The 72089-nt window shown below is 38.9% G+C and overlaps 1 protein-coding gene across 3 annotated transcripts; it reads left to right on the forward strand.

The window, feature by feature from the left end:
* Positions 1-14269: 14269 nt before the first annotated feature.
* On the forward strand, positions 14270-45880 carry RAE1 (ribonucleic acid export 1). 3 transcript variants are annotated; one of them, XM_053703941.1, is made up of 13 exons: positions 14270-14360; positions 19064-19160; positions 19246-19350; positions 20875-20967; positions 22471-22557; positions 25495-25581; positions 25881-25952; positions 26323-26430; positions 40965-41071; positions 41155-41230; positions 43032-43226; positions 43348-43433; positions 45520-45880. In XM_053703941.1, coding segments are annotated over exons 2-13 (1107 nt in total). In that variant the 5' UTR covers positions 14270-14360; positions 19064-19070; the 3' UTR covers positions 45521-45880. The 3 variants fall into 3 exon arrangements, with proteins under 3 accessions (XP_053559916.1, XP_053560086.1, XP_053560003.1); XM_053704028.1 differs by lacking the exon at positions 14270-14360 and adding an exon at positions 14367-14520; XM_053704111.1 differs by lacking the exon at positions 45520-45880 and having other exon boundaries at positions 43348-43434.
* The last annotated feature ends 26209 nt before the right edge of the window (positions 45881-72089 follow it).

Here is a 72089-nt window from a genome sequence, read left to right on the forward strand (position 1 = left end):
ATATCAAATGTTTTTAGAACAAGTCAAAACACAGATGGAAATGGAAATTAATATTAACTCCTTTTTTTTGCAAAATGGGGGAAATATATTAAGTCATTAGACACTAATACTCAGAAATCAGTCAGTCATTCCTCCTTTTAAAAATTAATTTTTTATATTAGAATCTAATTTAAGGGGAGAATGGTTGTACCCCAGAGCTGACGAGTAGGAGGGATGCCTTCCTTCTCCCCCCCCTTTTTTTTTTTTCCCTTTCTCCCCTTTCTTTTTGTGTGTTGTTTGTTTAAATAATATAAAAAAGGAATAATAAAAAAATAAATAACCATTGGGACATTGATTTCACTATGAATATATACAGGACATGAAATAGTTTTTAGCCTGGCTCAATGGTGTTTTGGGCACAGAAATTGATGCCAACCCTGGCATAGGTGCTCTAATTCTCATTTTTGAATAAGTCACTTATATTTTCAAAGGGTTAATGACCATTGGGCCACTGATTCTACTGTTAATATATTTAGGGTAGATCCCCCTCCATGAAAAGCAATGGTTTTTAGCCTGGCCCAATGGTGTTTTGGGAACAGAAATGGATGCCAACCCTGGCATAGGTGCTCTTATTCTCATTTTTGAATAAGTAACATATTTTCCAAGGGTTAATAACCATTGGGTCACTGATTTCACTATGAATATATACAGGCTATATCCCCTTCATGACATGCAATTATTTTTAGCCTGGCCCGATGGTGTTTTGAGCACAGAAATTGATGCCAACCCTGGAATAGGTGCTCTAATTCTCATTTCTGAATAAGTCACTGATATTGTCAAATGGTTAATAACAATTGAGGCACTGATTTCACTATGAATATATACAGGATAGATCCCCCTCCATGACATGCAATTGTTTTTAGCCTGGCCCAATGGTGTTTTGGGCACAGAAATTGATGCCAACCCTGGCATAGGTGCTCTAATTCTCATTTCGGCATAAGTAACTAATATTTTCAAAGGGGATTTCACTATGAATATATACAGGGTGGCTCCCCCTCCACAACATGCAATTGTTTCTAGCCTGGCCCAATGGTGTTTTGGGCACAGAACTTGATGCCAACCCTGGCATAGGTGCTCTAATTCTCATTTCGGCATAAGTAACTAATATTTTCAAAGGGTTAATAACCATTGGTCCACTGATTTCACTATGAATATATACAGGGTAGATCCCCCTACATGATATGCAATTGTATTTAGCCTGGCCCAATGGTGTTTTGGGCACAGAAATTGATGCCAACCCTGGCATAGGTGCTCTAATTCTCATTTTTTAATAAGTAACTGATATTTTCAAAGGGTTAATAACTATTGGGCCACTGATTTCACTATGAATATATACAGGCTAGATCCCCCTCCATGGCATGCAATTGTTTTTAGCCTGGCCCAATGGTGTTTTGGGCACAGAAATTGATGCCAACCCTGGCATATGTGATGTAATTCTCATTTTTCAATAAGTAACATATTTTCAAAGGGGATTTCACTATGAATATATACAGGGTGGCTCCCCCTCCACGACATGCAATTGTTTCTAGCCTGACCCAATGGTGTTTTGGGCACAGAAATTGATGCCAACCCTGGCATAGGTGCTCTAATTCTCATTTCGGAATAAGTAACTGATATTTTCAAAGGGTTAATAATCATTAGGCCACCAAAGATATGGTGAGTCCACAGGTTCATCTTAATTACTGTTGTGATATCACTCCTCGCCAGCAGGAGGAGGCAAAGAGCACCACAGTAAAACTGTTAAGTATCACTTCATTACCCATAAACCCCAGTCATTCTCTTTGCCTTTCGTGCATGGAGGAGGTGAAGTTTAGTGTGTAATGAAAATAATCTATTTTGCAGAAGATGGATTACTTCAAGCAAGTTTGGGGTTTAGCTGTACTCCACGTCAGTCTTGTGGTCAAGCTGTGGTGGCTTTAAAGCAGTGGGGAACTTGCAAAGGGTTGCTTGCTTCGTTTTCCTCACGTTTGCTGCCCTATTGTTCAGATATCAATGTTGGTTACTTTGTTATCTGGATTTAACCAGGTCGCTGTGAGGAAGGGGTGTCCTCTCATACCTTGGGACTGTCTTCATGCCGGACAGCGGAACAGGTAAGTGCGAGTTCTTCCAGTGGGAGAAAGGGCACTTAGAATATGTTATTTGTACCTATGTTATGGGACAGTTTAGCTTACCCTGGTGTAAAGAATTGCTAAGGCATGTCTGCAGGAACAGTGTTTGAGAGACTTGATCCTTGTGTCTCTGTGGGGCTCTCTTCGCTAAGTTACACCTTAAGGAGAAACAGAACAGGTTTGGTGGCGGTAAGAGGGCATCTCAGTAATCTGAGGTTCGGAGGGATGTGTTAGTCGGAGCGGTAATGCTCGCCTAGGCATACGTTTTTGTTTCTAATTAATTTAACATTTAATCCTGTGCTGTATTTTGTCTAATCCAGCTGTAGTAGAATAGCTGTGTAAAAGTTTACAAATTTCTAATTTTCATGGACCTATTTTAAATATCAATAAGGCCGTGAGGATAGTGACAGGCATGTCTAACATGGATCAGGATACTGCTCAAGTTAACCATTGTTTATTGTGTTTAGAGACACAAATTGCAGCACCCATGCAGTTCTGTTCTTCATGTATTAAAATTACATTGCAAAGTAAAGAAAGGTTTTTCAATGTGGAACCTAATGTCTCTCAGGAGGATGCTGTCCAGGTGTTACTAGGGCCATCTGTTATATCATCTCAAGCACCTATGGCATCTAACACTATGTCCTCCAGTTCCTTGTTAACTCCCAGTGGAGTGTTTTTAAAGGCAGAGATTGCTGCGCAGGTAGCCATGGTGGTATCTGAAGCATTAGTCGAGATTCCCAGATTTTCGGGGAAGCGCAAGAGGAAATGTAAGATCTCAGATAATAAGGTTTCTATCCCAGTCGAGGAGCCTCAAGTTCCTTGTGGAGCTGAGGAAGGCTCTTATTTTGAGGGCGAGATCTCAGATTCGGACAGTATAATTCCTTCATCTGAGGGTGAAGGAGTTTCCTTCAAATTTAAGCTTGAATGACTTCGGTTACTATTAAAGGAGGTTTTAGCTACTCTGGATGATTCTGAGATGCAGTCGGTAGTAGCGCCTAAGAAGTCCAGTAAACGGAATAGTTTTTTCGATGTCCCTTCCTCTGCAGAGGTGTTTCCTGTGCCAGATAGGGCTAAGAAAATCATAACCCAGGAATGGGAGAAGCCGGGGGGTGTCTTTTACCCTGTCTCCGGTATTTAGAAAGATGTTTCCGGTAGAGACTTCTATCAAGGAGTCATGGTCTATGGTCCCTAAAGTGTAAGGGGCCATCTCGACCCTGGCTAAGAGGACTACTATTCCTATTGAGGATAGTTGCTCTTTTAAAGACCCTATGGATAAGAAGATGGAGGCATATTTAAAGAAGATTTATGTCCATCTAGGGCTACAATGGCAACCAGTGGTGTGTATTGCCATGATGACTAGCACAGCTTCTTATTGGTTTGATGCGTTGTCTGATTCTCTTCAAGAAGAAACGCCATTAGATGAGATTCAGGATAGGATTAAGGCTCTTAAGTTTGCCAATTCTTATATTGCTGATGCTGTTCTTCAGGTTCTCAGACTGGGAGCTAAGGCTTCCAGTTTTTCTGTATTGGCCAGAAGAGCTTTATGGTTGAAATCCTGGTCAGCTGATGTATTGTCTAAATCCAAGCTTATGGCACTCCCTTACAAGGGTAAGACCTTGTTTGGTCCTGGTCTGGCTGAGATCAATTCTAACATCACAGGAGGAAATGGTTCTTTCTTACCTCAGGACAAAAAGAACAGACCTAAGGGACGTTTAATTTTTGCTCCTTTCAGAGCTTTAGAGGGAAATCATCCTCTTCCTCGTCCAAACAGAACAGCCCCAAGCCCTCCTGGAAACCATGTCAATCTTGGAACAAAGGAAAGTAGTCCAAGAAACCACCTGCTGACTCTAAATCAGCATGAAGGGTTCACCTCTGATCCAGGCTTGGATCAAGTAGGGGGCAGACTGTCAGTTCTCTCATGTTTGGCGGGGAGATGTTCCAGACCCTAGGGCGGTGGAAATTGTCTCTCAGGGTTACAAGTTGGGAGTTCAGGAATTACCCTCCCAGGGGCAGGTTTCTCCTTTCCATATTCTTTGCAGACTGGATAAAAAGAGAGGCGTTCTTGAATTGTGTTCAAGATCTCTCGTTACTGGGAGTGATCATTCCTGTTCCAGAGCAGGAACAGGGTCTAGGATTTTATTCAAACCTGTTTGTAGTTCTGAGGAAAGAGAGAACATTCCGACCCATTCTGGACTTAAAGTTTTTTGAACAAATTCCTCAAGGTTCCGTACTTCAAGATGGAAACCATTCATACAATTCTTCCTCTAATTCAGGAAGGTCAACCGATCAACATTCTGGAGTTGAGAGAAATCTACAATACTCTGGTGGCCTGGCCACAGTTAGCTGTGTCCAAGTTTGTCAGATTCCAATCGGACAACATAACCTCTGTGGCCTACATCAATCATCAGGGAGGAACTCTGAGTTCTCAGCCATGAAGAAGGTGGCTCAGATAATTCAGTGGGCGGAGGCCCATGGTTGTTGTCTTTCTGCCATCCACATTCCGGGAGTGAACAACTGGGAAGAGGATTTCCTAAGCAGACAGACTTTCCATCCCGGGGAATGGGAACTTCATCTGGAAGTGTTTTCAAAAGTGGTCTCCAAATGGAGGACTCCTGAGTTGGATTTGATGGCTTCTCGCCAAAATGCAAATCTTTTGAGGTATGGCTCCAGGTCAAGGGACCCTCAGACCTACCTGATAGATGCGTTAACAGTTCAGTGGAATTTCAGCATGGCTTACCTGTTCCCGCCATTTGCCCTTCTTCCGCGGGTGATCGCCCGGATAAAGCAGGAAAGGTCATCAGTGATTCTAATTGCCCCAGCGTGGCCTCGAAGAATCTGGTATGCAGATCTGGTGGAGATGTCGTCTCTACCACCTTGGAGGTTACCTCTGAGGAAGGACCTTCTTCTTCTTCTTCTTCAGGGACCCTTCCTTCATCCAAATCTCGTTTCTCTGAAGCTGACTGCTTGGAGATTGAACGCTTGATTCTGTATAAACGTGGGTTTTCCGAGTCTGTTATTGAGACTAATATTCAGGCTCGTAAGCCGGTTACTAGGAAGATATACCATAAGATATGGAGGAAATATCTTTATTGGTGTGAATCCAAGGATTACTCTTGGAGTAGGGTTAGGATTCCAACAATTTTGGCTTTTCTCCAGGAAGGTCTGGAAAAAGGGTTATCTGTTAGCACCCTGAAGGGTCAAATTTCAGCATTATCCGTTTTATTACATAAACGTTTGGCAGATGTGCCAGATGTTCAGTCTTTTGGTCAGAATCAGGCCTGTATTTAAACCTGTTGCTCCGCCATGGAGTTTTAATCTTGTTCTCAGAGTTTTGCAAAGACCTCTGTTTGAGCCTATGCATGCTGTTGACATTAAATTGTTTTCCTGGAAAGTTCTTTTCCTTTTGGCTATTTATTCTGCACGGAGGGTTTCTGAGCTCTCTGCATTGCAGTTTGATTAGCCTTATCTTATTTTTCATGTGGATAAGGCGGTTCTTCGTACTAAGTTGGGATTTCTTCCCAAGGTTGTTTCCACTAGGAATATTAATCAGGAGATTGTTGTTCCATCGTTGTGTCCGAAGCCTTCTTTGGATAAGGAACGTCTGTTGCACAATTTAAACGTAGTTCATGCTCTCAAGTTTTATTTAGAGGCAAAAGTTTTCGTAAGTCCTCTGCTCTTTTTGTTTGTTTTTCTGGGAAGCATAGAGGTAAGAAAGCTACTGCTTCTACTCTGGCATTTTGTTTGCGAAGTGTAATCTGGCTGGGAAGCAGCCTCCGGGGAATATAATGGCTCATTCCACTAGGGCTGTGGCCTCTACTTGGGCATTCAAAAATGAAGCTTCTATGGAGCAAATTTGCAAGGCTGACACTTGGTCTTCTTTACATACCTTTGCCAAATTTTACAGATTTGATACTTTTGCCTCGGCTGAGGCAGCTTTTGGGAGAAAGGTTCTTCAGGCAGTGGTGCCTTCCATTTAGGCATGCTTGTTATTATCCCTCCCTTTTCATCCGTGTCCTCTAGCTTGGGAATTGGTTCCCAAGAGTAATTAAGATGAACCCATGGAAAACAAAATTTATACTTACCTGATAAATTTATTTATTCAAGATGTAGTGAGTCCACGGACCCACCCTTTTTTGATAATTTTTCAAGAAATTTTGACTGAACCTCAGGCATATCCCTTCCTTGTGTTACTTTTGTTTCTCCATTTACTTTTGGTTGAATTGCTGGGGTTTATGGGTAAGGAAGTAATACTTAACAGTTTTACTGTGCTGCTCTTTGCCACCTCCTGCTGGCGAGGAGTGATATCCCAACAGTAATTAAGATGAACCCGTGGACTCACATCTTGAAGAAATACATTTATCAGGTAAGCATAAATGTTGTTTTCTAAGGGTTAATGACCATTGGGCCACTGATTTCACTATGAATATATACAGGGTAGATCCCCCTCCATGACATGCAATTGTTTTTAGCCTGGCCCAATTGGGCAGAGAAATTGATGCCAACACTGGCATTGGTGCTGTAATTACTATGTATTACACTAAACTGCTGTTTTTATTAAGTAGTTTATTTTTTACCTTCATGTCCCTTCAATAATTTATTATTTCAAAAGAACACTAAAAAGCACACTGAATTTACTTAAAGCACCAGTAAACACATTAGATTTGCATAATCAACAAATGCATGATAAAAAAGACAATGCAAAAGCACTTAGTCTAAACTTCAAATGAGTGGTAGATTTTTTTTCTGACAATTTTAAAAGTTGTGTCTATTTCCACTCCCCCTGTACAATGGTTATTAACCCTTTGGAAATATCAGTTACTTATAAAATTGAGAATTAGAGCACTTATGTCAGGGTTGGCATCAATTTCTGTGCCCAAAACACCATTGGGCCAGGCTAAAAACAATTGCATGCAATGGAGGGGGATCTAGCCTGTATATATTCATAGTGACATCAGTGGCTCAGTGGTTATTAACCCTTGGAAAATATCAGTTACTTATTCAAAAATGAGAATAAGAGCACCTATGCCAGGGTTGGCATCAATTTCTGTGTCCAAAACACAATTGGGGCAGGTTAAAATCAATTGCATGTCATGGAGGGGGATCTACCCTGTATAAAATCATAGTAAAATCAGTGGCCCAATGATTAATCACCCTTTGAAAATATATGTCACTTACTCAAAAAACGTAGAATTAGAGCACCTATGCCAGGGTTGGCATCAATTTCTGTGCCCAAAACACCATTGAGCCAGCCTAAAAACAATTGTATGTCATAGAGGGGGGATCTAAACTGTATATATTCATAGTAAAATCTGTGGCCCAATGGGTATTAACCCTTTGAAAATATCAGTTACTTATTCAAAAATCAGAACATTATCACCTATGCCAGGGTTGGCATCAATTTCTGTGCCCAAAACACCATTGGGCAAGGCTAAAAACCTTTTCATGTCATGGAGGGGGGGGGATCTACTTTACAGATATTAACAGTAAAATCACTGGCCCAATGGTCATCAACCCTTTTGAACATATCAGTTACTTATTCAAAAATGGTAATTACAGCACCAATGCAGTGCAAAACACAATTGGGCCAGGCTAAAAAAAATGGCATGTCATGAAGGGGGATCTACCCTGTATATATTCATAGTGAAATCAGTGGCCCAATGGTCATTAACCCTTTTGAACATAGTTACTTATTAAAAAAATAGTAATTGCAGCACCAATGCCAGTGTTGGCGTCAATTTCTGTGCCCAAAACACAATTGGGCCAGGCTAAAAACAATTGCATGTCATGAAGGAGGATCTACCCTGTATATATTCATAGTGAAATCAGTGGCCCAATGGTTATTAACCCTTTGAAAATATCAGTTACTTATTCAAAAATGAGAATAAGAGCACCTATGCCAGGGTTGGCATCAATTTCTGTGCCCAAAACACCATTGTGCCAGGCTAAAAACAATTGCATGTCATGGAGGGGGATATACTCTGTATATATTCATAGTGACATCAGTGGCCCAATGGTTTATAAACCTTTGAAAATATGTTACTTATTAAAAAATGAGAATAAGAGCACCTATGCCTGGGTTGGCATCAATGTCTATGCCCAAAACACCACTGGGCCAGGCTAATAACAATTGCATGTCATGGAGGGGGATATATCCTGTATATATTCATAGTGAAATCAGTGGCCAATGGTTATTAACCCTTTGAAAATATCTGTTACTTATTCAAAAATGAGAATTACAGCACCTATGCCAGGGTTGGCATCAATTTCTGTGCCCAAAACACCATTCGGGCAGGGTAAAAACAATTGCATGTCATGGAGGGGGATCTAGCCTGTATATATTCATAGTAAATTCAGTGGCCTAATGGTTATTAACCCTTTAAAAATATGTTACTTATTCAAAATTAAGAATTACAGAAGCTATGCCAGGGTTGGCATCAATTTATGTGCCCAAAACACCATTGGGCCAGGCTAAAAAACCTTTGCATGTCATGAAGGGGGATCTACCCTACAGATATTAACAGTAAAATTAGTGGCTCAATGGTTATTAACACTTTGAAAATATTGGCTACTTATTCAAAAATGGTAATTACAGCACCAATGCCAGTGTTGGCATCAATTTTTGCGCCCAAAACACAATTGGGCCAGGCTAAAAACAATTGCATGTCATGGAGGAAGGATCTACCCTGTATATATTCATAGTGAAATCAGTTGCCCAATAGGTATTAACCCTTTGCAAATATATATTACTTATTCAAAAATGGTAATTACAGCACCAATGCAGTGCAACCCACAATTGGGCCAGGCTAAAAAAAAATTGCATGTCATGAAGGGGGATCTACCCTGTATATATTCATAGTGAAATCAGTGGCCCAATGGTTATTAACCCTTTGAAAATATGTGTTATATTTAAATATTTAAAAATGAGATTTAAAGCACCTATGCCAGGGTTGGCATGAATTTCTGTGCCCAAAACACCATTGGGCCATGCTAAGAACCTGTGCATGTCATGGAGGGGGATCTACTCTTCAGATATTAACAGTAAAATCAGTGGCCCAATGGTCATTAACCCTTTTGAACATATCAGTTACTTATTCAAAAATGGTAATTACAGCACCAATTCCAGTGTTGGCATCAATATCTGTGCCCAAAACACAATTGGGCCAGACTAAAAACAATTGCATGTCATGAAGGGGGACCTACCTTGAATATATTCATAGTGAAATCCGTGGCCCAATGGTTATTAACCCTTTGAGAATATCAGTTACTTACGTCTGGATTCCCGCATCACACTTAGGGAGACTTCCCTAAGTGTCATAATTTGCATAAATAAAAAAGAGAGAAGCGCTCAACCTGGGAACGAACAATAGCATAATAGCTTGTTCTATGGCTAGTTACCACCCTAGAAGCAGCCTCTTTTTGCTCAATATGTGCCTTTCACAGAAAATAACTTTCCTGTAGCATATCAGTCTGATCCTGACTTCACAGTACAGTCCAGCCCCGAAATACCAGGCAATCCCTTTCTGAACAAGAGAAACAGCAAAACCCCAGACGTACGTTTCGGCCTATTGTGGGCCTCGTCAGTGAGGTGCAGCCATATCCCTCTAGGCACACTGAGCAACGGGTCCACGTCTGGATTCCCGCATCACACTTAGGGAGACTTCCCTAAGTGTCATAATTTGCATTAATAAAAAGAGAGAAGCGCTCAACCTGGGAACGAACAATAGCATAATAGCTTGTTCTATGGCTAGTTACCACCCTAGAAGCAGCCTCTTTTTGCTCAATATGTGCCTTTCACAGAAAAGAACTTTCCTGTAGCATATCAGTCTGATCCTGACTTCACAGTACAGTCCAGCCCCGAAATACCAGGCTGCTTCCGGGTGGTAAATCGCCATAGAACAAGCCACTGAGCTGTTGTTCGTTCCTGGTAGAGCGCTTCTCTATTTGTATGCAAATTATTATGACCCTGGGGAAGTCTCCCTATGGGTGATGGGGGAAACCAGACGTGGACTCCTTGCTCAGTGTGCTTAGAGGAATGTGGCTGCACCTCACTGACGAGGCCCATAGGAGGCCGAAACGATCGTCTGGGGTTGTCATGTTCCTTGTTCAGAGGAGAATTGCCTGGTATTTCGGGGCTGGACTGACCTTACTTGGCGGGATCAGACTGATATACTTCAGGAAAGTTTTCTTCTGTGAAAAGAACACTGGTCTAAAAGAGGCTGCTTCCGGGTGGTAAATCGCCATAGAACAAGCCACTGAGCTGTTGTTCGTTCCTGGTAGAGCGCTTCTCTATTTGTATGCAAATTATTATGACCCTGGGGAAGTCTCCCTATGGGTGATGGGGGAAACCAGACGTGGACTCCTTGCTCAGTGTGCTTAGAGGAATGTGGCTGCACCTCACTGACGAGGCCCATAGGAGGCCGAAACGATCGTCTGGGGTTGTCATGTTCCTTGTTCAGAGGAGAATTGCCTGGTATTTCGGGGCTGGACTGACCTTACTTGGCGGGATCAGACTGATATACTTCAGGAAAGTTTTCTTCTGTGAAAAGCACACTGGTCTAAAAGAGGCTGCTTCCGGGTGGTAAATCGCCATAGAACAAGCCACTGAGCTGTTGTTCGTTCCTGGTAGAGCGCTTCTCTATTTGTATGCAAATTATTATGACCCTGGGGAAGTCTCCCTATGGGTGATGGGGGAAACCAGACGTGGACTCCTTGCTCAGTGTGCTTAGAGGAATGTGGCTGCACCTCACTGACGAGGCCCATAGGAGGCCGAAACGATCGTCTGGGGTTGTCATGTTCCTTGTTCAGAGGAGAATTGCCTGGTATTTCGGGGCTGGACTGACCTTACTTGGTGGGATCAGACTGATATACTCCAGGAAAGTTTTCTTCTGTGAAAAGCACACTGGTCTAAAAGAGGTTGCTTCCGGGTGGTAAATCGCCATAGAACAAGCCACTGAGCTGTTGTTCGTTCCTGGTAGAGCGCTTCTCTATTTGTATGCAACTTATTCAAAAATAGTAATTACAGCACCAATGCCAGTGTTGGCGTCAATTTCTGTGCTCAAAACACAATGAGTGGTAGTTCAAATGAGTGGTAGATTTTTTTCTGACAATTTTAAAAGTTGTGTCTATTTCCACTCCCCCTGTACAATGGTTATTAACCCTTTGGAAATATCAGTTACTTATTCAAAAATGAGAATTGGAGAATTAGAGCACATATGCCAGGGTTGGCAACAATTTCTGTGCCCAAAACACCATTGGGCCAGGCTAAAATTAATTGCATGTCATGGGGGGGGGGGGGTCTACCCTGTATATATTCATAGTGAAATCAGTGGCCCAATAGTTATTAACCCTTTAAAAATATCAGTTACTTATTAAAAAATGAGAATTAGAGCACTTATGCCAGGGTTGGCATCAGTTTATTTGCCCAAAACCCCATTGGGTCAGGCTAAAAACAATTGAATGTCATGGAGGGGGGATATATCCTGTATATATTCATAGTGAAATCAATGGCCCAGTGGTTATTAACCCTTTGAAAATATCAGTTACTTATTAAAAAATGAGAATAAGAGCACCTATGCCAGGGTTGGCATCAATTTCTGTTCCCAAATCACAATTGGGCCAGATTAAAAACAATTGCATGTCATGGAGGGGGAGCTAGCCTGTATATATTCATGGTAAATTCAGTGGCCTAATGGTTATTAACCCTTTAAAAATATGTTACTTATTCAAAAATGGTAATTACAGCACCAATGCCAGTGTTGGCATCAATTTCTGTGCCCAAAACACCAGTGGGCCAATCTAAAAACAATTGCATGTCATGTAAGGGGATCTAGCCTGTATATATTTATAGTGATATCAGTGGCTCAGTGGTTATTAACCCTTTGAAAATATCAGTTACTTATTCAAAAATTAGAATAAGAGCACCTATGACAGGGTTGGTATCAATTTCTATGCCCAAAACACCATTGTGCCAGGCTAAAAACAATTGCATGTCATAAAGGGGGGATCTACCCTGTATATATTCATAGTGAAATCAGTGGCCCAATGGGTATTAACCCTTTGAAAATATCTGTTACTTATTCAAAAATGAGAATTGCAGCACCTATACCAGGGTTGGCATCAATCTCTGTGCCCAAAACACAATTGGGCCAATCTAAAAACAATTGCATGTCATGTAGGGGGATCTAGCCTGTATATATTCATAGTGAAATCAGTGGCCCAATGGCTATTAACCCTTTGACAATATATGTTACTTATTAAAAAATGAGAATTAGAGCACCTATGCCAGGGTTGGCATCAATGTCTGTGCTAAAAACACCATTGGGCCAGGCTAAAAATAATTGCATGTCATGGAGGGGTATTTACCCTACAGATATTAACAGTAAAATCAGTGGCCCAATGGTCATTAACCCTTTTGAACATATCAGTTACTTATTCAAAAATGGTCATTACAGCACTAATACCAGTGTTGGCATCAATTTATGTGCCCAAAACACTATTGGGCCAGGACAAAAACAATAGCATGTCATGGAAGGGGGTCTAGCCTGTATATATTCATATTGAAATCAGTGGCCCAATGGTTATTAACCCTTTGAAAATATATGTTACTTATTCAAAAATGAGAATTGCAGCACCTATGCCAGGGTTGGCATCAATCTCTGTGCCCAAAACACAAATGGGCCAATCTAAAAACAATTGCATGTCATGGAGGGGGATGTAGCCTGTATATATTCATATTGAAATCAGTGGCCCAATGGTTATTAACCCTTTGAAAATATATGTTACTTATTCATAATTGAGAATGACAGCACATATGCCAGGGTTGGCATCAATTTCTGTGCCCAAAACACCATTGGGCCAGGTTAAAAATCTTAGCATGTCATGAAGGGGGATCTACCATACAGATATTAACAATAAAATCAGTGGCCCAATGGTCATTAACCCTTTGAAAATATAAATTACTTTTTCAAAATAGTAATATTTGTATTGGTGCCAACGTTTGTATATTTAATTGTTTTATAAAATTCTACCTCTGTGTAACTACTACATTATATGAATCATTATTTTAATAAAACCTTTATTTTTATTCTAAAGTCAATTTAAAGCAGTCTGACAAAAAAAATTGAATAAGAAACCAACTTCCATGAATAAGAAACAGAATTTCACGAATAAGAAACAGCTTGAATAAGAAACCAACTTTCTTGTCGTATGATAAATTAACATTTTATTACTTATCTCTATTACCTCCACTGGGAGTGTAATTTCTTCTGTTGGTTATGTTTAACAAAATACAAAAGCACTAAAAAGCTAAGGATTAAACTCTGAATAAGGTTAGATACTATGTATCAAACATATAAATAAATAAAGCCTGACTCTGTTACCAATACTGTATAGCATATATAACATTTAATAAAACAGCAAATTGGTTATTCAATGTGGCGGATATAAAACAATATTAAAACAAAAATAGTGCTTGGTTTGAGGGCGTCTCCTCTGATAATGCTAATCCGAATATAGCAAAATATCTCAAATATCCTATGGAGCATAAACATACTATTTTCAATACCACCTGCTATACAAATGTGATAAATAGTCCATGGATAAAAAATAAAATGAAAAACAAACTGGGGTATGAGGTCTTAAATATATATTCAATTCAATGCCGTGGGTATCCAATGGCCTGTTTAGTTAATGTGGTTATGTAATTAGCTTCAATGTATATATCGCTTGCAACAATGTGACAGACGGCAACTATGTTACATCCAAGTACCCGTTGGTGGATACTTAATTAGCTGTTTTATATTCAAATTTTCAGTATAAGTGAAAGCAGTTATATCAATTGCAAAAATAACACACTATTCACATTCATGTTACACCGCGTGTATAGTAATTATTTTCTTACTTAGTGCTCAGCAATTAAGTGGAGAATTATATATGAAATTATCTATTATATATATATAGTTAAAAACCATTTATAACGCAAAGCACCAAACGATCTGTTTTTCAAACGGTAAAACAGATCTAGCGCATGCTGCATAGGGATTCGGGAATATGGAAGTCATCCAGTACCACAGAGACTTACTGACAGATCGGTCAGACGCTCTGGCACGCAAAGTCGCCTAGGCACTACGTCACACATGTAGGAAGTGGAAGAACGCGCGGTAGGAAAAACGTTTCAACTGCTGGACAGATTGAAGCTCTTACTCCGCCCATTGTGTAAGTGTAAGGAATACCGGTCAGTTTAATAGATCGGGGAGCTGCAGGATGATTGTCTGAAACGGATATACATGGGCATTCATTGAACATTGTGTGGTCTTTGAGTCCTGATCATTGACTAAGCGAGAGGGAGCATGTTTTAGGCCACACATGGCATTAGGTGAATGAGGTGACTGTGCTCCTTGGGCAGTGGTACATTTTAATATTGCCAACCAAGGATATAATAATTTGCAAGTAATATAGGGGTCGAGGGTGTTATGATCTGTGACAGACCTCCAAATTGTGTAGGGTAATATAGCTAGAATGTATATTATATTAGGCACTTGATTATGTTATAATTAAATAATAGAGGGATTCAATAATTGCTGTATAATTTGTTTTTTTATCTGATAGCTTTGGTTATTGAGAGTTAGTGGACAATTTAAAGACAATAAGTTGAAGAGACCCTGTCCTGTAAAATTATTTTGTATCTTGATGTGTTCCTAATTATTTGTTATACCTGTTGCAGAGTATTAAATATATGTGAAATTGCTGCTTCAGGCTTATGTTTATATTTTAAATAAAAAAATTTTTTGTCTCTCTGAAACCATTGCCAATTATATTCAAGGGTATTCCCATTCAAATGGTCTGAGTTTGCAGGAAGAGCCTCCTTATCTTGCTCTCTATTATATACATAACAATGAATACTTGGGTATTGAAATGTTAATTATGTCAGGGGTTCAATAAGCAAAAGCAGCTATTTCAGATACAAAAACAAACCCAAAATACCAATTCCCAAAGGAAATACACTGTAAATACTGCTATAACAAGTAATTGGGAACATATTGAGGGAAAAACAATTGCCAGTATAGTGTGCTTTTAAAGGGACAGTTCACCCAAAAACTTTCTCCCCTTTAATTTATTCCCAATGATCCTTTTTACCTGCTAGAGTGTTTTAAATTGGTTGCAAGTAGCTCCTTTACTCATATTTCAGCATTTGAAATAGCTGATTTAGCTTGTGGTTTCCCAACCTATACTGAAAGTTTTGATACTGGCGTATATGCTATTGACAAGCCTAAGTAAACACAGCCAGCAGAAGAGATTAGTGGGGGCATGATAGTTAAGTAATAAAATAATAATTTTCCATTGTTCTCTATGTATTGAGCTTTGGTGTTCCAGACAAATATAAGATAAGGAAGCAAGTCTGTGTACATGAAAGTGATAACATAATGAGATCTGATATTACCTGAAGCTCAACCCATTGTAATAGGCTGTGGTTTCAAAGCACAAAACCAGCTACTTCAGATACACAAATAAACCCGAAAATGCAATTTCTCAAATATTTTATACTCTGCAGTTGGTATAACAAGTCATTTAAAATACATTTATGGAAAAACAATTTTACAGTGTACTGTCCCTTTAACCCCTTAATGACCACAGCAGTTTTCTATTTTCTGTCCGTTTGGGACCAAGGCTATTTTTACATTTTTGTGGTGTTTGTGTTTAGCTGTAATTTTCCTCTTACTCATTTACTGTACCCACACATATTATATACAGTTTTTCTCGCCATTAAATGGACTTTCAAAAGATACCATTATTTTCATCATATCTTATAATTTACTATAAAAAAAATAGATAAAATATGAGGGAAAAAAACACTTTCTAACTTTGACCCCCAAAATCTGTTACACATCTACAACCAACAAAAAACACCCATGCTAAATAGTTTATAAATGTTGTCCTTAGTTTAGAAATACCCAATGTTTTCATGTTCTTTGCTTTTTTTGCAAGTTATAGGGCAATAAATACAAGTAGCACTTTGCTATTTCCAAACCACTTATTTGTTTTTCAAAATTAGCGCTAGTTACATTGGGACACTGATATCTTTCAGGAATCCCTGAATATCCCTTGACATGTGTATATATATTTTTTTAGAAGACATCCCAAAGTATTGATCTAGGCCCATTTGGGTATATTTCATGCCACCATTTCACCACCAAATGCGATAAAATGAAAAAAATATATTTTTCACAATTTTAGGTTTCTCACTGAAATTATTTACAAACAGCTTGTGCAATTATGGTACAAATGGTTGTAAATGCTTCTCTGGGATCCCCTTTGTTCAGAAATAGCAGACATATATGGCTTTGGCGTTGCTTTTTGGTAATTAGGCCGCTAAATACTGCTGAGCATCACACGTGTATTATGCCCAGCAGTGAAGAGGTTAATTAGGGAGCTTGTAGGGTTAATTTTAGCTTTAGTGTAGTAGACAACCCAAAGTATTGATCTAGGCCCATTTTGGTATATTTCATGCCACCATTTCACCGCCAAATGCGATCAAATACAAAAAATTGTTCACTTTTTCACAAATTTTAGGTTTCTCACTGAAATGATTTACAAACAGCTTGTGCAATTATGGCACAAATGGTTGTAAATGCTTCTCTGGGATCCCCTTTGATCAGAAATAGACATATATGGCTTTGGCGTTGCTTTTTGGTAATTAGAAGGCTGCTAAATGCCGTTGCGCATCACACGTGTATTATGGCTAGCAGTGAAGGGGTTAATTGGGTAGCTTGTAGGGAGCTTGCAGGGTTAATTTTAGCTTTAGTGTAGAGACCAGCCTCCCACCTGACACATCTCACCCCCTGATTCATCACAAACAGCTCCCTTCCCTCCCCCACCCCACAATTGTCCCCGCCATCTTAAGTACTGGCAGAAAGTCTGCCAGTACTAAAATAAAAGGTATGTGTTATTTCTAATTCATATGCTGGTGTGTAGGATCCCCCAACAGCAGTTTACAAAAAAGATTTATTTTTATTTTTTTTCTGTAGTGTAGCTTCCCCTCCCATATCACTTAAATACATTTTATTTCAAACCCCCCTCTCTCCCACTTTTGGGGATACAATTTTCCGTAGTATAGCGCCCCAAGGCAGAACATACAGTGATGTGAGATGTCATTGCAGAAAATGCAGCATGTCTGCAGAAAGAACAGGACACATGCAGGCACTGTTAGCGCTTGAACTTTGTAGTGCTGCTCCACATTAGACAGTTCTCTTCAAACAGAGCTGTGCTCTGGCTGCACTGTGTAAGTTTTTCTTAGCACAGTGCATACAGAGCAAAGTGCTGTTTGAAGTGAGCAGTCAAATATGCAGTAGTGCTGCAAAGCAGCAGCAGCACATTGCTTGTTGACTTGCTCTCAAGAGAAAAAAATCTCAAAACCGGAACCCTAGCCTTTCCCAATCGGCAAAGCTGTTTATTCTGAATGTAAGACGTTAGTATGAGCTTTGCATCTTTTTATTACTACATTTCTATGTTAGACCAAAAGAAAAGGAAACATATTTATTCAAGAGACATTTTAAAATTTTCTTTTTTTGAATGCAGCTTATTTGCAATGCAATTTTCAACTACTGCACTATATTATACAACGTTAAAAATTGCTTTATTCTTCAGTTAATCAACACATTGCAATTGAACTGGTGCCTTAGTGTAACTGTCTAATTTAAAATTGAATTTTATTTAAAAATGACCTGCAGAAAATTTTTCACTAAAAAAATCTCATCGCAGAAAGTGAATAAAAGTTCTGCATCTGGGGTATAGCGGTTCCTACCCGCTCCCTCCCCGTGCCCGCCACCCCCGTGCGCGCCCCCGTTCCCGCCCCCTCTTATTGCAACAAACCATCGATGGCCGCCCACCCGCCTCCCACATCAGCTCCCACCCACCAACGATTGCGGCCATCAATGGCCGGTGCAGAGAGGGCCACAGAGTGGCTCTCTCTGCATCGGATGGGGAAAAAGTGTTATTGCAGGATGACTCGATATTGAGGCATCACTGCAATAACTGGAAAGCGGCTGGACGCAATCAGGATCGCTTCCACCGCTTTTCAATACAGACGCCGTACGTCCTCAGGCATTAACTGTATTTTTTTAAGGGCGTCGGTCATTAAAGGGGTTAAAGAAGGACCCATTAATATGTACAGAAAGTACACATTTTGTGTTTTACCCGCACCTGTGGGTTAATTGGAGCATGGCTTTTTTTCTATGAAATCTTTAGTTATCTATAATGAAACAACTTTGCATTATTTTGCTCCCTTTTCATGTAATTTAAAGGGCCCTACACTACTGTGTGTTTAATCTCCGCAAAGGTTTCTGCTTTGACACTTCTACTGTGTGTTTAACACATTTGCGGGTGTTAAACTCACAGTAGTGTAGGTCAATAGTTTTAACGAATTACAACATGTAATTTTTTGACTCTGAAAATTGAGTAGTTTCTAATTCTTAGAACTTTAAATGCACTCTGCTGACTTATGAAGGCTAACTCTGCTACATTTATGTCCCTAATTGGATTTATTGGATAACAACGGCAAAACAATTAAATTTACACTAACTTTATTACTATGGCAAGCCTTGTCTGCAGACTGAAGCTCAGATTGGTTCCTCCAAATAAGGAAAATGGTCGGAGGAGTTTGGATATGCAAAAATAATGGCAGTAAGAAGGATCTTTGTTTTAAAAATATTAAGACTTGGCTGATATGTTATTCTGTAGCAGCACAGCAGATGTGTCTTGTAATTACAAGGTTTTTACTCTATTTAAATCCTTGGTGTCATCTCTGGAACAGAATGTGTTTCAGCATCCTTTGGCTTCCATTAAGCATAATGAGTGCAATTATGAACTGACATTTACTGAGCTCTTCCTGTATCAAGATTCTGGGTTAATTTTCTTTTCAGCACCAAAATGAGTTTGTTTGGTTCAGGAGGAGGCTTTGGGACTGGAGTGTCTAGCATGTTTGGCAGTACAGCAACAGACAACCATAATCCCATGAAGGTAGATATCACTGTGCAAATATGATTTCTGCATCACATCTTTGACATCATAGGTCTCCAAAACAATATGACTATTTCTTGCATAGGATATTGAAGTTACATCTCCACCAGACGACAGTATTGGATGCCTATCATTCAGTCCACCAACCCTACCTGGAAACTTCCTGATTGCAGGGTCATGGGCCAATGATGTAAGTTAAGTTTTATTTACCTAATTGTGTTAATAGTATGCTGATGTTTAGCATGTTACTGTGAAACATTTCTGTAGTATGGGCCAATCTTAAAGGGACAGTCTAGTCAAAATTATCCTTTCATGATTCAGATAGGGCATGTATTTTTATCATCAAAGTTCTCTTGTTATTGTTTGCTGTAATCTAAACCTAGGTAGGCTCATATGCTATTTTCTAAGTCCTTAAAGTGATGGTAAATTTGCCTCCAGAACTTCACATATTCTGAAAGCTCTTCTCCTAACTAGCATATCGATATCCTTATTTGGTTCCAAAGTCAAATGTACTTTTAATACTCAGCGTTTTTGTCAGGCTATGTTACCTCGTTTAATGCAGCCTCTCTCAACAATTTTGCTTAGGCTTCTTTGACTGACTCTTCCAGCCAATCAGAGCCTCAGAGAGGCTGCATTAAACAAGGTATTGTAGCCTGACAAAAACGCTGAGTATTAAAAGTACATTTGACTTTTGAACCAAATAAGGATATTGATATCCCTCCTGTATGTGTTTGTAAATTTTGTCCTGTCTCTTACAAGTCTTGTATTGTTTTATTTAAATGAATTGTATCCATAGACAGCGCTGAAGAATTTGTTGGCGCTTCATAAATAAAGTATAATAATAGTTAGGAGAAGAGCTTTCAGAATATGTGAAGTTCTGGAGGCAAATTTACCATCACTTTAAAGACCGCCTCTAGTCTTATCTCAGTACATTTTGACAATTTTTCACAGCTAGACAGTGCAAGTTCATGTGTGCCATGTAGATAAACATTGTGCTCACTCCCCTGGAGTTATTTATGAGTCAACACTGGCTAAACCGCAAGCCTGTTAAAATAACTGAAATAAGGGGGCAGTCTGTAGAGGCTTAGATACAAGGTAATCACAGAGATAAACAGTATACATATAACAGTGTTGGTTATGCAAAACTGGGAATGGGTAATAAAGGGGTTATCTGTCTTTTTAAACAATAAACATTAAGTAGACTGTCCCTTTTAATTTAAAGAGGACATGCACTATTATGTGTATAGATCAGTTAAAACTTATCACAGTCATCAGTGTAAGCAATAAAAACACTTAATATGTGAAAAGTATTATGTGAAGATTTGTTTTCCCACCCCATGTTTTCTCAGAGGTTCCTTTCTTATTCATTGTTCCCCACAGAAAATGTTGCAAGCCAGGTAGTGGCAATGTAATACCTTGCACTATCGTAATATTTTCTTTAATTTATAAATGTTAATTATCAAATGAATTGTGTAATTTAACATAAACTGACGTGATAAGCTAATGTCCGCTTAATATTGGCTTACATTTTAGCCAGGTTGTTAGCAAAATCAGCTTGGTGGTGTGCCCAATAAATAGGTCTTGGTGAGAACCCTGCTTATTTAAATGGACACTTTGTGCACTTCAATTACTCAGTAAATTAAAAAAAAAGTGTATTTGTAAGAACAAAATAATGTTGTGCATTTTATCTTTTTTTTTTTTTTTTTTTACACAGGTACGTTGTTGGGAAGTTCAGGATAATGGGCAGACGATTCCAAAAGCTCAGCAGATGCACACGGGGCCTGTGTTAGATGTCTGCTGGAGTGATGTATGTATTTTAGGCAATTATGAGCCCCTTTCAAAGCATGCAACAAAATATTAGCGGATCTAACAGTTGAGGAGTTAAATATTGCAAAGCTGTAAAGTTTGGCTGTATAATTCACTATGGGAATTGAAAATCATAATAAATTGAAACAACTTTAATAAATTGTATAGTTTTCATTTATGTTCTAGGGAAGTGGTTTTCAGACTCTGCTTTATCCCCACCTGTATTTTCAGAATTATGTTTTTATGATTATTTTTTTGTTAAAGGGACACTCAAGTCAAAATTAAACTTTCATTATTCAGATAGAGCATGCAATCTTTATCTACTTTCCAATTTACTTCCATTAACAAAATGTGCACAGTCTTTTAATATTTAAACTTATTGAGTCACCAGCTCCTACTGAGCATGTGCAAGAATTCACACATGGGACATATATACATTTGTAATTGGCTGATGGCTGTCACATTGTACAGGGGGAGTGGAAATAGACACAACTTTTAAAATTATCAGAAAAAAATCTACCACTTATTTGAAGTTCAGATTTGAAGTGCTATTGCATTGTCTTTTTATCATGCATTTCTTGATTATGCAAATCTAATGTGTTTACTGGTCCTTTAAGTAAATTCAGTGTGCTTTTGAAATAATACATTTATTGAAGGGACATGAAGGTAAAAATAAACTTAATTAAAACAGCAGTTTCTTCTTTTTTTTTTTTTTTAAATTATTTTTGCTTTAATATTAACGAGTGCCTATCATGTAAATACAGTATGTTAAACAAACATTAAATCCAAAATTTATTTCATGATTCAGATAGAGAATACAATTTTAAACAACTTTCCAATTTACTTATATTATTTAATTTGCTTCCTTCTCTTGTTATCCTTTGCTGAAAGGTTTATCTAGGCAAGCTCATGAGCAGCAGAGAAACTTAGGTTCTAGCTGTTGATTGGTGGCTGCATATATATATTGATTGTGATGGGCTCACCATGAGTTAGAAACCATTAGTGCATTGCTGCGCCTTCAACAAATGATACCAAGAGAATGAAACAAATTAGATAATAGAAGTAAATTAGAAAGTTGTTTAAAATTGTATTCTCTATCTGAATCATGAAATAAAAAATTGGGGTTTCTTGTCCCTTTAAGTAAAGAAAATAATGCAATCTGGTTAGATCAGACACTGATTGCAACATTTCTTGTGGCATGTTAGAGGTTGCTCTGCAGGAAACCTTTTAGACGGCTGTTCATTGGCTGATCCTGAGGTATATCAGTAGGAGGGGTAGCACGGGATATTTTTATTTTCTGTACATTATTAATAGATGCTGATTGCCTTCTGCATTGTACAGTTGTTAGTCAGAAAAACTGTTCTATCATTCCACAGCAGCATAATAAGTAAATATGACCTTTTACCGTAAGACTTTATAGTCTAGGGGTTATTAAACAAACAAAGATATGTCTGCTAGAATTCACAGTGCATACTTTAAATATACTGATTTTATTTATTTACAGGATGGAAGCAAAGTGTTTACAGCATCATGTGATAAGACGGCCAAAATGTGGGATCTAAATAGTAATCAGTCCATACAAATTGCACAGGTAAAATATACTATGAGTAAATCACCCACTATACAATATTTTTTTTCTTAATTCACTATTTTAAATGATTAGATTCTCTATTGTAGGCAGTGTATTTGTGTCCAGTTATACCAGAACCATAGCTGAGAAAATTGGGAAGCAGTTTTCTGTCCCCCCCCCCCCCCCCAATGTTTTGAATATAGAAATTTAACATTTGAGCACTAATCCCTTTTCTGAGAAGTCTCTCTTGCTCAAAAAGTGTGTGTGTACGCACACTCACGCACACTGAACTCCTTTTCCTCACACCCACAGAAGCCATGCAAGGTTAACATTAATCACATTTCACAAATGAGTCAGTGCAATTTCACAAAGGAGTCAGTACAGACCTAAGAAAATGTCTTGTGTAATTAATATGCATTGTGTTTAATGGACAGTCTAGACATTTTCTGCAGTAAAATCAATGTGAAGTGCAGGTTTACACAAACACTTGTTGAAGTGTCATCCATTTTGAAGGGTTTTTAAGAAAGTCTTTAATCTAATAAAGAATTCCACTGCCCTCCCAAAAATAGCAGTATTTACTCCAATAAAAAGCTACAAATGCATTACACACACATGCATACATCTGCATTCCGGTCCTTCCCATTGAACTTTGCACATGTAAGCTAGTGCCTGTTCAGCCAATCAGAAGTTGTTGGCCTCTCCATGTGACTTTTCGGCTGTGGCTATGGGAAAGCTCTGAGTGGAAAGGGAGCAGGGAATCATTGTTTGCAGTGGTACTGCCAGACAGTAAATAAACGGTAAGCTGCCTTTGCATTGAGTTTGAGAAGAGACTGCTGGCCAATGCAAGGTGTGAGATGTGAGGTACTGGCCAGCTGTGGCTTTTGGGTCCAGTGCCGAGCATAGATTTGAGACTGGGATATAGACCATCCAGTAGACATAGTAGCAGAGGTGGTAGCATATTGTTGGATTGGCAGTCAGTTTCTTTCCATGTCAAAGTGCTGCTATAACATGGAGAAAATGGACCCCCCCCTTAAGACTGATCAGACAGCCACATCCGATTTGGTTTTGTAGTTCACATTTTTATGTTGTTTAGCTTCATCATAACAGACTACTTTGACTGTATTAATAAAAAAAAAAATTGAATATCTTCAAATGGATAATGTCTCTTTTTTATTTTATAGAGTTTAGTGACAGTACTGTTTAATTGCATACATTCCTATGGAAGTAATCATTGTGGCCCATGTTTTAATGAAATTGATATGAACATCTTTATAGTTTGCAAATCCTACATTATACCTTTAAGTGACATGAACGTTTGTCTTAAAACAAACATGCAATTTTAAGAGACACTTCATTTCACTTCTATTCTCGAAATTTACTTTGTTCTCTTTTCATTTAATTTTTTGTTGCTAAAAAGCAGGACTTCTAGGTGCAATCTGGTGATTGGCTGCACATATATGTTATTAGCTAATAGGATGTGTTCAACTAGTTCCCAATAATACATAGCTGCTCCAGAGCTGACTTTGTGTGTTTAACTCTTTGCAATGGTTAAAGTGATGGTCATTCCTAGCGTTTGTGAAATGCTAGGATTGGCCATTGGAACAAATTCAGGGGACTTTCAATCATGAAGTATAAAATACGTCACCTCTTGGCAAAATAGCGTTCTGCCGTGGGCTGCTTGAGGAGCTCAGTGCGGCGAACGCTTCAAACAAATAAAGGAACTTTCAGCATGAAGTATTTTATACTTCACGACTGAAAATCCCCTTTATTTGTTCCAATGGACAATATTGGCGGTTTGAGAATCACCTTAAATATAGAGCATTTTATTATTACGCAGTTGGTTGCATATAAAAAAACATTTTAGTGCTCCTATTTATTTATTTATATATACATTATATATAATATATAGCGCTGCAGAATCTGTTGGCGCTCTACAAATAACCGATAATTTTATATAGATCTGTTCTGTAACGGTTCTACACTTATTACCAAAATTATTATTGAATTGTAATAATGTATCCAGCATTTTAAAGGAACATGAAACCAAAAATTTTTATGATTTAGATGGAGTACAATTTAAAAAAACAAAAAAACATTCCAAATTAATTCTATTCTCTAATTTGCTTCATTCTTTAGATATCATTTGTTGAAGAAATAGCAATGCACATGGGTGGGCCATTCACACGAGGCATCTTTGTGCAGCTACTGAGCCTATTTAGATATGCTTTTCAAAATAGGATATCAAGAGAATGAAGTAAATTAGATAATAGACGGAATTGGAAAGTTGTTTTAAAATTGCATGCTCTTTCTAAATCATGAAAGAAAAAAATTGGGTTTCATCTCCCTTTTAAGATCCTTTGTGTATGATGTAACCTTTTACTTATCAAAGTATAGTCCAGATCATACATTTTGTACATCTTCCTACAAGTCTTAGACTGGAGAACTCTGCTAATGTATTTCTCTGTTAAAAATGTTTTTCTTTCTTTCTTAAAGGGACATTAAACCCACATTTTTCCTTTCATGATTCAGATAGAGAATACAATTTTAAACAGTTCAATTTACTTCTATTATCTAATTTGCTTCATCCTTTAGATATCCTTTGGTAAATAAATAGCAATGCACATGGGTGAGCCAATCACACGAGGCATATATGTGCAGCCGCCAATCGGCAGCTACTGAGCCTATCTAGATATGCTTTTCAGCAAAGGGTATCAAGAGAATTAAGCTAATTGGGTAATAAAAGTAAATTAGAAAGTTGTTTAAAATTGTATTCTCTATCTGAATCATGAAAGAAAAAAATTGGGTTTCATGTACCTTTAAGTGTATAGCACTACAGAATGTTTCTCCCAAAATAGTCCCAATAAACTGTTTGAATCAGTTTACATTATAGTAGTGTGTGTGTGTGTGTATAAATAATTTAATTGTTTTTGGTACTATTAACTTCCTGTATTTTCCCAGCATGATGCTCCAATAAAGACTGTCCATTGGATTAAGGCACCAAACTACAGTTGTATCATGACTGGAAGCTGGGACAAAAGTTTAAAGGTATTGCTCACTATTATGCAAACTGTATCTTTTTTTTTTGTTTTAACTAAAGATCCATAATATCTCTAATTCTAGTACATATTTCAGTTAAGAGCCGCTTTTGTGGATTTGGGGAACTGCTTTATGTTGCTTGCATATTTTTGACGGATGTCTGTTTTATGATGAAAATAACTTGTGTTGTGAGTACTGATACTTACAGCAATGCTGCATATAAAAAGATGATCTACCTTGTTAGTTTGCATTATCTCAAGTGTACCTATTGCTGATTCATATGATGCTGTTTTGGACATTTGTTTTAGTTTTGGGACACTCGCTCTCCAAACCCGTTAATGACTCTTCAGTTACCGGAGCGCTGTTACTGTGCAGATGTGGTAAGTAAGGAGGAAGCAGCGGAACGCGAATACATAAGACAACTTTTAAAGGGTTACAGATGAGGGGGGGGTAGGAAAAGATTAAAAGTAAAAACATTTTAGAGTTCATATGATGACATAATAGTTAATAGCAGAATTTTACTGTGCAGAACATTCTCTTTGTCAGCAAATGTGTAAGTAAATGGGTTGATTTACAATAGTATAATAACCTCTTCATTACCACACTTGTGGCCTCGGGATAGCTACCCCATGATCGTAAAAGGAGATAAAATGGTCAGCTAAGGTTTTCAAATTAGGTGGAAATTTTAAATCTAGTTCACCCAGTATCTGGGAATTCAGGCATTTTGAGCATTTGTTTTGTCTTAACTAGGTATTTCCCATGGCTGTTGTTGCCACTGCAGAACGAGGCTTAATTGTTTACCAGTTGGAAAATCAGCCTTCTGAGTTCAGGCGGATAGAATCTCCACTAAAACATCAGGTAATGGTGCTACTGGCCTTCATAGCATATTGCTGTGTGTTTGTTTTTAAACTTGTGTTTATAATATATTTCTCTTTACAACTTTGTTTTTGGAATTTGTTCTAGAAGACCTTTTTTAATTTTAACAAAAGCCAATACAGTTTTATTATCTTACTATTCAGTTTCATGCTAAGAATATGTAATTGCTAAACAAACAAAACAACTTACCATTTAATAAAGCTATAAAACAAGATTAGATTATTTTCTGGTCTATCAAACAGAGAACCCAGAAATAAGAGAGCTGTCCCCAACCATAGTTGGACGGAATACTGATGCACCCACTCTTAAAGGAATTGTCTAGTCAAAATTAAACTATCGTGATTCGGATAGAGCATGCAATTTTAACCCCTTGACTGCTGACGGCTCTGAGCCGTCACAAATTGTCAGGTGCTAATGATGGCTCAGAGCCGTCACTAGCCCTCTCCCACTTTGAGGGAGATCTGGGGGCTCCTACCCCGGCGATCTGGCCTGCATAGTGACAGGCATCGCCGGGGCTTCACGTTATGCGCGGTGACGTCACACGCAATGACGTGATGACGTCACTGCGCAACTTTATTTAACATGAATAATGTTAAATATAGGAGCAGGAGGCATGCTGCTTAGAAGCCTGTATCTCGGGCATCTAAGCAGCTACAGACCCCCAAGACACACCGTTGGAAAGGTGATCGCCTAACCTTTCCAACAGTGTAAGTCTTGGGGATCTGGGGGGGGGGGTGGAAAATAGGAGTAAATTAGAAAGTTGCTTAAAATTGCATGCTCTATCTGAATCATGAAAGTTTAATTTAGGCTAGACTATTCCTTTAAGGGTAACCCTGGTCATGTTTTCAGTATTTTTGCTTCTGCCCTTTGGACAGTGATTATTGGCAAAGGTGACAGAGCATTTAGATGCTTTTGCAAAGTAGAAAACCTGAATGACAAAAACATGTTAACACATGGTTCATTATTGTTGTTTAGCTTATCAACAAGAGCAGATCTGGTTAGTTGATAGGCTGGAGCAGTGTGTATGTGCCACAAATTTTCTAATTTGTTGCAAATTGACTAGTGATGTCACATGGTATGCACTACATATAAAAAAAGGGGGAGAAAAAGTGGAAACTATCATAAAACACTTAGCTGTATCTTTATTATATACCATAGAGCTACATCTTAGAAACATAACAAAAAGAGAGGATCTGAAAGGCTGTCAGGGAAGCTATTATCAATCGCTACCCAGCCTAATAGCAATAGCCCACCATCCTGAAAAGATGGGGGGGGGGGGGCAACGACCATCGGGCCAAGGGAGAAAAATACACAAGTGTAATAAGAGTAATGACAGAGTCTTATCTCAGTCACAGCTCACTCAGCATAAAGGGTATGGGAAAGGGATATTCCTTTAACTTGCAAATAAGCAGGCATAAATGCATCCCCCTACATGCTAGAGTTATGGGCTAACCTGATCTGCCGATTGTTGAGTAGAATACCCTGTTCTAAAATCCACAACCACCCCGTAACTCATTCCATAACATTTAAATAGATACAAATATCATTCTATTAGTTGATGCCTTCTAATAGTAACCTTCATTGGTAAAAAATTAATCATTCATAGTGTTAAATGACTTGGCAAGAATTGTATCCTCTAACCCGCCCACCAACTCATTTGTCAATAGTAATTTGTCAGCACGGGGGCTGGTCTTAACTATCACCTTACTTATTAAAGGGACCGTCTAGGCCAAAAAAAACTTTCATGATTTCAGATAGAGCATGTAATTTTTAAATAATTTTCCAATTTACTTTTATCACCAATTTTGCTTTGTTCTCTTGGTATTCTTAGTTGAAAGCTTATCCTAGGAGCTTCATATGCTAATTTCTTAGACCTTGAAGGCCACCTATTTTCAGAATGCATTTTAAGTTTTTCACCACTAGAGGGTGTTCATATATTTCATATAGGTAACACTGTGCTTGTGCACGTGAAGTTATTTGGGAGCAGGCACTGATTGGCTAAACTACAAGTCAAAAGAACTGAAATAAAGGGGCAGTTTGCAGAGGCTTAGATACAAAATAATCAGAGGTTAAAAGTATATTCATATAACTGTGTTGGTTATGCAAAACTGGGGAATAGGTAATAAAGGGATTATCTATCTTAAAACAATAAAAATTCTGGTGTAGACTGTCCCTTTAAGAAATCCTTTTATTATGGTAACTTATAAACAAATATAATATGATAGGCTGAAGCGCTAACCCCCTAGTGTTACATCATACTGGCATAGATCTAGAGTTTTGGATTGTGGCAAAAGTAAATAAACACCAACAGTGCATCAGTCTCTACATAAGATTATTAATCACATGGGGGGAGTTTCCCACCAAGCCTAGAATCATATTAGGAAGACAGAATATAAACAACTTTATTTACAACTTATTTCATAAACCAGTATCCATTTCAGGTATTTTCGGTCTCAACAATGAAACTTCCTAAACCATGGCACAATTAATAAACGCATAATATCACTATTAGCACTTAAAAAGAAAATTATTGACTATATCCATAGCGTAAACACTTCATCTCTGTACTTATTATTGTATTACTACACCGTACAGTGATGTAAATAAAGTATAATAACCTTACAGAAAACAACCAATGGAGAATCTCATTTAAACCTAAAGGAGATTCACTTTGTAAGTCATAAATCCGTTTGCATTCCTTCTGTAGCAACATCTTATTCAAATCGCCTTTTCTTTCATGTAATTGGCAAGAGTCCATGAGCTAGTGACGTATGGGATATACATTCCTACCAGGAGGGGCAAAGTTTCCCAAACCTCAAAATGCCTATAAATACACCCCCCCCACCACACCCACAATTCAGTTTTACAAACTTTGCCTCCTATGGAGGTGGTGAAGTAAGTTTGTGCTAGATTTCTACGTTGATATGCGCTTCGCAGCATGCTGAAGCCCGGTTTTCCTCTCAGAGTGCATTGAATGACAGAGGGATGTGAAGGGAGTATTGCCTATTGAATGCTATGGTCATCCTATCAGGGATCTATTTCATAGGTTTTCTGTTATAGGTCGTAGAGATCTCTTCTCCTACCTCCCTTTTCAAATCGACGATATACTCTTATATACCATTACCTCTACTGATTCTCGTTTCAGTACTGGTTTGGCTATCTACTATATGTAGATGAGTGTCTTTTGGTAAGTATGTCTTATTTTATTTTTGACACTCTCAGCTATGGTTTGGCACTTTATATGTAAAGTTCTAAATATATGTTTTATACTTATATTTGCCATGATTCAGGTTAATCAGTATATTTCCTTCATTCAGACAGTCGGTTTCATTTTTTGGGAAATGCATATGAAGAAATTTTTTTCTTACCTGTAAATTTTTCGAATTGACTTTTCTTTCTAAATTGCGGGCTGTTAGGCTTGCAGGTGCAAAAAATGCTAAAATTTATTGCGTCATTTTTTGCGTGAGACTTTTTTTGTTGTGAAAATTACGTTTGACGTTTATGACGTAATTTCCGGCGTCTTAGTTGACGCCGAGAGTTTTCACGTAGTTGCGTCATCTATGAAGCTCATGTTTGTTGCAGACGTTTTTGGCGCCAAAAAAATTGTCAATTATGGGCCTCATACTTGGCGCCAGTTTTTTTGACATTATTTAAGTTTCTTTTTGCTTCTGGTTCCTAGAGGCTTGTTCTGTTTGCATTTTTTCCCATTCCTGAAACTGTCATTTAAGCCTGGAATTTGATAATTTTGCTTTATATGTTTTTTCTATTACATATTGCAAGATGTCGCAATCTGACCCTGTATCAGAATCTACTTCTGGAAAGCTGCTGCTTGATGTTGGTTCTACCAAAGCTAAGTGCATTTGTTGTAAACTTGTAGTAACTGTTCCTCCGGCTGTAGTTTGTGTTAGTTGTCATGATAAACTTTCAAAAGCAGATAATATTTCCATTAGTAGTAGTCCATTACCTGTTGTTCCTTCAACATCTAATGTTCAGGATATTCCTGTTAATGTAAGAGAATTTGTTTCTAATTCTATTCAGAAGGCCCTGTCTGTTATACCACCTTCTAATAAACGTAAAAAGTCTTTTAAAACTTCTCATAAATCAGATGAATTTTTAAATGACCGCCAACATTCTGATTTATCTATCTCTGATGAGGATCGATCTGGTTCAGAAGATTCTGCCTCAGATATTGACACTTACAAATCTTCATATTTATTTTAGATGGAGTTTATTTGTTCTTTACTAAAAGAGGTGTTGATTGCATTAGATATGGAGGAGTCTAGTCCTCTTGATATTATAACCAGTAAACGTTTAAATTCGGTTTTTAAACCTCATTAAGTTATTCCAGAGGTTTTTCCAGTTCCTGATGCTATTTCAGATGTAATTTCTAGGGAATGGAATAGTTTGGGTACTTCATTTACTCCTTCTTTAAGGTTTAAGAAACTGTACCCTTTGCCGGCTGATAGATTGGAGTTTTGGGAAAAATCCCCAAAGTTGATGGGGCTATCTCTACTCTTGCTAAACATACTACTATTCCTACGGCAGATAGTACTTATTTTAAAGATCCTTTAGATAGGAAGCTTGAATCTTTTCTAAGGAAGGCTTATTTATGTTCAGGTAATCTTCTTAGGCCTGCTATTTCTTTGGCTGATGTTGCTGCAGCTTCTACTTTTTGGTTGGAGGCTTTAGCGCAACAAGTACCAGATCATAATGTGTATAGCATTGTTAAACTTCTTCAACATGCTAATAATTTCATTTGTGATGCCATTTTTTTATATCATTAGAATTGATGTCAGGTATATGTCTTTAGCTATTTTAGCTAAAACAGCTTTATGGCTTAAATCTTGGAATGCAGATATGACTTTTTAGTCAACGTTGCTATCTCTTTCTTTCCAAGGTAATAAATTATTTGGTTCTCAGTTGGATTCTATCATTTCAACTGTCACTGGGGGGAAGGGAGCTTTTTTGCCTCAGGATAAAAAAATCTAGGGGTAAATTTAGGGCTGCTAACTGTTTTCCTTTCGCCAGAATAAGGAACAGAAGCCTGACCCTTCCCCTAAAGGAACGGTTTCCAATTGGAAGCCTTCTCCAGTCTGGAATAAATCCAAGCCTTTTAGAAAATCGAAACCAGCCCCCAAGTCCGCATGAAGGTGCGGCCCTCATTCCAGCACAGCTGGTAGGGGGCAGATTACCATTTTTCAAAGATGTTTGGATCAGTTCAATTCAAAATCATTGGATTCAGAACATTGTTTCTCAAGGGTACAGAATAGGTTTCAAGGTAAGACCGCCTGTGAGAAGGTTCTTTCTCTCACGCATTCCAATAAATCCAGTAAAGGCTCAGGCTTTTCTGAAATGTGTTTCAGACCTGGAGTCATCTGGGGTAATTGTGCCAGTTCATATCTGGAACTGGGTCTTGGGTTTTATTCAAATCTGTTCATTGTACCAAAGAAAGAGAATTCTTTCAGACCAGTTCTGGATCTAAAAATTTTGAATCGTTATGTAAGGATACCAACATTCAAAATGGTGACTATAAGGACTATTCTGCCTTTTGTTCAGCAAGGGCATTATATGTCCACAATAGACTTACAGGATGCATATCTTCATATCCTAATTCATCCAGATCACTATCAGTTCCTGAGATTCTCTTTTCTAGACACGCATTACCAGTTTGTTGCTCTTTCTTTTGGCCTAGCAACAGCTCCAAGGTTCTTCTCAAAGGTTCTCAGTGCCCTTCTCTCTGTAATCAGAGAGCGGGGTATTGCGTTGTTTCCTTATTTGGACGATATCTTGGTACTTGCTCAGTCTTTACATTCTGTAGAATCTCACACGAATCAACTCGTGTTGTTTCTTCAAAAACATGGTTGGAGGATCAATTTACCAAAAAGTTCCTTGATTCCTCAGACAAGGGTAACCTTTTTGGGATTCCAAATAGATTCAGTATCCATGACTTTGTCTCTAACGGACAAAAGATGTCTGAAATTGGTTTCAGCTTGTCGGAACCTTCAGTCTCGGTCATTCCCTTCAGTAGCTATGTGCATGGAGGTTTTAGGTCTCATGACTGCAGCATAGGACGCGATCCCCTTTGCTCGTTTTCACATGAGACCTCTTCAGCTTTGTATGCTGATCCTTTGGTGCAGGGATTATACAAAGATATCACAATTGATATCCTTAAATCCCAATACTCGACTATCTCTGACTTGGTGGTTAAATTACCACCGTTTAGTTCAAGGGGCCTCTTTTGTTTGTCCAACCTGGACTGTGATTTCAACAGATGCGAGTCTTTCAGGTTGGGGAGCTGTCTGGGTATCTGACAGCGCAGGGGGTTTGGAAATCTCAAGAGGCGAGATTACCAATCAATATTTTGGAACTCCGTGCGATTTTCAGAGCTCTTCAGTTCTGGCCTCTTCTGAAGAGAGAATCGTTTATTTGTTTTCAGACAGACAATGTCACAACCGTGGCGTATGTCAATCATCAAGGTGGTACTCACAGTCCTCAGGCTATGAAAGAAGTATCTTGGATACTTGCATGGGTGGAATCCAGCTCCTGTCTAATCTCTGCGGTTCATATTCCAGGTATAGACAATTGGGAAGCGGATTATCTCAGTCGCCAGACTTTACATCCGGGTGAATGGTCTCTTCACCCAGAGGTGTTTCTTCAGATTGTTCAGATATGGGGGCTTCCAAAAATAGATCTGATGGCTTCTCATCTAAACAGGAAACTTCCCAGGTATCTGTCCAGATCCAGGGATCCTCAGGCGGAAGCAGTGGATGCGTTGTCATTTCCTTGGAATTATCAACCTGCTTATATCTTTCAACCTCTAGTTCTTCTTCCAAGAGTGATTTCCAAAATCATAATGGAACGTTCGTTTGTTCTGCTGGTGGCTCCAGCAAGGCCACACAGATATTGGTATGCGGATCTTGTTCGGATGTCCAGTTCCCAACCTTGGCCACTTCCGTTAAGGTCAGACCTTCTATCTCAAGATCTGTTTTTCCATCAGGATCTCAAATCATTAAATTTGAAGGTATGGAGATTGAACGCTTAGTCATATAGGTTTCTCAGTGATCAATACTATGTTGCAGGCTCGTAAATCTGTGTCTAGAAAGATTTATTACAGAGTTTGGAAGACTTACATTTCATGGTTTTCCTTTCATAAGTTCTCTTGGCATTCTTTTAGAATTCCTAGAATTTTACAGTTTCTTCAGGATGGTTTGGATAAGGGTTTGTCCGCAAGTTCCTTGAAAGGAGAAATCTCTGCTCTTTCTGTTCTGTTTCACAGAAAAATTGCTAATCTTCCTGACATTCGTTGTTTTGTACAGGCTTTGGTTTGTATCAAGCCTGTCATTAAGTCAATCTCTCCTCCTTGGAGTCTTAATTTGGTTTTGAGAGCTTTACAGGCTCCTCCGTTTGAGCCTATGCATTCTCTGGATATTAAGTTACTTTCTTTGAAAGTATTGTTTCTTTTGGCTATCTCTTCTGCTAGAAGAGTTTCTGAATTATCTGCTCTTTCTTGTGAATCTCCTTTTCTGATTTTTCATCAGGATAAGGCGGTTTTGCGGATTTCATTTAAATTTTTACCTAAGGTTGTGAATTCCAACAACATTAGTAGAGAAATTGTTGTCCCTTCAGTGTGTCCTAATCCTAAGAAATGTTTGGAAAGACCTTTGCATTCTTTAGATGTGGTAAGAGCTTTGAAATATTATGTTGAAGCTACTAAAGATTTCAGAAAGACTTTTAGTCTATTTGTTATCTTTTCTGGTCCTAAGAAAGGTCAGAAAGCTTCTGCTATTTCTTTGGCTTCTTGGTTGAAACTTTTGATTCATCATGCTTATATGGAGTCGGGTAAATCCCCACCTCGGAGGATTGCGACTCATTCTACTAGGTCAGTTTCTACTTCCTGGGCTTTTAAGAATGAAGCTTCTGTTGATCAGATTTGCAAAGCAGCAACTTGGTCTTCTTTGCATACTTTTACTAAATTCTACCATTTTGATGTTTTCTCTTCTTCAGAAGCAGTTTTTGGTAGAAAAGTTCTTCAGGCAGCTGTTTCAGTTTGATTCTTCTGCTTATAATTTCAGTTTTTTTCATTATAAGATTAAAACTTTTTGATTTGGGTTGTGGATTTTTTTTCAGCAGAATTGGCTGTCTTTATTTTTATCCCTCCCTCTCTCTAGTGACTCTTGCGTGGAGTTCCACATCTTGGGTATTTGCTATCCCATACGTCACTAGCTCATGGACTCTTGCTAATTACATGAAAGAAAACATAATTTATGTAAGAACTTACCTGATCAATTCATTTCTTTTATATTGGCAAGAGTCCATGAGGCCCACCCTTTTTGTGGTGGTTATGGTTTTTTTTGTATAAAGCACAATTATTCCAATTCCTTGTTGATGCAAATCCCTCTACCAATACAATCCAAGCATTCTGCTAGCCTTACTCGCTGCAGTACTAAAAGTCCCATTCCTTATTTGTAACAGTCAGTAAAGTGTCATTGAGTCTATAATTATGTATTTTAAAAATACATAGAACATATTCTGCTATGTGCAGAACATTGGAATGGGAAATATTTACAGCAAATACACAGTAACACTTTATTAAATATGAATTTTGCATAAATATGATTTTACATGTTTTCATCTCTTTAACTGCAAAGTGCTCCAATGTATGTGTGTGTGTAATATATATATATATATATATATATATATATATATATATATATATATATATATATGTGTGTATATATGTATGTGTGTATGTGTATATATATATATATATAATATATGTGTATATATATATATATATATATATATATATATATATATGTGTGTACATATTTATTGCTTATATGTGTTTCTTAATAGTGACCACAAGAGGGAGTTTTTTATGGTGTTTTTTCTATGCATTTATGTACAGTATTTTTACATAATTTTTTTTGTAATAACTGGAAATGCACAGTAACACTTTATTAAATATGAATTTTGCATAAATATGATTTTGCATGTTTTCATCTCTTTAACTGAAAAGTGCTCCAATGCATGTGTGTGTGTGTGTGTGTGTGTATATATATGTATATATCAGGAGACAGCACTCACTGGTCTTGACAATACTGGATTTATTCAGTGACGTTTCGGGGAATACACCCCTTCATCAGACCGGGTGTATGGGGTGTATTCCCCGAAACGTCACTGAATAAATCCAGTATTGTCAAGACCAGTGAGTGCTATAAATATGTACACATATATATATATATATATATATATATATATATATATATATATATATATATATATATATATATATATATATATAGTGTGTGTACATATTTATTGCTTATATGTGTTTCCTAATAGTGACCACAAGAGGGAGTCTTTTATGGTGTTTTTTCTATGCATCTATGTACAGTATTTTTACATAATTTTTTTTTTTTTGTAATAACTGGAAATGCACATTCTATCATTCAACTGGCTTCTGCAATCAGAGAAGCAAAGATTGGGAATAAACAACACGCTCTCTAGGAGCACAAATTATGAAAAAAAAAGTGCACAAAAGAATTAAACAAAAAATGTTAAATGGGGAAAAATAAACAATAATCATGAGAATAAAATAACTCAAGAGTTAATACTTCAGTCCAAAAGATGTTCAAAGCTGTCCATCCTAAGGTAGCGTGTATTTCAAGTAAATGTATCCAATGATCAAAGAACAAAATCTTAAAGTGTAGCAGTGGAACACAGCAAGCAGGGTCTTTAACCCCAATTCACACCAGGATACGGCTGCTCCTCTTCTTAACCCTTAAAGGGACAGTCAAGTCTAAAATTACATGCCCTATTTGAATCATGAACGTTTTATTAAACAACTTTCCAATTTACTTTTATCGCCAATTTTGCTTTCTCTTGGTATTCTTAGTTGAAAGCTAAACCTAGGAGGTTCATATGCTAATTTCTTAGACCTTGAAGGCTGCCTCTAATCTAAATGCAATTTGAGTTTTTCACCACTAGAGGGCATTAGTTCACGTTTCATATAGATAACATTGAGCTCATGCACGTGAATTTACCATGGAGACAGCTCTGATTGGCTAAACTGCAAGTCTGTCAAAAGAACTGAAATAAGGGGCAGTCTGCTGAGGCTTAGATACAAGGTAGTTACAGAGGTAAAATGTGTATAATTATAACTGTTGTTTATGCAAAACCTGGGGAATTGGTAATTAAGGGATTATCTATCTTTTAAAACAATAAAAATTCTGGTGTTGACTGTCCCTTTAAAGGTAATGCTAATGATCAAACGTTTCTGTAAAGAAAGCAAACGAAAGGGCGTCTCCTGTGTGTATCAGCAATTCCAAATGGTACTCCTATTGATTAAAAGATATACAGGGTACTCACATTTGGTAGCAGCATTTAATTGTGCTTATAGACGCAGACCAAATGTGAGTACCCTGTATATATTTTAATCAATAGGAGTACCTTTTTGGAATTGCTGATACACACAGGAGGTGCCCTTTCATTTGCTTTCTTTGCAGAAACGTTTGAACAAAGATTGGGAATAAAGTTATATAAAAGTCCATTGAGTTAAAATTCTTGTTTTTCGTGCGTGCATTTTTTCAGATCACAAGGAATGCGCACTAGTCACTTTTTCTACTTTTTCTGTTCTGTAGGTGATATCTTTGTCCTGGAGTTCTAGCAAAAGGAGCTTTTTTTTTTGTTATATTAACACATTTCCCCTCCCCGATGCTCATTTATATGTAGTGCATACTTACACAACTTTGGGATATGAAAGATTTAATCCCATGGTGTGCAATCTACCATAAAATACTTAGATATACCTTATATACTTAGATATACCTTAAAGAGTGGTTTCCAAAGATTATTTTATTTATTTTTTTTTAAAGCAAAAAAACAAACAACCCTAATAGCTCTTTTATAGGCAGCTTTTAAATGTCTATCAATTCTGTTAGCAATGCATTGCTAGATAAAATACAAGATAAAGGGCAAGAGGAAAATGCCATAAGAATAATTAGTACATTTTGATGAAAAACATAGAGATATATTGAAGACATGGATGTATTTTTGCCTAGGCAAACAAGGCACTTGTCTATGGCTGCAGATTTGGTGAAGGCAGCACTTTTTTGTGTGTCGCTACACACTCACTGCATGAAACAAGTCATGTTGCACCCCCACCAAAAAAAGGCCTAAAACCTGGGGGGCAGCAACATTTTAAGTGCCTAGGGCAGCATAAAACCTTAAAGATGCCATTTGAAGGGAGATCTTTAAGAAATTTTGGCCGGTTATTAATCAAGATCCTGGCTATTATTCCAGTAACCTTTGATTACCAATAGGAGTTTTAAAATATCTTCTGACTAGCAGTCATTATGTTGAGAAAGCACCACAGATATGGCTTACCAAAAGGAATGGGGTTTTTTTTTTGGGTTTTTTTCTTCAAATGCGGAGGGTGTCAAGCTTGTAAGAACATTCTCCCATTAAAAGTGTTTGTTTCAACATTAGATTTTAAAGTAGAAATATCAGATTCCACATTTTTTGAACTGCAGATCTAGACTAGTAGTTGATGTGGACATCTGTGACTGTCCAAAAATGTATGTAGGTAAAATGACCAGAGAACTACGCAAGCGAAAAGCGATTTATCGCAGGTGTTTGCGTGCGGGATCAGTACTTCACATCAGAGGTTCCCTGCATGAAGGTAGTTTAAACCTCAGCACTTTACAACAAATACCAGATATTGCTTTAAAATGTAAGTCACTTAAAAAAAAAAAGTCATGACTGTTTAGGGCTGGTATAACAAACATATGGGTTTGTGTGTGTGGGACAGTAGTGGGAGACTTCTCACCAAACAGGTACTATTCATATTCATGAAAACTATATAAAAAAATCCACCTTGAGTTTTCTTTTGTTTTCTTTTTTTTTTTCATTTTTTTTTTTTATTTTTATATATATATATATATATATATATATATATATATATATATATATATATATATATATATATATATATATATATATATATATATATATATATATATATATTTTTTTTTTTTTATTTTTTTTTTTTTTTTTTTAGATTTGTAATACAGCATACAAAGATCTTGAAACAATAGTACAAAATAATATTGGGTTACAATAGTGATGCACAATTAAGCGTACATGTATAAGATGCCTAATGCTCAAACAACCTCCAGATTCACATTAGAGACCGCTTTTGGACCTCATTTATAAATATACAAAGTTTAGGAGGTTATAACTAACTGAGGAGACCACTCTTGGGCCTCAATAAAAAACCTCTTTTAATATTTATGTCAAAATCTGTAGTAACACATCTAACTGGTTTCTGATATTGAAGGAGTTACTGCCGCTCTTATTGAAACTAAAGCTGTTTGCACCCGCTAAGCATATCAACATAATGGTCTTTATGTGGGGACTTTAAAGTGAGTAAGAGTAACGACCAAAAGATACATTATTTTTTTTTTTTTAAAACTTATAAACCAAATTTCCTAGGGCTGTATAAAAGATATTCTGTTAAGTTTTCTAATTTACTAATGCACCGAATGTACACAAGGAAGTTTATGTTGCAGTGGATTTTCTTTTTAATTAGTTGCCCTAATTCTTCATGAGATACTGGTCATGTTTGAAGGTTTTTTTTCGTTTTTACCCCCCCTTTTTTTTGTTGTTATAAATTGCTGTCACAAAAATCTTCTGAGCTATGTACATAATCTTACTGATCTGTTCTTTCCTTTAATTGTTGTAGGCCATTGCTACTTTGCTGTATGTTAGGAAGAAGACACAAACCTTAAAGGGACAGTATGCACCAATTTTCATATAACTGCATGTAATAGAAACTACTATAAAGAAGAATATGCACAGATACTGATATAAAAATCCACTATAAAAACTTTTAAAAAGTTATTTAGAAGCTCCAAATTTAGCACTGTTGATGAGGTTAGGCTGAGACCCCCACTGAAATAGGCTTAGAAAGCGACACTCCCCTGCATATGAAAAGACCCATTACAAAAACAAGAGAAAGCAGACATCAAACTTTTGGGGCTTGATTACGAGTCTGAAAAGCAGCACAATGTTATTTAAAAATCAGCAAAACTATACATTTTTCCAAAAACACTCCCAGATGGGCTATATAAATTAAATGGATCTACAAAACTTTTATGCAAAGAAAAATCAAATGTACAATGTCCCTTTAAATCCAAATTAATCTCTGCATTTTAACAATGCATAAAATTTTTCAATATTGAAAATGAAACATGATTGCAATATACATGAATTATTAATTTTGTTACTTTTTGCTGTAAAATACATCAGAATATTGTACTTGTTCCACTTTCTCCCAGGAAGGCTTGGGTTAATGCTCTTAACTAATTTATCTGTGAGGTTTTGTTTACTCCCTCCTCTCCTTCCATTCCCTGTACTCATTAGTGCGGATTATCGGTTTTGCATCAACAATCATTGGAAAATTATTTTTTGCAATAGCAGTGAGCATACTAGGTAGCACTCAGCTAAGATTAAAAGCAAAATGGAAGAGTTGTCCCATTTGGCCAGGTACGGTAACTAACTCTTCCATTTTTGCTTTAAATCGTAGCTGAGTGCTTGTAAGTGAGTGCTGGACTTCCTCTGTGTGCTGTATTAATTTGTTTTGTTATTTTCCCTATGGTCCTTGCACCCATGCCTATCACTATCTATTAATCCTAATATATATTCCTTTTCAATCTCTAAAAGAGATATGGGTCTGTCTGTGTAAATACCTGTTAAATTACTACTGATTAACTAAACTGAATCCGTGCTAAACCACCTTAAATAGAAGAGGACAGTCTACCCCAGTCTCTTTCCTTAACTGCACATGTGCAAACAGAGTTCATTCTATATGTGTTTTTAGTTTGAGGTTGGTTAGCAAGAGTTTTTTTTTTTTTTTTTTCTGGGGGACAGGATAATCAGTGAAAAACCCCCACATAAAACTATATGCTCATTTGACAAAATAAAGCTGCATTGTTAATTTTCATAATTATTTTCAGATATAAAGGTACATTATTTTGCAGCTTACAATTTTGTTTTTAATGTCTCTTTAATTATTATGAAAAGCACTGCCCCTCTAGGACCCAGATGGCAAAGTTCACTTTGTCTTCTATAGTTTTACCAATTCCAATGTTACTTTATGCATATGATTGAGTGCTCATTCATTGCACTGTTCTCTAGTAAGTTAGCTGCACTAAATGACGCGGTGGTGAGGCTGGCGAGATCTGTACTTTTAAGAGGTGATGTGTGTTTTTTTTTTTTTTTTTTTTGCTCAAATATAGGGCAGCTATATTCCAGTATCCAACAACTCAATCACTCCCTCTGGGTTTCGTAACTGTAGTCTGCTTCCTATGCTAATCATCATTACTAAATTAGAAGTCCATATGATTAGACCCGTTTTTTTTTGTTGTTTTTGTTTTTTACATAGAAAGTACTGAATTGATGTGAGTGTGATTGTACATAACACTAATCATGCCTTTTGATCTATATTTTCCCAGCATCGCTGTGTTGCCATATTTAAGGACAAGCAGAACAAACCAACTGGCTTTGCCTTAGGAAGCATTGAAGGAAGAGTTGCCATCCACTATATCAACCCTCCAAATCCGTAAGTGTGAAGCAATAAGAGATTTGTCCATATTGTGTTTTAATAGCCCTGTAAATTTAATAGCACACCTCTCTATTTTCTAGAGCCAAAGACAACTTCACATTTAAATGCCACAGATCTAATGGGACAAACACCACAGCTCCCCAAGACATCTATGCTGTAAGTGTTTCCCTACTATTCTTTATCTGCTAATCATAAACTAATCGGTATGTATGACTGTTCCATACTTGTTACCTTGGTGTTAAGGACCCGCTAACATGTCATCCTTTACTGCCAAAACTTCAAATGTGTTACTGAAAATATTCAATCTAATGTAACTTACCATTGCTGTTTTATGCTGGTCTGGATTCCTGGTTCTGTGTTCACATGCCGTTTAAAGGAAAGATTGACAAATATTACTAGATCAAGCTAGATGCAATAACAATTTTTTTTCTTTAAATATAATCTTTAATACTACTCCAGTGTCAGTTGTAGAGACAATAGTAAAAGTACAGTAGAAGACAGAAGTGGTAAAAGAAATTCCTATCTTATAGTCTTCATGGGTTAATAAATATTTTTTCTATACCTAATATATTATATTGCTCTAAAGACTGTACAATTAACTTGCATATGAACAGACAATATAGATAAATGAACAATTGAGATGTAAACATATTACTGTTCATGTTCACTTCCATTTTGTTCATATATTTGATTAATTAGGCATGGGCATTGGGAATAGTTCGTTAGCATCCAAATGCAGAACAAGGGCGCTGCTTGTGGCTTTCGACTTTTTTCGGAACTGGATTCCTTCTTGTGAAAGTGCAACACTCTTAACACTCTCTATTGCCTCTGTTGGAGTACCTCAAGGCTCTGTCCTGGGTCCTCTACTCTTTTCTATTTACACTTCTTTACTGGGTAAACTTAACAGTTATGGCTTCAGCTATCACCTCTATGCTGATGATACCCAGATCTACCTTTCCACCCCTGCACTCTCTCCTTCTATCAATTCTCACATCAGCAACTGCTTATCTGGCATTTCCTCCTGGATGGCCTCTCACCACCTAAAAATAAACATGTCCAAGATCGAACTACTTCTAATTCCCCGCTCTAACTCTACTCCAGTTTCTAATTTTTCTATCACTGTTGGCGGCACCACTATCTCCCCATCACCCCAAGTCTGCTGCCTCTGAGTCATGCTTGACTCAAATCTGTCCTTCATTCCCCACATCCAATTGCTCTCTTCATCCAGCCGCAACCACCTACTCAATATCTCCAAAATTCCTCCGTTTCTAAGTGCTGAAACTACTAAACAGCTAATCCACTCCCTGGTAATTTCCCGACTTGACTACTGTAACAACTTACTAACTGACCTTCCTCTCTCCCCTCCAATCCATCCTAAATGCATCTGCCAGGCTAAGCCACCTCTCTCGATGCTCTGTTTCTGCTGCACCACTCTGTGAGTTCCTTCACTGGCTCCCCATTCACAACCGAGTTAAATTCAAAATTCTCACCCTGACCTACAAATAAAATATTAAACAACTTTCCAATTTACTTTTATCATCTAATTTACTTTGTTCTCTTGGTATTCTTAGTTGAAAGCTAATCCTAGGTAGGCTCATGCTAATTTCTAAGCCTTTGAAGGCCGCCTCTGAATGCATTTAACAGTTTTTCCAAGCTAGAGGGTGTTAGTTCATGTGTGCCATGTAGATAACGTCTGTGGAGTTACTTATGAGATGGCACTGACTGACAAAAATGCATGTCTGTCAAATAAATTGAAACAAGTGGGCAATCTGCAAAGGCTTAAATACAAGGTAATTGCAGAGGTAAAAAGTATATAAGTATAACCATGTTAGTTAGGAAAAACTAAGAGTGTGGGTAATAAAGGGATTATCTATCTTTTTAAACAAATATTCTTGAGTATACTGTCCCTTTTAAGTATAGTAGTCACTTTGTATTTAACGCTTCTCTCATTGCTTAGGTAAATGGTATCGCTTTCCACCCTGTACATGGTACTTTGGCCACGGTTGGCTCTGATGGCAGATTTAGCTTCTGGGACAAAGATGCTAGAACCAAACTGAAAACATCAGAGCAGCTAGACCAACCCATATCTGCATGCAGCTTCAATCACAACGGAAACATTTTTGCTTATTCTTCCAGCTATGATTGGTCAAAGGTGAGTATAACTAATTGCACACAGGACGAGGTGATGGTATAATAGAGTTTGTTTTTCTATTGTCTTGTTTTGCCTTTTTTAACCTGTTGTGTGTTTTTTTTTTTTTTCTCCTAAATAACAGGGGCATGAGTTCTATAATCCACAAAAGAAGAACTATATATTTTTGCGGAATGCAGCAGAAGAATTAAAACCAAGGAATAAGAAATAGTCAGTATGCTTTTAAAACCTTTAGTCAAACCTTTCATGAAAATGATTGTTGTATGCAGATGTCAATACCATGTATTGTCTTGTCAACAAAAAATATGTTTACAATTGTATATGAATCTACTGACTATGATCATTTGTGTCCAAAGTGTTTATTTAGATGTAAGAATGAATAAGTACCTTACAATTGCTGTGTGTATAATATTGAAAACTGTTACTACGTTTTTCTCAAGGCAGCAGAGAAATTATATTTTATAAACGAGTACTGTCTATACTAGAACACTGTTTGCGAAGTCTTCTGTAGTAAAGTAATCGCTCACCCAAACCGATTGCGTGATTGCAGTTATACAGACCACTCTAGACAATACACATAAATGAGTGTTTGTGCTGATTATTACAAGTCAGTGCCTGCTGCGCGTGCGCCCTACCGTGTAAAGCACTTACCACTTGTTCCTCACAGCGTCTTCTGGCATCTGGAGGTCTGCATGTCTCATTACATTATAACCTGGAGACCGGAGTCGCCCATTAACTCCATAGTGCCAATTTCATATAATCCAGAAAGAGTCCAGGGTGAAAGACCAGGATGTATAAAGCAAAGATAAACCTGGAAGAAGTGCCATGTTACAGACACAAAAACGCATAGCTTGTCTATTAAAGCTGGTCTGTAGTATAGCAAATGAATAGCTTCATTTTATACTTCAGTCGTCCACTCTGGATTCATCTTGCATTATTTGTAGCCAGCTATATATGGTACATGAAATAAAAAATACCATTATTATTTAAGGAACACTAAAGACTTTGAGATTGTAATGCTTAATTATGGATAGTAAAACCACTTTGCTGTATACTTTCATTGTTTATTTTGCCTCCTTGTCCTGTAATTATTTGGGATGTCAAATCATAACTGAAAGAGCACATGGCAGGCTTCACAGACCTAACCTTGCCACATAGCTCTCTGATTTGCAGGTTATCAAATCTGCAGAAGCTAAAGAATGGATATTTTGTTAACACAGGAATAAGCCCTGTCATATGCAGACTCCAAAGGAACGTGGTGGGTGACACTAAAGCATTGGAAAAACCATTGCAGAAAGCTGTGTTGGTCATTTTAATAACATTCAGACTGCTGATATGTTTAATCTATTGGAAGACTGCAGACGTTTTGTAATAAAAAGGTGTTTACTTTCCCTTTAACACTATTTTGACAGTTTTTTTTTTTTTTTAATCATTTTTACTTTAGAAATGATTTACATATTTTTAAAGAGATCCAGTAGAAATGCACAATCCACACGTGCACAATAAAATAATGCAATAGCACTTATTTCTCAGAAATGTCAGATTGCCTCTATCTACGCTAAACTCTTGCACATGCCCAGTAGGAGCTGGTGTCTCAGAAAGTGTACACTGTATAGAAACTGATAGTGGAAGTAAGCTGGGATGTTTATTAAATTGCACATTTACCTGAAAGTTTCATTTTGACTTTAGTGTCCCTTATTTTTTTTTTTTTTAAAGAGACATGAAACACAAATTTTTGTTTTTCATCACTCAGAGAATACATTTTTAAAAATGTTTCAGATTAATTTGTATTATTAAATTTGCATCGTTTTGTTGCTGAAGAGATATCTAGATAGGTAGCCTGCACAAGTCTGGAGCACTGAGTGACAGGAAATAGCGAGAGCTCTTGCTGATGTATAACACTGCGCACTCCTTAACTTACCTTCCTGGTTTTCAACAAAGGATAACCAGAAAATTTGATAATAAAAGTACATTGGAAAGTTGTCTTAAATTTTATGTTCTATCTGAATCATGAAAAAAACATTTTTGGATTTTAAATTCTTCCAAACTGCAGTGTGAAGGAATTATTTATTAAGCTACATAGTTTAACATATAGCAGTTGGCATACTGTATTGAAACAGAGCCAATATTCAAAATCCTAAAAAAATCAAATAGTCAAAACTAGATATAAAGTTTAACTAAACTTTTAGAACGTCCCTTTCTTACTAACTTTTCTTGTGTCAGTTGACAGAAGAACAATGTGATCCAGCATTTGGTGCGGTGTGTACTTAATTAGAGTTTTTATTTGTTTTGACAGATGGAAAAGAATATCTACATGGATTAAAGACATTTATCATCTAATCCTAGCTCAGCACTTAAAACATACACAAACATTCTGTGCTGAAATTTGTTAGCAGCTCTGTAGGTGTAAAATCCTAATTCTACTCAAATACGTAAGGAAGGACGCCTATGGGACAGAAATATGAATAATTGCCCGCTCTGCAGCCACAAACCTTCAGGTTTTTTTTTTTTTATTTAATGGATCTGTACTTGGTGTGTTTGAAGCCAGCATGCCAATATAGACATAAAGAGGATCTGCCTTAACGTATGCCAGAATTATTTGGCGTTTTGTTCTTTTATTTTCTATTTGAATAAAGTCCTTTTTATTAAACGGTGAATGTATTGAAAGTGGTGTACACTTTTTAAAGTTCTTTTAAGACATGTAAAATGTACAGTTTTTTTGGTTTTTTTTTTACAGTTTAATTTATTATCAATACTTTTGATATGTTAAACATTTAAATTACGATGTTATAATTTCATAGCTGAGCAGTTGGCTAGTCAGTGCTTAGCCCATCCGATTGGGTGTGTGTCTCCTTGTGCACACGCACTAACTACTATGTAAGTAAGAGTGAGAGATGTGGGTATTATAGGACAAGTCTGAGCATGTGAGAGAGCATGTGTACGATTAAAAGATATAACCTGAACCAGAAAACCTGGTATATTCCTTAAGAGCTTTTCTCACTTGTATAAATAGTACCATTCCAGTCCTTAAGGAAAACCAGGTTTCTCTTGTAAGGTGTATCCAGTCCACGGATCATCCATTTCTTGTGGGATATTCTCCTTCCCAACAGGAAGTTGCAAGAGGATCACCCACAGCAGAGCTGCTATATAGCTCCTCCCCTAACTGCCAGATCCAGTCATTCTCTTGCAACTCTCAACAAGCATGGAGGTAGTAAGAGGAAAGTGGTGAAATGTAGCTGTTATCTTGCTTCAATCAAAAGTTTGTTATTTATAAATGGTACCGGAGTTGTACTATTTTGTCCCAGGCAGAAAAATAGAAGAATCTGCCTGAGATTTCTATGATCTTAGCAGGTTGTAACTAAGATCCATTGCTTTTCTCACACATGACTGAAGAGAGAGGTAACTTCAGTGGGGGAATGGCGTGCAGGTTATCCTGCTATGAGGTATGTGCAGTTAAGATTTTTTTCTAGAAGATGTGAATGTTAGAAAATGCTGCTGATACCAAATTTATGTAAGGTAAGCCTGAATACAGTGATTTTATAGCGACTGGTATCATGCTTACTTTCTGAGGTAATACTCTTTTATATTTACAATATAAAACGTTTGCTGGCATGTTTAAACGTTTTTATATATACTTTGGTGATTAAACTTTATTGGGGCCTAATTTTTTCCACATGGCTGGCTTAAATTTGCCTAGAAACAGTTTCCTGAGGCTTTCCACTGTTACTATGAGTGGGAGGGGCCTAATTTAGTGCTTTTTTGCGCAGTAACCTTTACAGACTGAGACATCCAGCTTCCTCCAGGAGTCCTCTGAATGCTATAGGACATCTCTAAAGGGCTCTTAGGCTTTCCAAAATCGTTTGTTGGGGAAGGTAGGCCCACAGCAAGGCTAAATCGTTTTTTTGATCCGTTTTTTGAACTAAGGGGTTAATCATCCATTTGCAAGTGGGTGCAATGCTCTGTTAGCTTATTATACACACTAAAAATTTTGTTTGATTTACTGCCTTTTTTCACTGTTTTTCAAATTCTGACAAAATTTGTTTCTCTTAAAGGCACAGTACCATTTATTATATTTGCTTGTTAACTTGATTTAAAGTGTTTTCCAAGCTTGCTAGTCTCATTGCTAGTCTGTACAAACATGTCTGACATAGAGGAAACTCCTTGTTCATTATGTTTAAAAGCCATGGCGGAACCCCCTCTTACAATGTGTACCAAATGTACTGATTTCACTTTAAGCAATAAAGATCATATTCTGTCTTTTTAAAAAAAATTATCACCAGAGGAATCTGACGAGGGGGAAGTTATGCCGACTAACTCTCCCCACGTGTCAGATCCTTTGACTCCCGCTCAAGGGACTCACGCTCAAATGGCGCCAAATACATCTAGGGCACCCATAGCGTTTACTTTACAAGACATGGCGGCAGTCATGGATAATACACTGTCAGCGGTATTAGCCAGACTACCTGAATTTAGAGGAAAGCGAGATAGCTCTGGGGTTAGACGAAATACAGAGCATACTGACGCTTTAAGAGCTATGTCTGATACTGCCTCACAATATGCAGAAGCTGAAGATGGAGAGCTTCTTTCTGTGGGTGATGTTTCTGACTCAGGGAAGATGATGCAACCTGATTCTGATATCTCTACATTTAAATTTAAGCTTGAACACCTCCGCGTGTTACTCAGGGAGGTTTTAGCTGCTCTGAATGACTGATACAATTGCAGTGCCAGAGAAATTGTGTAGACTGGATAAATACTATGCAGTGCCGGTGTGTACTGATGTTTTTCCAATACCTAAAAGGTTTACAGAAATTATTACTAAGGAATGGGATAGACCAGGTGTGCCGTTCTCTCCCCCTCCTATTTTTAGAAAAATAGACGCCACCACACGGGACTTATGGCAGACAGTACCTAAGGTGGAGGGAGCAGTTTCTACCCTATCAAAGCGTATTACTATCCCTGTCGAGGACAGTTGTGTTTTCTTAGATCCAATGGATAAAAAGTTAGAGGGTTACCTTTAGAAAATGTTTATTCAATAAGGTTTTATCCTACAGCCCCTTGCATGCATTGTTCCTGTCACTGCTGCTGCGGCGTTCTGGTTTGAGTCTCTGGAAGAGGCTTTACAGGTAGCGACTCTATTGGATGACATACTTGACAAGCTTAGAGCACTTAAGCTAGCCAATTCTTTTGTTTCTGATGCCATTGTTCATTTGACTAAACTAACGGCTAAGAATTCTGGTTTTGCTATCCAGGCGCGTAGAGCGCTATGGCTTAAATCATGGTCAGCTGACGTTACTTCAAAGTCTAAGCTGCTTGACATTCCCTTCAAGGGGCAGACCCTATTCGGGCCTGGTTTGAAGGAGATTATTGCTGATATCACTGGAGGAAAAGGTCATGCCCTTCCTCAGGATAGGTCCAAATCAAGGGCCAAACAGTCTAATTTTCGTGCCTTTTCGAAACTTAAGGCAAGTGCGGCATCAACTTCCTCTAATGCAAAACAAGAGGGAACTTTTGCTCAGTCCAAGACGGTCTGGAGACCTAACCAGACCTGGAACAAAGGTAAGCAGGCCAAAAAGCCTGCTGCTGCCTCTAAGACAGCATGAAGGAACGGCCCCCTATCCGGTAACGGATCTAGTAGGGGGCAGACTTTCGCTCTAAGCCCAGGCGTGGGCAAGAGATGTCCAGGATCCCTGGGCGTTGGAAATTATATCCCAGGGATATCTTCTGGACTTCAAGGCTTCCCCCCCCAAAAAGGGAGATTTCACCTTTCACAATTATCTGCAAACCAGATAAAGTGAGGCATTCTTACACTGTGTACAAGACCTCCTAGTTATGGGAGTGATCCTTCCAGTTCCAAAGGAGGAACAGGGACAGGGATTTTACTCAAATCTGTTTGTGGTTCCCAAAAAAGAGGGAACCTTCAGACCAATTTTGGATCTAAAGATCTTAAACAAATTCCTCAGAGTTCCATCATTCAAGATGGAGACTATTCGTACCATCCTACTTATGATCCAGGAGGGTCAATACATGACTACAGTGGATCTAAAGGATGCTTATCTTCACATTCCGATACACAAAGATCATCGGTTTCTCAGGTTTGCCTTCCTAGACAGGCATTACCAGTTTGTAGGTCTTCCCTTTGGGTTAGCTACAACCCCAATAATTTTTACCGAGGTTCTGGGGTCGCTTCTGGTGGTCCTAAGGCCGCGGGGCATAGCAGTGGCCCCTTATTTAGACAACATCCTGATTCAGGCGTCAAACTTCCAAATTGCCAAGTCTCATAAGGACATAGTGTTGGCATTTCTGAGGTCGCATGGGTGGAAGGTGAACGAGGAAAAAGAGTTCTCTATCCCCCCTCACAAGAGTTTCCTTCCTAGGGTCTCTGATAGATTCTGTAGAAATGAAAATTTACCTGACGGAGTCCAGGTTATCAAAACTTCTAAATTCCTGCCGTATTCTTTATTCCATTCCTCGCCCTTCGGTGGCTCAGTGCATGGAAGTAATCGGCTTAATGGTAGCGGTAATGGACATAGTGCCGTTTGCACGCCTACATCTCAGACTGCTGCAACTCTGCATGCTCAGTTAGTGGAATGGGGATTACACAGATTTGTCCCCTCTACTAAATCTGGATCAAGAGACCAGGGATTCTCTTCTGGTGGCTATCTCGGGTCCATCTGTCCAAAGGTATGACCTTTCGCAGGCCAGATTGGACAATTGTAACAACAGATGCCAGCCTTCTAGGTTGGGGTGCAGTCTGGAACTCCCTGAAGGCTCAGGGATCGTAGACTCAGGAGGAGTCACTCCTTCCAATAAATATTCTGGAACTGAGAGCGATATTCAATGCTCTTCAGGCTTGGCCTCAGCTAGCGACAATGAGGTTCATCAGATTTCAGTCGGACAACATCACGACTGTGGCTTACATCAACCATCAAGGGGGAACAAGGAGTTCCCTAGCGATGTTAGAAGTCTCAAAGATAATTCGCTGGGCAGAGATTCACTCTTGCCACCTATCAGCTATCCATATCCCAGGTGTAGAGAACTGGGAGGCAGATTTTCTATGTCAGACTTTTCATCTGGGGGAGTGGGAGCTCCATCCGGAGGTGTTTGCACAATTGACTCATCGTTGGGGCAAACCAGAACTGGATCTCATGGCGTCTCGCCAGAACGCCAAGCTTCCTTGTTACGGATCCAGGTCCAGGGACCCCAAGGCAACGCTGATAGATGCTCTAGCAGCGCCTTGTTCCTTCAACCTGGCTTATGTGCTTCCACCGTTTCCTCTGCTCCCTTGTCTGATTGCCAAAATCAAGCAGGAGAGAGCATCGGTGATCTTGATAGCGCCTGCGTGGCCACGCAGGACTTGGTATGCAGATCTGGTGGACATGTCATCCTTTCCACCATGGACTCTGCTGCTGAGACAGGACCTTCTACTTCAAGGTCCTTTCAACCATCCAAATCTAATTTCTCTGAGGCTGACTGCCTGGAGATTGAACGCTTGATTTTATCAAAGTGTGGTTTCTCCGAGTCAGTCATTGATACCTTAATTCAGGCACGAAAGCCTGTCACCAGGAAAATCTATCATTAGATATGGCGTAAATATCTTTATTGGTGTGAATCCAAGGGCTACTCATGGAGTAAGGTCAGGATTCCCAGGATATTATCTTTTCTCCAAGAAGGATTGGAGAAAGGATTGTCAGCTAGTTCCTTAAAGGGACAGATTTCTGCGCTGTCCTTTTGCACAAGCGTCTGGCGGATGTTCCAGACGTTCAGGCATTTTGTCAGGCTTTAGTTAGAATCAAGCCTGTGTTTAAACCTGTTGCTCCACCTTGGAGCTTAAATTTGGTTCTTAAATTTCTTCAGGGGGCTCCGTTTGAACCTCTTCATTCCATAGATATCAAACTTTTATCTTGGAAAGTTCTTTTTTTGGTAGCTATTTCCTCGGCTCGTGGAGTTTCCGAGTTATCTGCCTTACAATGTGATTCTCCTTATCTGATCTTCCATGCAGATAAGGTAGTTCTGCGTACCAAACCTGGGTTTTTACCTAAGGTGGTATCTAATAAGAATATCAATCAAGAGATTGTTGTTCCGTCTTTGTGTCCTAATCCTTCTTCAAAGAAGGAACGTCTATTACACAATCTGGACGTGCTTCGTGCTTTAAAGTTTTACATACAAGCTACTAAAGTTTTTCGTCAAACATCTGCTTTGTTTATCTACTCTGGACAGAGGAGAGGTCAAAAGGCTTCGGCAACCTCTCTTTTTAGCTAAGAAGCATAATCCGCTTAGCCTATGAGACTGCTGGCCAGCAGCCTCCAGAAAGGATTACAGCTCATTCTACTAGAGCTGTGGCTTCCACATGGGCCTTTAAAAATGAGGCTTCTGTTAAACAGATTTGCAAGGCGGCGACTTGGTCTTCGCTTCATACTTTTTCAATATTCTACAAATTTGATACTTTTGCTTCTTCTGAGGCTATTTTTGGGAGAAAGGTTTTACAGGGAGTGGTACCTTCCGTTTAAGTACCTGCCTTGTCCCTCCCTTCATCCGTGTACTTTAGCTTTAGCTTTGGTATCCCACAAGTAATGGATAATCCGTGGACTGGATACACCTTACAAGAGAAAACATAATTTCTTTCATGTAATTAGCAAGAGTCCATGAGCTAGTGACGTATGTGATATACATTCCTACCAGGAGGGGCAAAGTTTCCCAAACCTCAAAATGCCTATAAATACACCCCTCACCACACCCACAATTCAGTTTTACAAACTTTGCCTCCGATGGAGGTGGTGAAGTAAGTTTGTGCTAGATTCTATGTTGATATGCGCTCCGCAGCAAGTTGGAGCCCGGTTTTCCTCTCAGCGTGCAGTGAATGTCAGAGGGATGTGAAGAGAGTATTGCCTATTTGAATGCAGTGATCTCCTTCTACGGGGTCTATTTCATAGGTTCTCTGTTATCGGTCGTAGAGATTCATCTCTTACCTCCCTTTTCAGATCGACGATATACTCTTATATATACCATTACCTCTGCTGATTCTCGTTTCAGTACTGGTTTGGCTTTCTACAAACATGTAGATGAGTGTCCTGGGGTAAGTAAATCTTATTTTCTGTGACACTCTAAGCTATGGTTGGGCACTTTGTTTATAAAGTTCTAAATATATGTATTCAAACATTTATTTGCCTTGACTCAGAATGTTCAACTTTCCTTATTTTTCAGACAGTCAGTTTCATATTTGGGATAATGCATTTGAATTAATCATATTTTTTTTTTCTTACCTTCAAAGATTTGACTCTTTTTTCCCTGTGGGCTGTTAGGCTCGCGGGGGGCTGAAAATGCTTCATTTTATTGCGTCATTCTTGGCGCGGACTTTTTTGGCGCAAAAATTCTTTTCCGTTTCCGGCGTCATATGTGTCGCCGGAAGTTGCGTCATTTTTTTTGACGTTATTTTGCGCCAAAGATGTCGGCGTTCCGGATGTGGCGTCATTTTTGGCGCCAAAAGCATTTAGGCGCCAAATAATGTGGGCGTCTGATTTGGCGCTAAAAAATATCGGCGTCGCTTTTATCTCCACATTATTTAAGTCTCATTTTTTATTGCTTCTGGTTGCTAGAAGCTTGTTCTTTGGCATTCTTTCCCATTCCTGAAACTGTCATTTAAGGAATTTGATCAATTTTGCTTTATATGTTGTTTTTTCTCTTACATATTGCAAGATGTCTCACGTTGCATCTGAGTCAGAAGATACTACAGGAAAATCGCTGTCTAGTGCTGGATCTACCAAAGCTAAGTGTATCTGCTGTAAACTTTTGGTAGCTATTCCTCCGGCTGTTGTTTGTATTGATTGTCATGTCAAACTTGTTAAAGCAGATATATTTCCTTTAGTAATGTACCATTGCCTGTTGCAGTTCCCTCAACATCTAAGGTGCAGAATGTTCCTGATAACATAAGAGATTTGTTTCTGAATCCATAAAGAAGGCTATGTCTGTTATTTCTCCTTCTAGTAAACATAAAAAATCTTTTAAAACTTCTCTCCCTACAGATGAATTTTTAAATGAACATCATCATTCTGATTCTGATGACTCTTCTGGTTCAGAGGATTCTGTCTCAGAGGTTGATGCGGATAAATCTTCATATTTATTTAAAATGGAATTTATTCGTTCTTTACTTAAAGAAGTACTAATTGCTTTAGAAATAGAGGATTCTGGTCCTCTTGATACTAATTCTAAACGTTTGGATAAGGTATTTAAAGCTCCTGTGGTTATTCCAGAAGTTTTTCCTGTTCCTAATGCTATTTCTGCAGTAATTTCCAAAGAATGGGATAATTTGGGTAATTCATTTACTCCTTCTAAACGTTTCAAGCAATTATATCCTGTGCCGTCTGACAGATTAGAATTTTGGGACAAAATCCCTAAGGTTGATGGGGCTATTTCTACCCTTGCTAAACGTACTACTATTCCTACGTCAGATGGTACTTCGTTTAAGGATCCTTTAGATCAGTGATTTTTAACCTTTTTTTTGCCGTGGCACACTTTTTTACATTAAAAAATCCTGTGGCACACCACCATCCCAAAATTTTAAAAAAGTCACACATTGTAGCCTAATACAGCATATATATATACACATAAACACAAACACACACATACTGTATGTATTGTGCTGTTATGCCATGCCTCCTACAAACTACCCCTGCACTGGGAGTAAAAAACAAGCAAAGTTTAAAAAATGTCACACTGTTGTCAGTCTGCCGTGGCACACCTGAGGATCTCTCACGGCACACTGGTTGAAAAACACTGCTTTAGATAGGAAAATTGAATCCTTTCTAAGAAAAGCTTATCTGTGTTCAGGTAATCTTCTTAGACCTGCTATATCTTTGGCTGATGTTGCTGCAGCTTCAACTTTTTGGTTGGAAACTTTAGCGCAACAAGTAACACATCATGATTCTCATGATATTATTATTCTTCTTCAGCATGCTAATAATTTTATCTGTGATGCCATTTTTTGATATTATCAGAGTTGATGTCAGGTTTATGTCTCTAGCTATTTTTAGCTAGAAGAGCTTTATGGCTTAAAACTTGGAATGCTGATATGGCTTCTAAATCAACTCTACTTTCTATTTCTTTCCAGGGTAACAAATTATTTGGTTCTCAGTTGGATTCTATTATTTCAACTGTTACTGGTGGGAAAAGAACTTTTTTACCACAGGATAAAAAATCTAAAGGTAAAAACAGGGCTAATAATCGTTTTCGTTCCTTTCGTTTCAACAAAGAACAAAAGCCTGATCCTTCATCCTCAGGAGCAGTTTCAGTTTGGAAACCATCTCCAGTCTGGAATAAATCCAAGCCAGCCAGAAAGGCAAAGCCTGCTTCTAAGTCCACATGAAGGTGCGGCCCTCATTCCAGCTCAGCTGGTAGGGGGCAGGTTACGTTTTTTCAAGGAAATTTGGATCAATTCTGTTCACAATCTTTGGATTCAGAACATTGTTTCAGAAGGGTACAGAATTGGTTTTCAAGATGAGACCTCCTGCAAAGAGATTTTTCTTTCCGTGTCCCAGTAAATCCAGTAAAAGCTCAAGCATTTCTGAATTGTGTTTCAGATCTAGAGTTGACTGGAGTAATTATGCCAGTTCCGGAACAGGGGATGGGGTTTTATTCAAATCTCTTCATTGTACCAAAGAAGGAGAATTCCTTCAGACCAGTTCTGGATCTAAAAATATTGAATCGTTATGTAAGGACACCAACGTTCAAGATGGTAACTGTAAGGACTATCTTGCCTTTTGTTCAGCAAGGGAATTATATGTCCACAATAGATTTACAGGATGCATATTCCGGTTCACCCAGGGAATTATATGTCCACAATAGATTTACAGGATGCATATCTGCATATTCCGATTCACCCAGATCATTATCAGTTCCTGAAATTCTCTTTTCGGGACAAGCATTACCAGTTTGTGGCTCTGCCGTTTGGCCTAGCTACAGCTCCAAGAATTTTTACAAAGGTTCTCGGTGCCCTTCTGTCTGTAATCAGAGAACAGGGTATTGTGGTATTTCCTTATTTGGACGATATCTTGGTACTTGCTCAGTCTTTACATTTAGCAGAATCTCATACGAATCGACTTGTGTGGTTTCTTCAAGATCATGGTTGGAGGATCAATTTACCAAAAAGTTCATTGATTCCTCAGACAAGGGTAACCTTTCTGGGTTTCCAGATGGATTCAGTGTCTTTAACAGACAAGAGACGTCTAAAATTAATTACAGCTTGTCGAAACCTTCAGTCACAATCATTCCCTTCGGTAGCCTTATGCATGGAAATTCTAGGTCTTATGACTGCTGCATCGGACGCGATCCCCTTTGCTCGTTTTCACATGCGACCCTCTTCAGCTCTGTATGCTGAATCAATGGTGCAAGGATTACACAAAGATATCTCAATTAATATCTTTAAAACCGATTGTTCGACACTCTCTAACGTGGTGGACAGATCACCATCGTTTAATTCAGGGGGCTTCTTTGTGCTTCCGACCTGGACTGTAATTTTCAACAGATGCAAGTCTCACAGGTTGGGGAGCTGTGTGGGGATCTCTGACGGCACAAGGAGTTGGGAATCTCAGGAGGGTGAGATTACCGATCAATATTTTAGAACTCCGTGCAATTTTCAGAGCTCTTCAGTTTTGGCCTCTTCTGAAGAGAGAATCGTTCATTTGTTTTCAGACAGACAATGTCACAACTGTGGCATACATCAATCATCAAGGAGGGACTCACAGTCCTCTGGCTATGAAAGAAGTATCTCAAATTTTGGTTTGGGCGGAATCCAGCTCCTGTCTAATCTCTGCGGTTCATATCCCAGGTATAGACAATTGGGAAGCGGATTATCTCAGTCGCCAAACGTTGCATCCGGGCGAATGGTCTCTTCACCCAGAGGTATTTCTTCAGATTATTCAAATGTGGGAACTTCCAGAAATAGATCTGATGGCGTCTCATCTAAACAAAAAACTTCCCAGGTATCTGTCCAGATCCCGGGATCCTCAGGCGGAGGCAGTGGATGCATTATCACTTCCTTGGAAGTATCATCCTGCCTATATCTTTCCGCCTCTAGTTCTTCTTCCAAGAGTAATCTCCAAGATTCTGAAGGAATGCTCGTTTGTTCTGCTGGTAGCTCCGGCATGGTCTCACAGGTTTTGGTATGCGGATCTTGTCCGGATGGCCTCTTGCCAACCGTGGACTCTTCCGTTAAGACCAGACCTTCTGTCTCAAGGTCCTTTTTTCCATCAGGATCTGAAATCCTTAAATTTAAAGGTATGGAGATTGAACGCTTGATTCTTGGTCACAGAGGTTTCTCTGACTCTGTGATTAATACTATGTTACAGGCTCGTAAATCTGTATCTAGAGAGAGATATTATAGAGTCTGGAAGACTTATATTTCTTGGTGTCTTTCTCATCATTTTTCTTGGCATTCTTTTAGAATACCGAGAATATTACAGTTTCTTCAGGATGGTTTAGATAAGGGTTTGTCTGCAAGTTCCTTGAAAGGACAAATCTCTGCTCTTTCTGTTCTTTTCACAGAAAGATTGCTATTCTTCCTGATATTCATTGTTTTGTACAAGCTTTGGTTCGTATAAAGCCTGTCATTAAGTCAATTTCTCCTCCTTGGAGTTTGAATTTGGTTCTGGGGGCTCTTCAAGCTCCTCCATTTGAACCTATGCATTCATTGGACATTAAATTACTTTCTTGGAAAGTTTTGTTCCTTTTGGCCATCTCTTCTGCCCGAAGAGTTTCTGAATTATCTGCTCTTTCTTGTGAGTCTCCTTTTCTGATTTTTCATCAGGATAAGGCGGTGTTGTGAACTTCTTTTGAATTTTTACCTAAAGTTGTGAATTCCAACAACATTAGTAGAGAAATTGTGGTTCCTTCATTATGTCCTAATCCTAAGAATTCTAAGGAGAAATCGTTGCATTCTTTGGATGTTGTTAGAGCTTTGAAATATTATGTTGAAGCTACTAAATCTTTCCGAAAGACTTCTAGTCTATTTGTTATCTTTTCCGGTTCTAGAAAAGGCCAGAAAGCTTCTGCCATTTCTTTGGCATCTTGGTTGAAATCTTTAATTCATCTTGCCTATGTTGAGTCGGGTAAAACTCCGCCTCAGAAAATTACAGCTCATTCTACTAGGTCAGTTTCTACTTCCTGGGCGTTTAGGAATGAAGCTTCGGTTGATCAGATTTGCAAAGCAGCAACTTGGTCCCTCTTTGCATACTTTTACTAAATTCTACCATTTTGATGTATTTTCTTCTTCTGAAGCAGTTTTTGGTAGAAAAGTACTTCAGGCAGCGGTTTCAGTTTGAATCTTCTGCTTATGTTTTTTCATTAAACTTTATTTTGGGTGTGGATTATTTTCAGCAGGAATTGGCTGTCTTTATTTTGTCCCTCCCTCTCTAGTGACTCTTGTGTGGAAAGATCCACATCTTGGGTAGTCATTATCCCATACGTCACTAGCTCATGGACTCTTGCTAATTACATGAAAGAAAACATAATTTATGTAAGAACTTACCTGATAAATTCATTTCTTTCATATTAGCAAGAGTCCATGAGGCCCGCCCTTTTTTTGTGGTGGTTATGATTTTGTATAAAGCACAATTATTCCAATTCCTTATTTTATATGCTTTCGCACTTTTTTATCACCCCACTTCTTGGCTATTCGTTAAACTGAATTGTGGGTGTGGTGAGGGGTGTATTTATAGGCATTTTGAGGTTTGGGAAACTTTGCCCCTCCTGGTAGGAATGTATATCCCATATGTCACTAGCTCATGGACTCTTGCTAATATGAAAGAAATGAATTTATCAGGTAAGTTCTTACATAAATTATGTTTTTTGCTTACCTGATAAATTTATTTCTCTTGTGGTGTATCCAGTCCACGGCCCGCCCTGTCATTTTAAGGCAGGTATTTTTTCATTTTAAACTAGTCACCACTGCACCCTATGGCTTCTCCTTTCTCTGCTTGTTTTCGGTCGAATGACTGGATATGGCAGTTAGGGGAGGAGCTATATAGCAGCTCTGCTGTGGGTGATCCTCTTGCAACTTCCTGTTGGGAAGGAGAATATCCCACAAGAAATGGATGATCCGTGGACTGGATACACCACAAGAGAAATAAATTTATCAGGTAAGCAAAAATTGTTTTTCAAATAATTCTTTTAATTAGTCTAATTCCATCAGAGAGCACTTTGTGTTATTTTATTTGTTTTTATTTTTCTTGGAAAACCACTTGTGATTATCTTTTTCTACATGTTTCATTAAAAATGTTTGAATATTTGTTCTCTTTTTCAAATATTCACCATGTTGGCACATAAAATCCAGTCACCTGAATGGTGGGCTTGGTCAGTACAGACATATTAATCATATGACCTAATAATAGGAAAGGAGAGTGCTACCAAACCTTAGGAAATCTTCTTGATAGGATACTACAGCAACCTGTCCTAAAACACAAGACAGTCGTCAGAAACAAGTGAATATATGGATGAAGTGCTCTTTTCCCATTGGCTGCTTGCTTTTTCTGTTTTGTGTAGAGCTACAAAAAGCCTGTATGTTTTTGTTACCTTTTACGAGTGTAAGAAAATCCAGATGCTCTGATTTTCACCAATGTTTTGGGGTTTTGAAAATAGTAAGTATACAAAATAAAGTTGAGAACTATAATTTTGCATAGTTTTGTCTAAAAGATAGGAATATGGCCCATAGAGTATATGCAGTGAGCAAACGTACAGAATTGAGTCATAAATAAGAACATCAAACTCTATCAGAAATGATGAGATAATGGGACACACCACAAAAAATGAACAAGTTTTAATAATCTTTAAAAATACATCATCACAACATATGGTAGAAACCATAAATGTTTACGGTACATATATTTTTGAGTCCAGGTAAGATGTATTTGCTTTAGTCTCTTGATATCCTTTGTTGAAAAGCAGATATAAATAGGCTCCGTAGCTGCTAATTGGTGGCTGCACATAGATGCCTCGTGATTGGCTGGCTCAACAATGTGCATTGCTATTCCTTTATCAAAAGATACCTAAAGAATTATGAAAATTAAATAGTAGAAGTAAATTGGAATGTTGTTTAAAATTGTATTTCCTATCTGAATCATGAAAGGAAAAATGTGGGTTTCATGTCCCTTTAATCTCAGCCACCCATGCAGCTTAATTTTTTTTCCACATGGTTAACTCATTCCACGCTTTATATAGAGGTGAAGCAAGTTAAAGAACCAGATTTTTTTTTAATAGTGTTTAAAAGAGTGAAAAGAAGCTCATCAGAGTTCTAGGCATTACTGCATCTTGTTCCCAGGAACATTTTGTTGGTGAATAATAGATATTTAACTGTTAACTTTGTATTATGGATTAAATTGCCATCTCTTAGTTTTAGTGCGATAAATATTATGGCTAGATTACAAGTAGATCTCTAACTGTTGCGAGTGAGAGATAAGTGGTATATTATGGCTCTTTGCGAACATCGGAAGTAGAGCACATATTACGAGTTAAAAGTAAATGCGTTCGCTTGAGTACAATTGAATAACGAGTGAGTCAGGGTAGCACAACTTCAGAGCTCTGGTTAACTACTAAGCGATACAAAAAAGTGGCTCAAAAATACATTTAAAAGTAAAGTTACTCATACTGAAAAAAATTATTAAAAATTGCATTAAAAAGGGCACAAAGATATGAGGTCTCAGGTGTTAAAAAAGGCATGCAAAGAGCTTTAAAATAGCGATACACGCACACACATACATATATATATATATATATATATATATATATATATATACACACACACACTATACTATACATGTCTAAATGTTTGTGTGTGTGTATATATATATATATATATATATAATATGTTAGTACAGATGTGTTTACTGTATACATTTCTCTTGTTAGGTGTATCCAGTCAACGGATCATCCATTACTTGTGGGATATTCTCCTTCCCAACAGGAAGTTGCAAGAGGATCACCCACAGCAGAGCTGCTATATAGCTCATCCCCTAACTGCCATATCCAGTCATTCTCTTGCAAGCTCTCAACATAGCTGGAGGTAGTTAGAGTAAAGTGGTAAAATATAGTTGTTTTTTTCTTCAATCAAAAGTTTATTGTTTTTAAATGGTACCGGAGTGTACTATTTTTTTCTCAGGCAGCATTTAGAAGAAGAATCTGCCTGCGTTTTTCTATGATCTTAGCAGAAGTAACTAAGATCCACTGCCGTTCTCACATATGTCTGAAGAGTGAGGTAACTTCAGAGGGAGAATGGCGTGCAGGGTATCCTGCAATAAGGTATGTGCAGTTAAGTTTTTCTAGGGATGGAATTTGCTAGAAAATGCTGCTGATACCGGATTAATGTAAGTTAAAGCCTAAATACAGTGATTTAATAGCGACTAGTATCAGGCTTGCTATCGGAGGTATATACTCTGATTAATGTGCAATATAAAACGTTTGCTGGCATGTTTAATCGTTTTTATATATGCTTTGGTGATAAAACTTATTGGGGCCTAGTTTTTTTCCACATGGCTGGCTTTATTTTTGCCTAGAAACAGTTTCCTGAGGCTTTCCACTGTTATAGTATAAAAGTTACAGTTGGTGCAGTTAAAATTACAAACTGTGACATTCAGCTTCCCTCAGCAGTCCCCTGCATGCTATAGGACATCTCTGAAGGGCTCAAAAGGCTTCAAAAGTAGGAGCTGTGGCAGTTGTTATGACTGTTTGTTTAAAAATACATATTTTTCATTTGTTAATCTGTTTTTTGTATTAAGGGGTTAATCATCCATTTGCAAGTGGGTGCATTGCTCTGCTAACTTGTTACATACATTTCGTTAGTTTAACTGCCTTTTCTCCAACATTGGTGTGTCCGGTCCACGGCGTCATCCATTACTTGTGGGAATATTCTCTTCCCCAACAGGAAATGGCAAAGAGCACAGCAAAAGCTGTCCATATAGCCCCTCCTCAGGCTCCGCCCCCCAGTCATTCTCTTTGCCGCTCTGAACAAGTAGCATCTCCACGGAGATGGTGAAGAGTATGTGGTGTTTAATTGTAGTTTTTTATTCTGCTATCAAGAGTTTATTTCTCCAACATAGGTGTGTCCGGTCCACGGCGTCATCCTTACTTGTGGGATATTCTCTTCCCCAACAGGAAATGGCAAAGAGCCCAGCAAAGCTGGTCACATGATCCCTCCTAGGCTCCGCCTTCCCCAGTCATTCTCTTTGCCGTTGTACAGGCAACATCTCCACGGAGATGGCTTAGAGTTTTTTGGTGTTTAAATGTAGTTTTTATTCTTCAATCAAGAGTTTGTTATTTTAAAATAGTGCTGGTATGTACTATTTACTCTGAAACAGAAAAGAGATGAAGATTTCTGTTTGTAAGAGGAAAATGATTTTAGCAACCGTTACTAAAATCGATGGCTGTTTCCACACAGGACTGTTGAGAGGAATTAACTTCAGTTGGGGGAAACAGTGAGCAGACTTTTGCTGCTTGAGGTATGACACATTTCTAACAAGACTTTGTAATGCTGGAAGCTGTCATTTTCCCTATGGGAACCGGTATGCCATTTTCTTAGTTTAGTATAAGAATAAAGGGCTTCATTAGGGCTTAAAAAAAACTGGTAGACATTTTTCTGGGCTAAAACGATTACTTTACTAAGTATATTTGGCAGATTATTACTTTTAATAGTTGTTAAATCTTGGGGATTGTTTTAATAAAAACGGCAGGCACTGTATTGGACACCTTTTTCACTGGGGGCCTTTTCTAGTCATAGACAGAGCCTCATTTTCGCGCCTCTAATGCGCAGTTGTTTTTGGAAAGCATGGCATGCAGATGCATGTGTGAGGAGCTAAGAACCACTGAAAAAGCTTATAGAAGGCATCATTTGGTATCGTATTCCCCTCTGGGCTTGGTTGGGTCTCAGCAAAGCAGATACCTGGGACTGTATAGGGGTTAAATGTAAAAACGGCTCCGGTTCCGTTATTTTAAGGGTTAAAGCTTTCAAATTTGGTGTGCAATATTTTTAAGGCTTTAAGTTACTGTGGTGAAATTGTGGTGAATTTTGAACAATTCCTTCATACTTTTTCACATATTCAGTAATAAAGTGTGTTCAGTTTAAAATTTAAAGGGACAGTAACGGTTTTATTGTAAAACGTTTTTTGTGCTTTGTTGACAAGTTTAAGCCTGTTTAACATGTCTGAACCATCAGATAACGATGTTCTATATGTATGAAAGCCAATGTGTCTCCCCATTTAAATATATGTGATATATTTGTGTCATAATGTCCAAACAAAGTAGGGATAATAATGCCATAGATATGATATTGCCCAAGATGATTCCTCTAATGAGGGGAGTAAGCATGGTACTGCATCATCCCCTTCTGTGTCTACACCAGTTTTGCCCACACAAGAGACCCCTAGTACATCTAGTGCGCCAATACTTATTACCATACCACAATTAATGGCTGTAATGGATAATTCTATTGCATGCATTTTTTCCAAAATGCCTACTTATCAGAGAAAGCGTGATTGCTCTGTTTTAAACACTGAAGAGCAAAAGGACGCTGATGATATCTGTTCTGACATACCCTCACACCTATCTGAAGGGGCCAGGAGGGAGGTTTTGTCTGAGGGAGAAATTTCAGATTCAGGGAAAATTTCTCAACAAGCAGAACCTGATATTGTAACTTTTAAATTTAAATTACAACATCTCCACGCACTACTTAAGGAGGTATTATTTACTCTGGATGATTGTGACAATTTGGGCATTCCAAAGAAATTATGTAAGATGGACAAGTTCCTAGAGGTTCCGGTGTCCCCTGATGCTTTTCCTATACCCAAGCGGGTGGCGGACATAGTAAATAAGGAGTGGGAAAGGCCCGGCATACCTTTTGTTCCTCCCCCTATATTTAAGAAATTATTTCCTATAGTCGACCCCAGAAAGGACTTATGGCAGACAGTCCCCAAGGTCGAGGGGGCGGTTTCTACTCTAAACAAACGCACTACTATTCCTATAGAAGATAGTTGTGTTTTCAAGATCCTATGGATAAAAAGTTAGAGGGTTTGCTTAAAAAGATGTTTGTTCAGCAAGGTTACCTTCTACAACCAATTTCATGCATTGTTCCTGTCACTACAGCTGCGTGTTTCTGGTTCGAAGAACTAGAAAAGTCGCTCAATAAAGAATCTTCGTATGAGGAGGTTATGGACAGAGTTCAAGCACTTAAATTGGCTAACTCTTTTATTTTAGATGCCGCTTTGCAATTAGCTAGATTAGCGGCGAAAAATTTGGGGTTTGCTATTGTGGCGCGCAGAGCGCTTTGGCTAAAATCTTGGTCAGCGGATGCGTCTTCCAAGAACAAATTGCTTAACATACCTTTCAAGGGGAAAACGCTGTTTGGCCCTGACTTGAAAGAGATTATTTCAGATATCACTGGGGGCAAGGGCCACGCCCTTCCTCAGGATAGGTCTTTTAAGGCTAAAAATAAACCAAATTTTCGTCCCTTTCGCAGAAACGGACCAGCCCCAAGTTCTACATCCTCTAAGCAAGAGGGTAATACTTCTCAAACCAAGCCAGCCTGGAGGCCAATGCAAGGCTGGAACAAAGGTAAGCAGGCCAAGAAACCTGCCACTGCTACCAAGACAGCATGAGATGTTGGCCCCCGATCCGGGACCGGATCTGGTGGGGGGCAGACTTTCTCTCTTCGCTCAAGCTTGGGCAAGAGATGTTCTGGATCCTTGGGCGCTAGAAATAGTCTCCCAAGGTTATCTTCTGGAATTCAAGGAGCTACCCCCAAGGGGGAGGTTCCACAGGTCCTACCATCCAGGAAGGTCAATTCATGACCACGGTGGATTTAAAGGATGCGTATCTACATATTCCTATCCACAAGGAACATCATCGGTTCCTAAGGTTCGCCTTTCTGGACAAGCATTACCAGTTTGTGGCACTTCCATTCGGATTAGCCACTGCTCCAAGAATTTTCACAAAGGTACTAGGGTCCCTTCTAGCGGTGCTAAGACCAAGGGGCATTGCAGTAGTACCTTACTTGGACGACATACTGATTCAAGCGTCGTCTCTACCACAAGCAAAGGCTCATACGGACATGGTCCTGGCCTTTCTCAGATCTCACGGGTGGAAAGTGAACGTAGAAAAAAGTTCTCTATCTCCGTCAACAAGAGTTCCCTTCTTGGGAACAATAATAGACTCCTTAGAAATGAGGATTTTTCTGACAGAGGCCAGAAAATCAAAACTTCTAAGCTCTTGTCAAGTACTTCATTCTGTTCTTCTTCCTTCCATAGCGCAGTGCATGGAAGTAATAGGTTTGATGGTCGCGGCAATGGACATAGTTCCTTTTGCGCGAATTCATCTAAGACCATTACAACTGTGCATGCTCAGTCAGTGGAATGGGGATTATACTGACTTGTCTCCGACGATACAAGTAGATCAGAGGACCAGAGATTCACTCCATTGGTGGCTGACCCTGGACAACCTGTCACAAGGGATGAGCTTCCGCAGACCAGAGTGGGTCATTGTCACGACCGACGCCAGTCTGGTGGGCTGGGGCGCGGTCTGGGAACCCCTGAAAGCTCAGGGTCTTTGGTCTCGGGAAGAATCTCTTCTCCCGATAAATATTCTGGAACTGAGAGCGATATTCAATGCTCTCAAGGCTTGGCCTCAGCTAGCAAAGGCCAAATTCATACGGTTTCAATCAGACAACATGACGACTGTTGCGTATATCAACCATCAGGGGGGAACAAGGAGTTCCCTGGCGATGGAAGAAGTGACCAAAATAATTCAATGGGCGGAGACTCACTCCTGCCACTTGTCTGCAATCCACATCCCAGGAGTGGAAAATTGGGAAGCGGATTTTCTGAGTCGTCAGACATTTCATCCGGGGGAGTGGGAACTCCATCCGGAAATCTTTGCCCAAATAATTCAATTGTGGGGCATTCCGGACATGGATCTGATGGCGTCTCGTCAGAACTTCAAGGTTCCTTGCTACGGGTCCATATCCAGGGATCCCAAGGCGACTCTAGTGGATGCACTAGTAGCACCTTGGAGCTTCAACCTAGCTTATGTGTTCCCACCGTTTCCTCTCATTCCCAGGCTGGTAGCCAGGATCAAACAGAAGAGGGTATCGGTGATCTTGATAGCTCCTGCGTGGCCACGCAGGACTTGGTATGCAGATCTGGTGAATATGTCATCGGCTCCACCATGGAAGCTACCTTTGAGACAGGACCTTCTTGTTCAAGGTCCGTTCGAACATCCGAATCTGGCCTCACTCCAACTGACTGCTTGGAGATTGAACGCTTGATTTTATCAAAGCGAGGGTTCTCAGATTCTGTCATTGATACTCTTGTTCAGGCCAGAAAGCCTGTAACTAGAAAAATCTACCATAAAATATGGAAAAAATATATCTGTTGGTGTGAATCTAAAGGATTCCCATGGAACAAGATAAAAATTCCTAAGATTCTATCCTTTCTTCAAGAAGGTTTGGAGAAAGGATTATCTGCAAGTTCTTTGAAGGGACAGATTTCTGCTTTATCTGTTTTACTTCACAAAAAGCTGGCGGCTGTGCCAGATGTTCAAGCTTTTGTTCAGGCTCTGGTTAGAATCAAGCCTGTTTACAAACCTTTGACTCCTTCTTGGAGTCTTAATTTAGTTCTTTCAGTTCTTCAGGGGGTTCCGTTTGAACCCCTACATTCCGTTGATATCAAGTTATTATCTTGGAAAGTTTTGTTTTTGGTTGCAATTTCTTCTGCTAGACGAGTTTCAGAGTTATCTGCTCTGCAGTGTTCTCCTCCTTATCTGGTGTTCCATGCAGATAAGGTGGTTTTGCGTACTAAACCTGGTTTTCTTCCGAAAGTTGTTTCTAACAAAAATATTAACCAGGAGATAGTTGTGCCTTCTTTGTGTCCGAATCCAGTTTCAAAGAAGGAACGTTTGTTGCACAATTTGGATGTAGTTCGTGCTCTAAAATTCTATTTAGAGGCTACAAAGGATTTCAGACAAACATCTTCCTTGTTTGTTGTTTATTCTGGTAAAAGGAGAGGTCAAAAAGCAACTTCTACCTCTCTCTCTTTTTGGCTTAAAAGCATCATCAGATTGGCTTATGAGACTGCCGGACGGCAGCCTCCTGAAAGAATCACAGCTCATTCCACTAGGGCCGTGGCTTCCACATGGGCCTTCAAGAACGAGGCTTCTGTTGATCACATATGTAAGGCAGCGACTTGGTCTTCACTGCACACTTTTACTAAATTTTACAAATTTGATACTTTTGCTTCTTCTGAGGCTATTTTTGGGAGAAAGGTTTTGCAAGCCGTGGTGCCTTCCATCTAGGTGACCTGATTTGCTCCCTCCCATCATCCGTGTCCTAAAGCTTTGGTATTGGTTCCCACAAGTAAGGATGACGCCGTGGACCGGACACACCTATGTTGGAGAAAACAGAATTTATGTTTACCTGATAAATTACTTTCTCCAACGGTGTGTCCGGTCCACGGCCCGCCCTGGTTTTTTAATCAGGTCTGATGATTTATTTTCTCTAACTACAGTCACCACGGTATCATATGATTTCTCCTATGCAAATATTCCTCCTTTACGTCGGTCGAATGACTGGGGAAGGCGGAGCCTAGGAGGGATCATGTGACCAGCTTTGCTGGGCTCTTTGCCATTTCCTGTTGGGGAAGAGAATATCCCACAAGTAAGGATGACGCCGTGGACCGGACACACCGTTGGAGAAAGTAATTTATCAGGTAAACATAAATTCTGTTTTTAAAATAGTGCCGGTTTGTACCATTTACTCTAAAACAGAAAGGGATGAAGAGTTCTGTTTAAAAGAGGAGTATGATTTTAGCAGCAGTAACTAAAATCTATTGCTGTTCCCACGCAGGACTGTTGAGCCCAGAGAACTTCAGTTGGGGGGGGAACAGTTAGCAGACTTTTCTGCTCAAGGTATGACTAGTCCATTTTCTAACAAGACTGTGTAATGCTAGAAGACTGTCATTTTCCCTCTTGGGGATCGGTAAGCCATTTTCTTAGACTCTTAACAGAATGAAGGCTTATTATGGGCTATACACTGGTTGACACTCTTATGGGCTAAATCGATTGCTTTATTTGTTTTTTATGAAATCTAGAGGTGATTTATAAAACTTTTATTGTGGAGGAATGTTTTTAGGCGCCAGGCAGTTGTTTAGACACCTTTCCAGTCAGGAAAGGCCTTTCACTATAGTAGGCAGAGCCTCATTTTCGCGCCATAATTGCGCAGTTTCTTTTGGATGCAGTGCATGCAGCTGCATGTGAGAGGGTCTGGTGATCATTGAAAACGTTCCTGGAAGGCTTAATTTGGTATCGTATAACTCCTAAGGACAGGTGAAGTCGCAGCAAACGCTGAAAATTGGGGTGCAATACTTTTAAGGCATTAAGACACTGTGGTGAAAATTTGGTAAAGATTGGATATTTCCTTCATACTTTTTCACACATTCAGAAATAAAGTGTGCTCTGTTTAACATTTAAAGAGACAGTAACGGTTTTGTTTTAAAACGTTTTTTTTGCATTATTTGCCTGTTTAAGCCTGTCTAACATGTCTGTACCTTCAGATAGAACATGTTCTGTATGTATGGAGGCCAAGGTGGTCCCCCCTTCAAATGTATGTGATAATTGTGCCATAGCGTCCAGACAAAGTAAGGACAGTACTGTCACATTTAATAAGGTTGCCCAAGATGATTCCTCAAATGAAGGTAGTGGGGATAGTTCATCATCCTCTCCTTCTGTGTCAACACCAGTTATGCCCGCGCAGGCGACCCCTAGTACATCTAGCGCGCCAATGCTTGTTACTATGCAACAATTAACGGCAGTAATGGATAATTCCATAGCTAATATTTTATCCAAAATGCCAGCATTTCAGAGAAAGCGTGATTGCTCAGTTTTAAATACAGTGGAGCAAGAAGGCGCTGACGATAGTTTATCTGTCATACCCTCACACCAGTCAGAAGTGGCAGTGAGGGAGGGTTTGTCGGAGGGAGAACTTTCAGATTCAGGAAGAATCTCTCAACAGGCAGAACCTGACGTTGTGACATTTAAGTTAGAGCATCTCCGCGCATCACTTAAGGAGGTGCTATCTACTCTGGATGATTGTGACTCTTTGGTCATTACAGAAAAATTGTGCAAGATGGACAAATTCTTAGAGGTCCCGGTGCACCCTGATGCCTTCCCGATCCCTAAAAGGGTGGCGGACATAGTGAATAAGGAGTGGGAGAGACCAGGCATACCCTTTGTCCCACCTATATTTAAGAAATTGTTCCCCATGGTCGACCCAAGGAAGGACACATGGCAGACAGTCCCTAAGGTTGAAGGGGCAGTTTCTACCCTAGCTAAGCGCACGACTATCCCCATTGAGGACAATTGTGCTTTCAAAGATCCTATGGATAAAAAATTGGAGGGTTTGCTTAAAAAGATTTTTGTGCAGCAAGGTTACCTCCTCCAACCAATTTCATGCATTATTCCTGTCACTACGGCGGCGTGTTTCTGGTTCGATGAACTAGAAAAGTCGCTTAACATGGAGACTCCATATGAGGAAGTCATGGACAGAATTCACACACTTAAGTTAGCTCATTCCTTTATTTTAGATGCCGCTTTGCAATTGGCGAGATTAGCGGCGAAAAATTCAGGGTTTGCAATTGTGGCGCGCAGAGCGCTCTGGCTAAAGTCTTGGTCGGCGGATGTATCTTCCAAGACAAAATTGCTTAATATCCCTTTCAAAGGTAAGACCCTTTTTGGGCAGGAATTGAAAGAAATTATTTCAGACATCACTGGGGGGAAAGGGCCATGCCCTCCCACAGGATAGGCCTTTCAAGGCTAAAAATAAGTCCAATTTTCGTTCCTTTCGCAATTTCAGGAACGGACCGGCTTCTAACTCTGCAGCCTCTAGACAAGAGGGTAACGCTTCCCAGACTAAACCAGCTTGGAAACCAATGCAAGGCTGGGACAAGGGTAAACAGGCCAAGAAGCCTGCTGCTGCTACCAAGACAGCATGAAGGGGTAGCCCCCGATCCGGGACCGGATCTAGTAGGGGGCAGACTCTCTCTCTTTGCTCAGGCTTGGGCAAGAGATGTCCCGGATCCCTAGGCACTAGAAATAGTCTCTCAGGGTTATCTTCTAGAATTCAAGGAACTACCCCCAAGGGGGAGGTTCCACATGTCTCACTTATCTTCAAACCAAATAAAGAGACAGGCATTCTTACATTGTGTAGAACAGGGGTCAGCAACCTTGGGCCCCCAGATGTTTTGGAACTACATTTCCAATGATGCTCAGACAGTCTAAAGAGTGTCTGAGCATCATGGGAAATGTAGTTCCAAAACATCTGGAGGCCCAAGGTTGCTGAATCATGGTGTAGAAGACCTGTTAAAGATGGGAGTGATACACTAAGTTCCAGCTGTGGAACAAGGTCAGGGGTTTTACTCAAACCTGTTTGTAGTTCCCAAAAAAGAGGGAACTTTCAGACCAATTCTGGATTTAAAAATTCTAAACAAATTTCTCAGAGTTCGCTCGTTCAAAATGGAAACCATTCAAACAATTTTACCTACAATCCAGGAGGGTCAATATATGACTACCGTGGATTTAAAGGATGCGTACCTACATATTCCTATCCACAAAGATCACCATCAGTTCCTAAGGTTCGCCTTTCTGGACAAACATCAGTTTGTGGCTCTTCCATTCGGTTTAGCCACTGCTCCCAGAATTTTCACAAAGGTGCTAGGGTCCCTTCTGGCGGTTCTAAGACCGAGGGGCATTGCAGTGGCACCTTATCTAGACGACATTCTAATTCAAGCGTCGTCTCTTTCCAAGGCAAAGGCTCATACAGACATTGTTCTAGCCTTTCTCAGATCTCACGGGTGGAAGGTGAACGTAGAAAAGAGTTCCCTGTCTCCTTCAACAAGAGTTCCCTTTTTGGGAACAATAATAGGAAGATCTTCATTTCTAAAGAATCTGACAGAAGTCAGAAAATCAAAGCTTCTAAACGCTTGTCAAGTTCTTCACTCTATTCTGCAGCCTTCCATAGCTCAGTGCATGGAAGTAGTAGGGTTGATGGTTGCAGCAATGGACATAGTTCATCTAAGACCATTACAACTGTGCATGCTCAATCAGTGGAATGGGGACTATGCAGACTTGTCTCCAAAGATTCAAGTAGACCAGATGACCAGAGACTCACTCCGTTGGTGGTTGACCCAGGATCACCTGTCTCAGGGAATGAGTTTCCGCAGACCAGAGTGGGTCATTGTCACGACCGACGCCAGTCTATTAGGCTGGGGTGCGGTCTGGGATTCCCTGAAAGCTCAATGTCTATGGTCTCGGGAAGAGTCTCTTCTCCCGATAAACATCCTGGAACTGAGAGCGATATTCAATGCTCTCCGGGCTTGGCCTCAACTAGCGAAGGCCGGATTCATAAGATTCAGATAACATGACGACTGTAGCTTATATCAACCATCAGGGAGGAACAAAGAGTTCCTTGGCGATGAGAGAGGTATCCAAGATCATCAAATGGGCGGAGGATCGCTCCTGCCATCTATCTGCAATTCACATCCCAGGGGTAGACAACTGGGAGGCGGATTATCTGAGTCGTCAGACTTTCCATCCGGGGGAGTGGGAACTCCACCCGGAGGTATTTGCCCAGTTGACTCAATTATGGGGCATTCCAGACATGGATCTGATGGCGTCTCGTCAGAACTTCAAGGTTCCTTGCTACGGGACCAGATCCAGGGATCCCAAGGCGACTCTAGTGGATGCATTAGTGGCGCCTTGGTCGTTCAACCTAGCTTATGTGTTTCCACCGTTCCCTCTCCTTCCCAGGCTCGTAGCCAGGATCAAATAGGAGAAGGCCTCGGTGATTCTGATAGCTCCTGTGTGGCCACGCAGGACTTGGTATGCAGACCTGGTGAATATGTCATCGGCTCCACCATGGAAGCTACCTTTGAGACAGGATCTTCTAGTACAAGGTCCATTCGAACATCCAAATCTAGTCTCTCTGCAGCTGACTGCTTGGAAATTGAATGCTTGATTTTATCCAAGCGTGGGTTTTCAAATTCAGTGATAAATACTCTGGTCCAAGCCAGAAAACCTGTGACTAGAAAGATTTACCATAAAATATGGAAAAAATATATCTGTTGGTGTGAATCCAAGGGATTCTCCTGGAGTAAGATTAAAATTCCTAAGATCCTCTCCTTTCTCCAAGAAGGTTTGGATAAGGGATTGTCAGCGAGTTCTCTAAAAGGACAGATTTCTGCTTTATCTGTCTTGTTACACAAACGACTGGCAGCTGTGCCAGATGTACAAGCTTTTGTACAGGCTTTGGTCAGAATCAAGCCTGTTTACAGACCCTTGACTCCTCCTTGGAGTCTAAATTTAGTTCTTTCAGTTCTTCAAGGGGTTCCGTTTGAACCTTTGCATTCCATAGATATCAAGTTACTATCTTGGAAAGTTCTGTTTTTGGTTGCTATTTCTTCTGCTAGAAGAGTTTCTGAATTATCTGCTTTGCAGTGTGATCCACCCTATCTGGTGTTCCATTCAGATAAGGTCGTTTTGCGTACTAAGCCTGGTTTTCTTCCGAAAGTTGTTTCCAACAGGAATATTAACCAGGAAATAGTTGTTCCTTCTCTGTGTCCGAATCCAGTTTCAAAGAAGGAACGTTTGTTGCACAATTTAGATGTAGTTCGTGCTTTAAAGTTCTATTTAGAAGCAACTAAGGATTTTAGACAAACCTCATCTTTGTTTGTCGTTTACTCTGGTAAGAGGAGAGGACAAAAAGCTACTGCTACCTCTCTTTCTTTCTGGCTGAAAAGCATTATCCGATTGGCTTATGAGACTGCCGGACGGCAGCCTCCTGAACGAATC

The sequence above is a fragment of the Bombina bombina genome, chromosome 1 (genome assembly GCF_027579735.1).
Source record: "Bombina bombina isolate aBomBom1 chromosome 1, aBomBom1.pri, whole genome shotgun sequence".
NCBI classification, from domain to species: Eukaryota; Metazoa; Chordata; class Amphibia; order Anura; family Bombinatoridae; genus Bombina; species Bombina bombina.

Excerpts from the sequence above, each read along its gene's own strand:
- RAE1 (XM_053703941.1), top strand. The coding sequence starts at position 19,071 with ATGAGTTTGTTTGGTTCAGGAGGAGGCTTTGGGACTGGAGTGTCTAGC. Across the intron at positions 19,161-19,245 it reads ACAACCATAATCCCATGAAG|GATATTGAAGTTACATCTCC; the intron begins GTAGATATCACT and ends TTTCTTGCATAG. Across the intron at positions 19,351-20,874 it reads CAGGGTCATGGGCCAATGAT|GTACGTTGTTGGGAAGTTCA; the intron begins GTAAGTTAAGTT and ends TTTTTTACACAG.